We start from the raw sequence: 66747 nt of genomic DNA, 5'->3' as shown, positions 1-66747 counted from the left end.
GTGACGACAAATTTCGTCTCCAAAATGGCGCCAAATTTTCCACCAAAATTTCCAAGGGCGGGAAATTGTTTTGTGATGAAAAATAAAATTTAGAGACGAATAAAATTTTCGTCACCTATTGTTTTATTTGATTTTAAGCATTTGGTGATGAAATTTGGTTTTCGTCTCTGAAAATAATATAATTGGAGGCGAAATCTTATTTTCATCACTAAAACGTGCATATTTGGAGACTAAATATTTTTTCGTCACGCGTTTTCGTCACCATAGACCTTTTTTGTTGTAGTGAGCCTCTTGGTTCTTCTTGATTCATTTTTCTTGTTTTGTGATCGTAATAGTGTGTGTATGTCTTTAAATAACAGTGTGATTAAATGTCACAATCATCCTTATTATTATCTCCCACTGTATCATTTATTATGTTAGAATGGTTGAAAGAGATATGGAAAATGTGTATCTCACTACAACAAAAAAGGTCTACGGTGACAAAAATGCGTGACGAAAAAATAGTTCATCTCCAAATATACATGTTTTAGTGATGAAAATAAGATTTCGCCTCCAATTGTACTATTTTTAGAGACGAAAACCAAATTTCATCACCAAATGCTTAAAATCAAATAAAACAATAGGTGACGAAAATTTTATTCGTCTCTAAATTTTATTTTTCGTCACAAAACAATTTTCCGCCCTTGGAAAATTTGGTGGAAGATTTGGCGCCATTTTGGAGATGAAATTTGTCGTCACCATTGTAAAAAAATTTAGAGAGGAAATAATTTCGTCTCCAAATGTATTATTTTTAGAGAGGAAAACCAAGTTTCGTCACCAAATGCTTAAAATCAATAAAAAATACAAGAAATCTAGGCTATTGTGACAAAATTTGGTGACGAATTTTTTTATGTCTTAAAATTTAAGCCAAAGATGACGAAATATTAATTTTGTCGTTTGTTTTAATTTTTCTCAAAAGTATAGGTGACGAAAATAAAATTTTGTGTGCAAAAATGAGGCGCCAATTTCATTTGTGTTAGGTTTTATTTTTGGCAATCCCGTTTGACAAAACTCCTTTCAGTTGTATTTATTTTCGCACTTTTATTTCAGTGAGGCTATGAGTGTTTAGATGCGAATCCAACCCGAATTGTGCCTTTCAGAGAAGTTTGTGATGCTAATACTTTCAAGATTGCCACTTCGCTGATTATGACGAGGATCGAGCTGCTCGGTCAGCTCGCGGGGGTCGAGGGGCAGCGCCCCTTGGCGGGTCCGGGGCAGCGCCACGGCGGGGTCGAGGGGCAGCGCCCCTGAAGCAAAATGCAAAAATGCATTCAAAGTTGCCTGTCCGATCATGTTATATTTTTCCAGTTTTTCCAGTTTTGGCCTTCCCGCTCGAGCGGGGAAAAGGGCGCTCGAGCGGGGTTTACAAGCTCACAGTATATCTGCTATGCCTGAAAAAGTACTGGATGGTGTGATTTGACGCTCGAGCGTCAAAACCGCCGCTCGAGCGTGGAGCCTGTATGAAATCACAGAATTTGAAGTCTCCGCTCGAGCGGGAAAACCCACGCTCGAGCGGACCGCGCGATCCCAGATTTCCAGATTTGTTAAGGAGTTGGTTTTCTTCTGAAACTAGGATTGCTTTGGTTTTCTATAAATAGTTGGTTTTCTCCCAACACTAGAGGAACTTCTCCAGATCTTATTTTTGGATCAAAAGGTTTACATCTGGAGATATTTTGCTAGTTTCTTTGATTTTTTTATTGAGTATTCAACTCATGGTTTAAAGAGAGTACATCAAAGGTTGTGTTTTATTCTACAAAAGAGAGATTGTTCTTCGGTGGATTTTGAAGAATTCGAGCCTGAAGCTTTGGTGGATTCCAGGGTGGCTCATCGTAAAGACAATTCCAAGGTGAAGACGGGTTGGAAGAGGCACATAGAGGTTGGTTCAATTAGGCGTGGATTCGCTAGGTAATTGAGAGTATACCTGTGTAATTCCTTTAAATCTTCTTAGTAGATTGTTTTGAGGCTGTTGCCCGTGGTTTTTTTATCACAGTTGGAGGTGTCCAATTGTGGTTTTTTCCACGTAAAATCGTTATGTCTCTTTGTCTTGATTGTTTGATTGGGATTGTTATATTCTGTTTAAAATTGATACATAATCACAAATCAACATCTAGGGGATTTCTAGATTTTTCAATTTGCATTGGCGCGAATTATTTTAGCTCATTGGAGATGAACATTTTTTGTCACAAAATATAATTTTTTTTGTGACGAACGTAATTCGTCGCCAATAAATTCCATACCTATTAAACGATGTCGTTGCATATTTCCATTTATTAGGCGACAAATATATTTTTGTCTGAGAAGGATAAGTTATGGAAGACGAAAATATTTCGTCATCAATAAACACTCCATCATGCAGACAATGTCATTTCATCTTTCTATTAAATAGGCGACAAATATATTTTTGTTTCAGAAGAATAAGTTGTGGGAGATGAAAATATTTCGTCACTAATAAATTCTAATTGATTGCATGACGAATACATTTTTCATCTCATAAAGTTAAGTTGTGGAAGACAAAAATATTTCATCACCAATAATAAATTCTTTGTTCTGGTATTGAAGGATACAAAAATATTTTATCACTAATCATTTCTCTTTATTAAAATGCCATGGTTTTGTGTTTCGAAACATTGAAACTGTGACCCCAAGAGATACACTCTAACGCTTATCACTCATTTTCATGTACACGGACCTTGAAGTCGTGACCCAAGAAGACACTTTCTACAAACCCTCATTTCTCTCTCACACTTGAGTCTACTCCTCTCTCACAAGTATTGAAGTCGTGACTCAAGAAGACACTCTATAAACCATTTCTTCTATTTCGCGCAAAAGTCCCTCTCTTTTGTCTCACACTTAAGCCCTTCGTGCATGCCAACATTGAAGCTATTATCCAATAAGGTACCCTATGTACGCAAGCACTTTTTCTCATTGTCTGAACCAACTCTACCCTTTCCGTCTAGAACACCTATTTCAGAAAAATCAAAGGTCAAAACCTCTCTCCACAAAAAAAAAAAAAAAAGATAATTAATGTAGCTATTTTTTTGTGAGAAAAAATACAGAGAAACAAATAATAAAAAATTTGTAATTTTCAAAATTAATAGAAAACATTATCTTGTTTAGTATGGAGTTTTCAATAATTAATTTTTAAAATTTGGTGATAAAATTTATTTTCGTTTTAGAATGTAACCCAAACATGACCAAATATTACTTTTGTCGTTTCTTTTAATTCTTCTCAAAACTATAGGAGACGAAAAAATAAATTCATCAGAAAAAAAAGAGGCTCCAATTTTTTTTCTTGTTGGCGCCAATTATTTTAGCTCATTGGAGACGAACATTTTTGTCACAAATTTTAAAGTTTTTTGCGACAAAAGGAATTCGCCACCAATAAATTCGAAACTTATTAGACGATGTCGTTTCATTTTCTTATTTATTTGGTGACAAATATATTTTTTGGCTGGGAAGGATAAGTTATGGGAGACAAAAATATTTCGTCACCAATAAGCTCTTCATGCTCATTTTATCTTTCTGTTAATTAGGCGACAAATATATTTTTGTCTCGAAAGGATATGTTTTGGGAGACGAAAATATTTCGTCGTTAATAAATTCTCCACGTTTCGTGTTGCATTTTGAGTGATTGTGCGACGAATATATTTTCGTTTCATAAGGTTAAGTTGAAGGAGACGAAAATATTTCATCACCAATAAATTCTCCATCCCCACACAACGTTGTTTTTGTATTTTTGTTGATTAGGCAACGAACATATGAGTTTGAGACGAAAATATTTTATCCCTAATTATTTCTCTTTATTAAAATGTCGTCAGAAACTAAGAGATCACTCTCACCTTAATCACTTACTTTCACACACACACAAATACTAAAGTCGTGACCCGAAAAGACACGTCTATAAACCCTCGTTTCTATCTCGCACTTGAGTCTCCTCTCTCACAAGTATTGAAGCTGTGACTCAAGAAAATAATCTCTATAAACCATCTCTTCTATTTCGCACTAAAGCTCCTCTATTCTCGCCGTTTGTGCATGCAAACATTATTATCCAAGAAGACATTTTGTGCAAAGCTATTATTCTTTCTCATAGTAAACCCCTCACCACAATATGAAAAAAATAATAATAATAATTAAACAAGGAAACAAAATACAAGAAATCTAGGCTATTGTGACAAAATTTGGTGACGAAATTTTTTTTGTCTTAAAATTTAACCCAAAGATGATAAAATATTAATTTTGTCGTTTGTTTTATTTTTTCTCAAACGTATAGGAGACGAAAAAAAATTTCATCTGCAAAATTTAGGCGCCAATTTTATTTGCTTTGGCGCGAATTATTTTAGCTCATTGGAGACGAACATTTTTGTCACAAAATATATATATTTTTTGTGACGAACGTAATTTGTCACCAATAAATTCCCTATCTATTAAACGATGTTGTTGCATATTTCCATTTATTAGGCAACAAATATATTTTTGTCTAGGAATGAGAAGTTATGGAAGACGAATATGTTTCGTCACCAATAAACACTCCATCATGCAAACGATGCCGTTTCATCTTTCTATTAAATGAGCGACAAATATATTTTTGTCTTGGAAGAATAAGTTGTGGGAGATGAAAATATTTAGTCACTAATAAATTCTGATTGATTGCACAATGAATATATTTTTCGTCTTATAAGGTTATGTTGTGGAAGACAAAAATATTTCATCACCAATAATAAATTCTCTGTTCTTGTATTTAAGAAGACAAAAACATTTTTTCACTAATTATTTCTCTTTATTAATATGCTATGGTTTTGTGTTTCGGAGCACTAAAACCGTGACCCCAAGAGACACACTCTGACCCTTATCACTCATTTTCATGTGCACGGACACTCAAGTCGTGACCCAAGAAGACACTTCCTACAAACCCTCATTTCTCTCTCGCACTTGAGCCTACTCCTCTCTCACAAGTATTGAAGTCGTGAAGCAAGAAGACACTTTGTAAACCATTTCTTCTATTTTCGCACTAAAGCCCCTCTTATACGTCTCACACTTAAGCCCTTCATGCATACCAGTATTGAAGCTATTATACAAGAAGGCACCCTATGCAAAACTGACTATTCTTGCTCATAGTGAAGGCGCCTCTTGCATAAGCACTTTTTCTTATTGTTTGAACCAACTCTACCCTTTCCGTCTAGAACACCCATTTTCGAAAAATCGCAAGTCAAAACCCCTCTCCACAAAAAAAAAAAAAAAAAAAGAAAATAATTAATGTAGCTATTTTTTTTTGTGAGAAAAAAAAAAACAGAGGAAAAATTAATAATAATTTTTTAATTTTCAAATTAATAGAAAACATTACCTTGTTTAGTATGGAGTTTACAATAATTAATTTTTAATTTTTAATCTATATGTTTTTAGTGAACATTTTTTAATATTATAATTTTTTGTTCTTTTTTTTTTTTAACTTTTTAAATCCCTTTAATTTAGATGAGAGCAAATTGCAGCAGTTGTCCCGGTACTTTGGTCCTTGTGTCATATAAATGGTATGTGCCATATCTATATCTATCTATCTATTGATCTATATCTATCTATCTATCTATCTATCTATATCTATTTATTTATCTATATATATATATATATATATATCTATACTATATATTAAGCAAAAGGGGGGTTTTTAACCCCAAGGCCTGTGGGAGTTTCAATCTCCTAATCCTAATTTTCTAATTTTTTGATTTAAAAAAAAAAAAACCTCAACATTTATTGACTTCTCCCAACCCAACCTCAGCATTTATTGACTTCTCCCAACCCACAAACCCTTTTGACTTCTCTCATAATTATTGTAACACCCTTTTCAATTTGTCCCATATACTATGGTTACACACAAAAATAAAAAATAAAAAGATAAGAATTTAGCTATAGATCTCAAAAAGATATAACATCTAAATTTGAATTATGATTTAATAATATAATTATGTATTTTTTTTTTTTTATGTATATCTATCAAAATTTTAAATCACTTAATAGGACAAATTAATCAATTTTCCAAAATTATTGATTTTTAATTTACAAAATAGATTAAAAAAAACTATTGACTAATTTATTTATTTAATAACAAAAATATTTCATAATCTCTCCCTCCTAATCTCTCTCACAAATTTTCAAAAAAAAATATTAAAACTTGCATTCATTTTCTCTTCCCCAAAAAATCAGATAATATTTTCTTTTAAAGTTGTAGATATCTACCTATATTTTATATATTACATTATAACATAACCAAAAAAACTAAAAAACTAAAAAAAAAAAATCTTTAAAGTTTATTTAAATAAACTTTAAATCAATAAAACTTACATGTCTATCACATATCTAACTCACATCATAACTTACCTAAATAATAATAATTAAAAACAAATGAAAATCACAGATAAATTAAAATTTAAAAAAAAGATACCCACAACTTCATCTTAAATAAATTGAAAAAAAAATACCCGAATAGAAACCACACAAAAATAAAAATAAAAAAAGAAGAAGATATATCTATCTATCTATCTATCTATACTATATATTAAGCAAAATGGGATTTTTAATCCCAAGCCTTGTGGGAACCACGCTCGAGCGTAAAAACTCCCGCTCGAGCGGAGAAGCAACAACGAAAAGCCCGCTCGAGCGTTAAAACTTCCGCTCGAGCGTGAAGGCAAAAACCTGGGCATCACCTTTTGGTTTCAAAGTGCAACCAACCTGTTTTAAACTTGCCCATCACAACTCAAGACTCAAATACAAAGAGTAAAGGCTAGAAATGATAATGATACCAAACAAATCCACGAAACCAAGTCTAGAATACAGTATACAAAGGAAGGAAAAACCTGGATCGCTATAACCTCCCCCCCTTAAAGAATTTCGTCCCCGAAATTAGGTACAAGAATTTTTTTTTTTTTTTTTTTAAAAGAGTTTTCTCTACTTCTCACGATATGCCAACATTCTATTAACAACCTGACCATTACCAATCAATCCCATCTCTTTTCAAGAGGCATTTCACATTATATATAACAATTTGCATTATCAACATGCATTTTCCTTTCAAATTCCACAGTTTTCAATATCTATAATTTCCATTTCCATATCATATTCAATCTCATGATATAACTCCAATTCTACAACACATTCAACATATGCAGTGTTACACTAACTTCCATTATGAGGCGAGCTTCAAAATACATTCATTAATCAAAACATAAACTATGTTTCACAACTTAAGTTATATTCAATACACTTAAGGTGCAATATTACAATAAAATAAGCAACATATGCTCAAGCATCTACGAATAGATCCGGATATTTCTCTCGGACCTCCAACTCGCGTTCCCAAGTGGCTTCCTCCACCCCGTGATGTTTCCACAAAACCTTCACCAAAGGGATGGTCTTACCTCGCAAAACTTGATCCCGTCTATCCAAGACCCGAGCCGGTCTCTCCTCATACGAGACATCCTCATCTACCTCTAAGTCGGTCCAATCCAATACATGCGATGGATCCGGCTCATACTTCCGGAGCATACTCACGTGAAACACGCTATGTACTCTGGATAACTGCGGTGGCAAAGCTAAACGATAAGCAGCCTCGCCAATCCTCTCAAGGATCTCAAAAGGGCCAATGAACCGAGGGGACAACTTCCCGCTCTTCCCAAACCTCATCAAACCGCGCCTAGGTGATATCTTCAGAAAGACATGTTCACCCACCTCAAACATCAAAGGTCTCCTCCTACGGTCTGCATAAGATTTCTGACGACTCTGTGCTGTAACAAGCCTCTTACGGATAAGCTCAACCTTCTCCGTCGTTCCCCTCACCAACTCCGGACCCAACAGAGGTGCATCACCCACCTCAGCCCAACAAACAGGAGATCTACACGGTCGGCCGTACAAGGCCTCAAACGGTTCCATACCGATACTAGACTGGAAACTGTTGTTGTAGGCAAACTCCACCAACGACAAGTGCCTCTCCCACGACCCACTAAAGTCTAGAACACAACCCCGGAGCATATCCTCAAGGATCTGAATAGTACGCTTGGACTGCCCGTCAGTCTGAGGATGATAAGCCGTGCTAAAGGTCAACTTAGTGCCTAAGGCATTCTGCAAACTCTGCCACAACCTGGCAGTAAAGCGAGGATCTCTATCTGAGACAATCGTCACCGGGACCCCGTGCAACCTCACTATGTCCCGAATATAAAAATCGGCCAGATGATCGACTGAATCTCTAACACGTATAGGAATGAAGTGCGCCGACTTAGTCAACCGGTCTACAACCACCCAAATAGCGTCACTACCCCGCTGAGTTCTCGGAAGACCTACAACGAAGTCCATAGTGACATGCTCCCATTTCCACTCGACAATAGGCAAGGGTTGCAGCAAACCCGCTGGCCTCTGATGCTCGGCCTTCATTTGCTGACAAGTAAGGCACTTAGACACGAAAGCTGCCACATCTCTCTTCATACCCCGCCACCAAAACTGGCGACTCAAATCCCGATACATCTTAGTGCCTCCCGGATGCACTGCAAAGCGCGAATGATGAAACTCTCGGAGTACCTCCTCTCGGCAAGACTCCGGTACAAACAGACGGTCTCGGTATCTCACACTCAGGTCGGAATACACCGTCAAACCCTTCTCAACCTTCCCACCGGAAATTTTCTCACGGAGGGTTTCTACCTCAAGGTCACCCCTCTGAGCCTCTAACACTCGAGTCACGAGTGTAGGCTGTACGACAACAGAAAACAAGGCCGCAGCCTCAACGGATTCGCCCAGAAGTAAATCAAACTTCCCAAGTGCACCCAACATCTCCCATTCTCGGATGGCTATACTAGCTATGTCACCAACAGGTTTCCTGCTAAGAGCATCGGCCACTACATTGGCCTTTCTCGGATGATAATGCAACTCAAAGTCATAATCCTCAATGAATTCCATCCACCTCCTCTGCCTCAAGTTCAAGTCCTTCTGTGTAAACAAATATTTCAGACTCTTATGATCCGAGAATACCTCAAATCTCTCACCATAAAGGTAATGCCTCCAAATCTTCAAGGCAAATATCACAGCTGCTAACTCTAGATCATGCGTAGGGTAATTCTGCTCGTGAATTTTCAACTGTCGTGAGCCATAGGCAACTACTTTCCCTTCTTGCATTAGCACACAACCCAGACCCTCTCGTGAGGCGTCACAATAGACTGCATAACCCAAGCGTCTCTCTGGAATAATCAATACCGGAGCGGTGGTCAGTCTAACTTTCAACTCCTGGAACGACTTTTCATAAGTCTCACTCCATACAAATTTGACTCCCTTCCGAGTCAATCTAGTCAAAGGCGAAGCTAATCTGGAGAAATCTTTCACAAACCGACGATAATACCCAGCTAACCCCAGAAAACTGCGGATCTCAAACACACTCTTAGGCTGTGCCCAATCTTGCACTGCCTCAGTCTTGGATGTATCAACAGACACTCCTTGCCCAGAAACTACATGGCCTAAGAACTTGACCTCTTCTAGCCAGAACTCACACTTTCCAAACTTAGCATAAAGCTTATGGGCTCTAAGTAACTCAAGCACCACTCTCAAGTGTTCCTCGTGCTCCTCCTCTGAAGGCGAATAAATAAGAATGTCGTCTACGAAAACGACCACAAATCGATCTAAGAATTTCCGGAATATCCGGTTCATCAAATCCATAAACACTGCCGGTGCATTGGTGAGCCCAAAAGGCATCACCAGGAACTCATAATGGCCATACCGTGTACGGAATGCCGTCTTGGGAATATCCTCCTCCCTGACTCTCAACTGATGATAACCCGATCTCAAGTCTATCTTCGAGAAACAACGGGAACCCTTTAACTGATCGAACAGATCATCTATACGAGGCATAGGATACTTATTTTTAACCGTAGCCCGATTCAATTTTCGGTAATCTATACAAAGTCTCAAAGCACCACCTTTCTTTTTAACAAAGAGGGCCGGCGCTCCCCAAGGCGAAACACTAGGACGTATAAAGCCCTTATCTAGCAACTCCTGGAGTTGAATCTTCAACTCAACTAACTCGGCTGGGGCAAAACGATAAGGTGCCATAGAAATCGGCGCCGTGCCGGGCACTAGGTCAATAGAGAATTCAATCTCCCGATGCGGTGGCAAACCAACAAGATCCTCGGGAAAGACGTCCGAGCACTCACAAACCACCCTTGGCAACACAATCTGAGTCTCATCATCCTCACTAATCGAAAGGTCAGCAAGTAGACCACTAAGCTCACTCCGTCCTCGCGGAACATACCCCGGTGGCAACACATTACCAACCCGGTCCCCCAGAAAATGAAATACTCTCCGCTCACGGTACAACAAGTGACCCTCTGGCGGTAGCAATCAATAACTGCCCGGTATGACGATAACCAGTCCATACCCAAAATAACATCGAAACCCCTCATAGGCATAACTACAAAGGAAAATGGGATTCTATGATAATCAACCTCTATATCACAACCCCTAACACCTTGTTTCAAAATCAATTCACCCCCAAGAGGTGACACTACACAAATAGGAGATGCTAACTGTGCTAACTCCAACTCCAAAACAGATGCAAATGCAGCAGACACAAAGGAATGAGATGCACCCGTATCTATCAAAACATTAGCAACCGAGTTGCAAAACAAGAAGGTACCTCTCACAACTGATGGCGCCGGCACAAGGTCCTGCGCGGTAACAGCGTACACGCGCCCAGATGACCTCTGATCAACCTGCTCAACCCTAGGAGCATAAGATTGCTGCACCGACTGGGACGATGAAGCCCCCTGATTGGCCCTCGAGGCCTGACCCGACTGAGCTGGCTGCTGACTCTGATTCTGCCTCAAACCAGATGCACTAGGTGTGCCACCCAACTGCGGGCAATACCTCTTCATATGCCCTGGCTGACCACACTGATAACACGATAGTAGCTGGCCTCTACCCTGACTCTGGCTCTGTGATCGAACCGAAGATGATGCTGCTCTCTGCACTCCTCCCCTCTGAGGACAAACTGGAGACTTGTGACCCAGCTGGCCACACTTGAAGCAGGTAATGTCTCCCTGACTGCCTTTCCCCGAACTAGCACTCGGCACAGGAAAAGTCGATCTAGAAAAGCTACCCTGAGACTGCTGAGGATTAAAACCCTTCTGTCTCCTACCATCACTCTGACCATCCTGACTCCTCTTGAAGCCCTTCTGTCCTTCCTCCTCCTCCTGCATCATGATTTCCATGTGGGCTGCAGCATCAACCAAATGCCCATAATCCCGAATCATAGTTCCCCCAACTCTCAGCTTGAGGCCACGCCTCAACTTCTTCTCAAACTCAATACAACGGCGTTCCTCAGACGCCACCAACTCAGGTGCAAACCTGGACAAGCTAGTAAATGCAGCCTCAAACTCGGCCACTGAAGAACTCGACTGCTTAAGCTGACAAAACTGGTCTCGCAGCTTCTCCCTGACTGCTGGAGATAAGAATTTCTCCTGGAAAGCATTCACAAAAGCCTCCCAAGTACCTCCTATCCGACCCTTAGTGAACTTCCACCACTGACCCGCATCCCCCTTCAGCTGGAAAGATGCCAAGGTCACTTTCAACCCCTCGTCTTCGATGCCAAGCATCTCAAACGTCTTCGTTGTCTGTTCGAGCCATTCATCTGCCTTAAGCGGCTCTTTAGGATCACCCACAAATTCATCCGGATTAGACCGGAAGAACTCCCTCTTCAGAAAGGAAGGTCCTGCATCCGCAACAACAACCCGAGCTTGATTCTCAGCTCTGAGAATGCCTACTGACTCCCTGAATGCCCCTGCTATCTCTCGGGCTAGAGCGCCCATAGCCTGCTGGCCTACTGGCTCGGCCACATTGGCCTGGCCAATTCCCTCCTGAACTGCCGGAATCTCCTCTGGCACAGGCACCTCCTGCCTACCCGGCCTACCACGCCTACCGCGTCCTCGCCCTCGTCTTGACATCCTAATAAAGGAAACAAAGACGTTAGCACATTAATAAATGTGCCGAAACTAAACACTCGCGTCCTAATGCATTGGACAACAATAATTCATTCCACATAAGCACATAATCACATAAGCACCTACGAATTTCATTCCCGGATAATGATAGTCCCTATACGTTACTATAGTTCCGGTTGGAAGTAGCAGTGATCAAGTGCCTTTCCAACAAGACTACTAGGAACTCAAGGGTCCAATCAACATCCTAGAAACTACATTCCATACCCACATAATCACATATACATGTTATCACATAAGCATATAACATTACACTAAGTCTCTATCAAACGAGACGAACCCAATGTGATACTAATCACTTCCCACGTACCCAAAGTATTCAAACCCGGTACGCTCTGATACCAAGTTGTAACGCCCCCAAAAATTAACCCATTATATATACCATTGACATGCATTATTTAAAGAAAACACTTTAATACATCATTATAATATTCATCAGAGTCTTACTAAACAAAGCATTACATGCAACATCAAATTAAATGCCCTACAGGCTTACATCTTTCCAAGCCAACACTTGGACACAAAAGTATGAGTTCTAACTCAATTACAAATAAAGCCCTAGGCTTGAGTGTTTACATGTACTAACAAATAAAAGCAAACAACTGAAAATAGTCTTCAGAATCCAAGTCCTTCCAAGCTAAGTCCTTGGAGGTAGCTTATCACCTGAACCTGAAAATGATGTTCCCATAAAGGGTGAGCCACAGCCCAGTAGAAATATACTAAACCACATATAAGCAATGAATAAAGCAATAGCATTCAACAGATGGTTAACCAAGATAATCAATTACTTCATTTTACAGTCTCATGACACTATTGTCTAAGACACGTTTTACTTTTCAACTTTATCAATATGGCTCAGAACCTGGCCAAACTTACAACAGTGAATTATATATATCATATTCACACTCTTCCAATGTCAACAAACAAATGAGACTCAAGCTCAAATCAAAACACTTCATACTTCCAGATTGATACACATTTTAGTGCTGTATCAATAAAAACACTTCTATATAAATAAGCACACATAAAAGTGATGCTAATGGAGTCCATCCCCTATCTCCTCCCAAACAAAATCCGGTTTAGAGGTCCATCCCCTATCTTCCCCTAAACCGTGGAGTACATCCCCTATCTCCTCCCAAACAATATGCATATGCAATGCTCAATCAATACATGTATATTCTGTATTAATTCAATAGTCTAAATTTATGACTTAAACAATTTGATTAGTTTCAATTTTCCCTAATCCACATACAATGTCTACAACAAACACGACTATCCTCCACCGATAGCCTAAACAGTTATTTCTAGACTGGAAATAAATACATCAACAATTCAATAGGTGAGTGATTTAGATTATACAATTACACCATTTAATCAATGAATTTCATGAATTTAACCAATTTCCCCAATTCCCTGAAATTAATTATACAAATTAATTCATTATTACAACTAGGGTTTTTCCCAAAATTACCAAAGTATTCCCAACATATCAAAATACCAAAACTTAGAACAAAACTTATAAGATGGAGTAGGAAATCCCTACTTTGAAGAAAATAACCCGAATGGAGAAGACGGAGATGAAAACTCAAATTCCAAAGTGCTCCAAATCCTCTCTTTTTCAGATTAAAAGAAAGCTCTCGCGAAGCTCTACCTTTTTTTCAAAGGAACTAGGGTAGAAGACCCCAAGGAATAGATCAAATCTTAGAGAGAAGGTGAGAGTAGAGAGAGAAACTCTCAAATGGCGGTTTTTAAAAGTTAAGAAAGAAAAAGTAGGTCAAAAAGTGATCCAAAAAGTGAAATCACGGACTGATGTAGTCGACTCTACGCTCGAGCGTGAAAAACCCCACTCGAGCGTAAGACACAGACTCACGCTCGAGCGTGAAAAGAGCCGCTCGAGCGTCGCACCCTTCCAGAAGTTTTGCAGGCGATGGTATTCGCTCGAGCGTAAAACTCTCCGCTCGAGCGGAGGGACAAAATCAAGAGATCACGCTCGAGCGTAAAAAAATATCGCTCGAGCGGACGAACTGCAGAGTAAAGTACTGGGAGATGGAGAACCACGCTCGAGCGTAAAAACTCCCGCTCGAGCGGAGAAGCAACAACGAAAAGCCCGCTCGAGCGTTAAAACTTCCGCTCGAGCGTGAAGGCAAAAACCTGGGCATCACGTTTTGGTTTCAAAGTGCAACCAACCTGTTTTAAACTTGCCCATCACAACTCAAGACTCAAATACAAAGAGTAAAGGCTAGAAGTGATAATGATACCAAACAAATCCACGAAACCAAGTCTAGAATACAGTATACAAAGGAAGGAAAAACCGGGATCGCTATATAATATAATAAAAAAGAAAAGACATTTAATTCCTTGAAAAGTCCAACACACATGATTATTATCAAAATATTAAACTTTAATATAATATAAAAAAAGGAAAAAAACAAGACATTTAAAATAAAAAAATAAAACATTTAAAAATCACAATTCACATATATAGATAATTGTAAACACAATCCGTTCATAGCACGGGTGATATGCTAGTCTATACTATATATTAAGCAAAAGGAGGTTTTTAAGCCACAAGCCTTGTGGGAGGTCTAATATCTCAATCATAATTTTCTAATTTTTTGATTTAAAAAAAAAACCTCAGCATTTATTAATTTCTCCAAATCCCCATGTCTTTTGGGAGATTTGGTCAAAACCCCCCTCATAATTATTTAATCGTTTTATTTACTATTTTAATGGTTCTTCTTTACAATTATTTTTTTTATTATGAAAAAAATATTATTGTAATTAGATAGCATAAAAATATTTGTGATTTATATGATTGAAGTTATCTCATTTTTTGATGTATTTGGTCTAGCAAAAAAAAAAAAAATTATAATTTGTATTTGGTTTAGCAATTTCTTCTTTTGTGTACTATTTTAATGGTTCTTTTGATTGAAGTTATCTCCTTTTTTTATTTGTATTTGGTCTAGCCAAAAAAAATTATAATTTGATTTTTTAATATGATTGAAGTTAGATAAATATAAACACTCACAAAGAGAAAAATGTGTTTGTAGTTAGTTCAACAGTTCTTTTTTTTAATGTGATTATAGTTAGTTCAATGGTTCTTTTTTTTTTTTTTAATGTGATTGTATTATAATTAGTTTAATGGTTCTTTTTTTTCATTTATTTTTTTTATTATGGGAAAAATGTGATATGATTGTAGTTTGTTCAATGATTCTTTTTTTTAATGTGATTGTATAGTAGTTAGTTCAATGGTTTTTTTTTTCATTTATTTTTTTTATTGTGAGAAAAAAGTGATGTGATTGTAGTTTGTTCAATGTTTATTTTTTAATGTGATTTAATCATTTTAACGATTCTTCTTTATAATAAATTTTTTTTATTATGAAAAAAATATGATTGTAGTTAGACAGCGTAAAAATATTTGTGATTTGTATGATTGAAGTTATCTCCTTTTTTTATTTGTATTTGGTCTAGCCAAAAAAAAAAAAAAAAAAAAAAAATTGTAGTTTGATTTTTTGATTGAAGTTAGATAAATATAAACACTCACAAAGAAAAAAATGTGATTGTAGTTAGTTCAATGGTTATTTTTTTTTTAAATGTAGATTGGTCAGAAGAATGTCTATACCTTTCAAAAGGTTAAAAAAAGGGGGGTAAATTACATTGACACCCCCTGAGGTTTATGTTTATTACACTTCTCCCCCTCACCTTTTGAAAATTACATCTCCCCCTGTAAGAACCCACATTTTTCATCCTAATCATGTTCATGAGCATTTGTATGATTATGGTTTGTTAAGCTTGCATGTGTATGTTGTGGCTTGTTTTGCTTTAGTGAGTGAGATCCATGCCTTGTTTTGAAGCCTTGTGATTTGTCTAAGTGTTGTGTGCTTGCCTAAGTTATGTTAGCCGACGTTACGCCTAGATCATTCCAAGCCGAGGTCACTCTCAGTCTAGAAGTATCTTGGAACCCCTTGTTGACCTCCGTCCTTGCCTTGACCACATTAGCCGAGATGTTACCTTGCACCAAGTGATCTCGTCCTGGAAGTGGTATGACCTAGGCCGAGGTGTGGCGCATCTAGGCCAAGATGTGGCACAGCTTAGTCAAGTGTTGTCCCTCCTAGCCGAGGTCATTGTCACCTTAGTTCCCGAAGTCCTTTGTTAGCCGATGTCACCCCTTGCCGGAGTGTCATTCTGTGTAGCGTGTTAGATACGCCTTGTTGTTAGCCGATGTCATAGCCTGTCAGAGAGCCCATACCGTTTTGCTTGTTGAACACCCTTCCACCATGCTTTGTCTGGTCTGTCAGTCACCTTTTCAGGTAGAACCCAACCAGTCGCCGCCACGTGTCTGAGCAGAGGGTTAACCCCAGAACCGGGTATAGAAAACTATCATTTGGTGTCATAACCTTGTCTTGTAGAGAGAGAAGCTCTAGGAGGAAGAAAGAGTTTTAGAGTGAGGAAGTAGATCTTCAAGCTTGATTTCTAGAAATCCAACCGTTAGATCCGCGTTCTAAGGTTAGATTCTTGATCTACTCGTGATGTTCTTTATGTTCATGTATTTGCATTGCATGATCGGACGTGATTTGTAAGCCATGCATCGTCTTGAAATCCGGTTTTAGAAAGAGAAAATGGCATTCATGAGTTCTTCAAGAAAAGTTATGTTTTGATCCGGAAGCTCTTTGACTAGACTCATGTTTTGTGTTTGTTCTTGCATGATTTCCAACTATGGGTACCCAGGTCCGTGTTTTCAAACTTGTAACATGAAAATCCCAGATTTGTGATGACAGATTGGTATCATCGAACATTCATATTTTCCATGTTTTCACACTCATGTTCTTCATGTTCATCAACAGAGGGAAACCCAGAGTTTCCCGACCTCTTTTCCTTGCATGTGGCCCTCGGGAACACACCTCGGCAAGGAGGTGTGGAACCTCGGCCTAGACCTGATTGGTGCCCAGCATGTTTCCGAAAACATTTGTGTACATGAGAGACTTGTTTGAAAGCGCATTCAATAGGCTTTGCCATGTGTTGTAGGACTTGGGCTTGTCTCGACCCCGACGTTTGAAGAATCATGTGAGTGGTATTTTTAATAAAGCTATGTTATACTTGCTTTCATAAATCTCGTCTTGCCTTGTTTGAAAAGTACTTGATCTAGCATGAATGACTATCCCTATTTTGTGTATCAAATGCTATCTTGTTTTGATGACTTGTCTTGACAGTCCTTAGTGCTAGAGGACTCTAAACTTTCGCAGCACAGCTTGTCTTGACAGTCCTTAGTGCTAGAGGACTCTAAACTTTCGCAGCACAGCTTGTCTTGACAGTCCTTAGTGCTAGAGGACTCTAAACTTTCGCAGCACAGCTTGTCTTGACAGTCCTTAGTGCTAGAGGACTCTAAACTTTCGCAGCACAGCTTGTCTTGACAGTCCTTAGTGCTAGAGGACTCTAAACTTTCGCAGCACAGCTTGTCTTGAAACTCTTGTCTTGATATGTCATCACCCCTGGAAATAAGTAGGTGCTATTAACATCCAAGGAACTTGAAAGCCGGCAAATGAACTTGATTTCCCTCTTGATCGAAAAGTATGCTATGTATTGTTTTGAAAGAAATCTTGGATATCAATCATGCAAAACCTTTATTTCTGATATCATTCACTGAGTATCCAAGCTCACCCTCTCTATATATATGTAGGTGATGAACAAGAAGGCATTGAGGCCTAGACGTGATTGCCGATGTGTTTTGGATGCTTTGCCGACATGTTTTGGATTTGCGTTTTGCATCGTCTTGAAGATTATGCTTCTCGGCTTATGTTTTCTTTGTTTGTTTTGGCATATGTCGGCTTGAGAAGCCTTTTGGTCAGGATGTATTTTGTGTTCCATTTTATTGTATCTAAAATTGTAAGACTTGTAAAGATGTTGATGTATGACATTCCATTGGACTTATGCACGGCTCTCATGGACAACTCGGTTTATATGTATATTTTGCTTCCGCTCTTGTAAGCCCCATATTTCATACTCTGATTGTGTGTGATTTTTGTAAGACGGCCTTCGGTAACCTCGGGTTACTGGCCATCACGGCACCAAACTACTAGGGGCGGTTTGGGGGCGTGACAGATTGGTATCAGAGCACAAGATCCTTGTAGTACGTTAATCACACACCTTGAGTCCTAGAGAGCCTAGGATTTCCCTTAGAAGAATGTTAAGATTGCATCATATTGCTTGCTACTTGACTATGTGCGCATCGTTTTAGCCTAGACGCTCGTTACTTGCATATGTGTTATCTGTTTAGTTGTTTTAAAGTCTCATCTTGCATCCCCCCCCTAGCATCATGAGGAGAGGTAGACCCCCGGTTGGCCGAGATCGATCGGAAGACAGGCTGGAGAGATTGGAAAGGTTAGTCGAAGGCTTGGTTCGTGAGCAGAGACAACCTAGGCCGCAGGATACTGGTACCACTTCTACGCATGCCGAACAGACGAATGGCCGATATGCAGCTCCACCTCCTCCAGTGCCACAAGTGCCTCCGCAGCAAGCTTTGTATGGGAACGACACGATAACTCTAATCAGAGAGTTCAAGAAGATGAAACCGCCGAGATTTCAGGGAGGCATAGAACCAATGAAAGCCGAGGCATGGGTTTTAGAGATGGAGAAGTTGTTTGAAGTTTTCCCCAGTACAGACGCTCAGAAGGTATCTCTGGCAGCATTCACGTTAGACGACGATGCTCGTAGGTGGTGGATGATGGTCCGAGAAAGCAATCCGGGTTTGACTTGGGCAAAATTTTTGGAGTTGTTCTACAACAAGCATTTCCCCCTCAGCGTCCGAGACCGAAAGACCACGGAGTTTCAGAATCTGGTCCAAGGGAACAAGACGGTCGCAGAATACGATCGTGCCTTTACTGAACTAGCGAGATATGCGCCTCATATGGTTGATGACGAGTATCGAAAGGCGAGGAAGTTCGAAAGTGGGTTGCGTGGGCCGATACAAGATCGGGTCAATATGCTCAATATGCCGACGTACGCCGGAGTGCTGGACAAGGCCATCCTGGCTGAAGCTAATTTAAACCGATACCAGAGTTCAAGTGAGGGTCAGAGGAAGAGACAGAATTATGATAGTCGCCGAGTTCCGTTCAATGCCAAGAAGAGAATGAGCACAGACAGTTCCAGCAACTCAAATCAAGAAGGTAACGTCAAGCCGATGTGCGCGAGTTGTGGAAAGCTACATTTCGGGGTTTGTCGTTGGGCAACAGGAGCTTGCTACGAGTGTGGCGAGATAGGCCATCGCGTGAAGGACTGCCCGAAAGCAAGGACCGATGATGGGAAGAGGACTGGAAGCACCTCGGGCTCTGCACAGAAGAATAACATCGGGGGAGTACAAGCGAGGCAGGGCAGAGTTTTCGCATTGTTGCCAGGAGACGCCCAGAATGCTGAAACAGTGGTGTCAGGTACCATTTCAATTTGTTCTCAAGATGCATACGTATTGATTGATTCGGGTTCTACGCATTCATTTGTGTCCACTATATTCGCCGAGAAGTTGGGTAGGGAATTAGAACCCCTTGATTATGTATTATCTGTGTCTACTCCATCTGGGAGAAATATGATTGTTACATCCATTTATAGGGCGTGTATTGTCATAATTGAGAACGTAGAGTTGTTAGTTGATTTGATGCCATTAAACATGACTCACTTCGATGTTATATTGGGAATGGATTGGTTAGTGGCGAATCATGCATCCATTAATTGTGTTACTAAGAACGTCACATTAAAGACCCCAAGCCAAGCTGAGGTCATTTTTCAAGGTAAAGGAATAGTACCCCCACCTTACTTAATCTCATCCATGAAGGCCTACAAGTTGATCCAAAAAGGATGTAAGGGTTACTTATGCAGTATACTAAGTGATCTGAATGGAAATGTTGAGTTAGCCGACATACCCGTTGTGGAGGAATTCTCCGACGTCTTTCCGACTGAGTTGCCTGGCCACCTTGTCGATAGAGAAACAGAGTTCACTGTGGACGTCTTGCCAGGAACACAACCTATCTCCAAAACACCCTACAGAATGGCTCCAGCCGAACTTAGAGAACTGAAATCGCAATTACAGGAATTGTTGGATAAGGGATTCGTCAGGCCGAGCACTTCACCGTGGGGAGCACCCGTTCTATTTGTTAAGAAAAAGGACGGCACCCTTCGTCTTTGCATTGACTACAGAGAACTTAATAAGGTGACCATTAAGAACAAATACCCATTGCCAAGAATCGATGATTTGCTTGATCAACTACGAGGAGCACGAGTCTTTTCCAAGATTGACCTTAGGTCAGGCTACCACCAGTTGAAGGTTAAAGCCGAGGACATTGAGAAAACTGCTTTTCGGACAAGATATGGCCACTACGAATTTTTGGTAATGCCCTTCGGAGTAACCAATGCCCCAGCAGCATTCATGGACTTGATGAACAGAGTCTTTAAGCCGTACCTAGATGAGTTCGTCATTATTTTTATCGACGACATCTTGATCTATTCCGAGAGTGCGAGCGAGCACGAGAATCATCTGAGACTTGCCCTGCAGACCTTGAGAAATAAGAAGTTGTACGCCAAGTTAAGTAAATGCGAGTTTTGGCTTTCCAGCATTTCATTTCTAGGACATGTGATTAATGAAGACGGTATATCAGTTGACCCCAGTAAGATTGAAGCCGTTGTGAATTGGCCGACGCCGACCAACGTGTCCGAGGTTCGTAGTTTCCTGGGTTTGGCAGGTTATTACAGAAAATTTGTGAAGGATTTCTCGAGGATTGCAGTGCCATTGACACAATTAACGAAGAAGGGAGCAGCTTATGAATGGACCGACGAAAGAGAATCAGCTTTCCAGGAGCTGAAGACGAGGTTAGTTACAGCACCAGTTCTGGTACTACCATCAGCTAATGAAGAATTTCTGATTTACAGCGATGCTTCACACAAAGGTTTGGGTTGCGTTTTAATGCAAAAAGGTAAAGTCATAGCGTACGCGTCTCGTCAATTAAAGCCCAATGAAAAGAATTATCCTACCCATGACCTGGAGTTAGCTGCCGTGGTTTTTGCTCTGAAGATCTGGCGTCATTACCTGTACGGAACATCTTGCCAAGTTTTCACCGACCACAAGAGTCTGAAATACTTGTTCACCCAGAAAGAGTTAAATATGAGGCAGAGAAGATGGCTCGAGCTGTTGAAGGACTACGACATGCAAATTCAGTATCACCCAGGTAAGGCAAACTCCGTAGCCGACGCATTAAGCAGGAAACTAGTCGGAAGTTTGGCGTGTCTGGCAACGGTCTCAGCGGAACCGACAATCGTTGAGGAAGTGAAGAACAGACAGATGGAAGATAAGTTCCTAAAAAGGGTAATTGATGAATTCATCTCCAAACCGAGGCCAGGTTACACAGTGGAAAATCAGGCGCTTAGGTTCGAAGGAAGATTGTGTGTAGCCGACGTACCAGAGTTGAAAAAGAAGATTTTGCAAGAGGCCCATAGCTCCAAGTTTGCCATCCATCCAGGGAGCACCAAGATGTATCAGGACATAAAGCGGACCTTTTGGTGGCCAAACATGAAAAGAGAGATAGCTGAGTTTGTATTTCAGTGTCTGAGTTGTCAGCAAGTGAAGGCAGAACACCAGAGACCGGCGGGACTTCTCCAACCCTTGTCAATTCCTGAGTGGAAATGGGAGCACATTTCCATGGATTTCGTAGTGGGCTTGCCGAGGACGCAAAGAGGTATGGATTCCATCTGGGTTATAGTCGACAGGTTTACTAAGTCAGCTCACTTCTTGCCTGTCAAGACTGCATTCAATGCCGACCGACTTGCCGAATTGTACATGAATGAGATCGTTAGGCTTCATGGTGTGCCGATGTCCATTGTGTCAGACCGAGACCCGAAGTTCGTTTCTAGATTTTGGCAGAGTCTACAAGGAGCCTTGGGAACGGAGTTGAGATTTAGCACAGCCTTTCACCCCCAGACCGACGGACAGACAGAAAGGACGATTCAGACACTCGAAGACATGCTCAGACTGTGCGTGTTGGACTTCCAGGGAAGTTGGGAATCGCATTTGCCATTAGTAGAATTCGCATACAACAACAGTTATCAAGTCAGCATAGGCATGGCGCCGTATGAAGCTCTGTATGGAAGAGAGTGCAGATCGCCGATATGTTGGACTGAAGTAGGAGACAAAGCTTTAATTGGCCCCGAGTTGGTTCAGATGACAACCGAAAAGATCAAACTCATTCAGCAGAGGATTAAAACCGCACAGAGTCGACAGAAGAGTTATGCCGACCAAAGAAGGAGGGAGTTAGAATTTGAAATTGGGGATCATGTGTTTTTGAAAGTTTCGCCAATGACAGGAGTTTCGAGATTTGGGAAGAAGGGTAAACTTGCACCCCGATATATTGGGCCATTTGAAATTCTTGAGAGGGTCAACACCGTTGCTTACAGACTTGCTTTGCCACCAGATTTGAGTCGAGTCCACAGTGTGTTTCATGTTTCGATGTTGAGGAAGTATATCCGAGACCCACTACATGTAATAGATTATTCCGGAGTTGTGGTTAATGAAGACTTGGGCTACGAAGAGAAGCCGATGAGAATTATCGACAGACAAGTGAGACAGTTGAGAAACAAGTCGATATCAATGGTGAAAATCGAATGGGAGAAGCATTATGGCGGGGAGGCCACATGGGAAAAGGAAGAGGAGATGAAAATCTGCTACCCGGAGTTATTCGTAGGTCAAGGTAACTTAAGTTTGGGGACCAAACTTCCTTAAGGAGGGTAGACTGTAAGAACCCACATTTTTCATCCTAATCATGTTCATGAGCATTTGTATGATTATGGTTTGTTAAGCTTGCATGTGTATGTTGTGGCTTGTTTTGCTTTAGTGAGTGAGATCCATGCCTTGTTTTGAAGCCTTGTGATTTGTCTAAGTGTTGTGTGCTTGCCTAAGTTATGTTAGCCGACGTTACGCCTAGATCATTCCAAGCCGAGGTCACTCTCAGTCTAGAAGTATCTTGGAACCCCTTGTTGACCTCCGTCCTTGCCTTGACCACATTAGCCGAGATGTTACCTTGCACCAAGTGATCTCGTCCTGGAAGTGGTATGACCTAGGCCGAGGTGTGGCGCATCTAGGCCAAGATGTGGCACAGCTTAGTCAAGTGTTGTCCCTCCTAGCCGAGGTCATTGTCACCTTAGTTCCCGAAGTCCTTTGTTAGCCGATGTCACCCCTTGCCGGAGTGTCATTCTGTGTAGCGTGTTAGATACGCCTTGTTGTTAGCCGATGTCATAGCCTGTCAGAGAGCCCATACCGTTTTGCTTGTTGAACACCCTTCCACCATGCTTTGTCTGGTCTGTCAGTCACCTTTTCAGGTAGAACCCAACCAGTCGCCGCCACGTGTCTGAGCAGAGGGTTAACCCCAGAACCGGGTATAGAAAACTATCATTTGGTGTCATAACCTTGTCTTGTAGAGAGAGAAGCTCTAGGAGGAAGAAAGAGTTTTAGAGTGAGGAAGTAGATCTTCAAGCTTGATTTCTAGAAATCCAACCGTTAGATCCGCGTTCTAAGGTTAGATTCTTGATCTACTCGTGATGTTCTTTATGTTCATGTATTTGCATTGCATGATCGGACGTGATTTGTAAGCCATGCATCGTCTTGAAATCCGGTTTTAGAAAGAGAAAATGGCATTCATGAGTTCTTCAAGAAAAGTTATGTTTTGATCCGGAAGCTCTTTGACTAGACTCATGTTTTGTGTTTGTTCTTGCATGATTTCCAACTATGGGTACCCAGGTCCGTGTTTTCAAACTTGTAACATGAAAATCCCAGATTTGTGATGACAGATTGGTATCATCGAACATTCATATTTTCCATGTTTTCACACTCATGTTCTTCATGTTCATCAACAGAGGGAAACCCAGAGTTTCCCGACCTCTTTTCCTTGCATGTGGCCCTCGGGAACACACCTCGGCAAGGAGGTGTGGAACCTCGGCCTAGACCTGATTGGTGCCCAGCATGTTTCCGAAAACATTTGTGTACATGAGAGACTTGTTTGAAAGCGCATTCAATAGGCTTTGCCATGTGTTGTAGGACTTGGGCTTGTCTCGACCCCGACGTTTGAAGAATCATGTGAGTGGTATTTTTAATAAAGCTATGTTATACTTGCTTTCATAAATCTCGTCTTGCCTTGTTTGAAAAGTACTTGATCTAGCATGAATGACTATCCCTATTTTGTGTATCAAATGCTATCTTGTTTTGATGACTTGTCTTGACAGTCCTTAGTGCTAGAGGACTCTAAACTTTCGCAGCACAGCTTGTCTTGACAGTCCTTAGTGCTAGAGGACTCTAAACTTTCGCAGCACAGCTTGTCTTGACAGTCCTTAGTGCTAGAGGACTCTAAACTTTCGCAGCACAGCTTGTCTTGACAGTCCTTAGTGCTAGAGGACTCTAAACTTTCGCAGCACAGCTTGTCTTGACAGTCCTTAGTGCTAGAGGACTCTAAACTTTCGCAGCACAGCTTGTCTTGAAACTCTTGTCTTGATATGTCATCACCCCTGGAAATAAGTAGGTGCTATTAACATCCAAGGAACTTGAAAGCCGGCAAATGAACTTGATTTCCCTCTTGATCGAAAAGTATGCTATGTATTGTTTTGAAAGAAATCTTGGATATCAATCATGCAAAACCTTTATTTCTGATATCATTCACTGAGTATCCAAGCTCACCCTCTCTATATATATGTAGGTGATGAACAAGAAGGCATTGAGGCCTAGACGTGATTGCCGATGTGTTTTGGATGCTTTGCCGACATGTTTTGGATTTGCGTTTTGCATCGTCTTGAAGATTATGCTTCTCGGCTTATGTTTTCTTTGTTTGTTTTGGCATATGTCGGCTTGAGAAGCCTTTTGGTCAGGATGTATTTTGTGTTCCATTTTATTGTATCTAAAATTGTAAGACTTGTAAAGATGTTGATGTATGACATTCCATTGGACTTATGCACGGCTCTCATGGACAACTCGGTTTATATGTATATTTTGCTTCCGCTCTTGTAAGCCCCATATTTCATACTCTGATTGTGTGTGATTTTTGTAAGACGGCCTTCGGTAACCTCGGGTTACTGGCCATCACGGCACCAAACTACTAGGCTCTCATGGACAACTCGGTTTATATGTATGGTTTGATTTTTCGAAATTTTTTTAAAAAATTAAAAATTAATTTGGTTAGAAATAAAAAAATAAAAAAATTATTTTCATTTTGTTTAAAAAATAATTTTTTTATTTCTTATTTCTTAACCAAATTAATTTTTAATTTAAAAAAAATCTAAAAATCAAACCATACATAGCCTAAGAATCTTTTGATAAGTCATTTTTTACGTTGGTAACTTATTTAATTATTTGTTAATTTTACGATATTTTTACCATTTGAGACCTGTTTGGTAATCATTTTGTTTTCAGTTTTCAATTTATATTTACAAAAATTTAAAAAACTGTCATAAAAGTTTGTTTGATAATTTTTTTAGTTTATAAATGATTGTCTTAGTTTGTAACCTTGAGAAAAAAAATGTAAATTCAAAAAATGAGTTTTCGTTGGTTTTTAAACAAAAATTTACAAATTTTTCTAACAAAATTATTTTTTCAATTAATTTTTTTCCAATTAATATTTTTTTTATGATTTTTTTTCCAATTAATAATAAAAGTTTGTACGACGTGTATATGGCGTGCCGTTAATACATCAATTACACACGACGCACATATGATAACCGTAAAAAATATTACACTTTTCACAGCGCACAAAAAGTCAGTCGTTAAAAATATTAAAGTTTTCACGACGCACAAAAAGTCAACCGTTAAAAATATTAAACTTTTTATTACGCATAATCTAAGTCGTTAATAATAAGATAAAAAAAAATAAGTGCGAAAATATAAATTTTCTTCAAAAAAAAAAAAAAAAAAAGCGGCAAAATAAATTCTCTTATACGCTTTTTCCCCCAAGAATCTCTTTGGCTTCTAATTGGTTCTAATTTGGAAAGGGAACGTAGAGAGGGAAGGGTTTCAATCTCTGTAAGACCGAATCGATCTCTCTTGTGTATCTGAAATCAGAGTTATCCATCTCTTCTTCATGGTGTTCTTCCTGTAAGGAGTCCTTGAAAGCAACGATCACTACAAGAAATTACATTTTTGGCGACTACTTTTGGCGACGACGTCAAATTTTCATCGCCAAAAGTATATTTTTGGCGACACAGTGATCAATTTCGTTGGTAAAAGTATACCTTTACCGACGCAATTTGTTGCCGTCGCTAAAAAGGCATAATAGTATTTTAGCGCCAAATTTTTTCGTTGGGGCCAAAATTTCAAAACTTTTACCTACGAGGCTTATGTTTTAGCAACACAATGAGCGTTGCTATTAGTGTGTTTACTTTTGGCGATGACAAATTGGCGTGGGCAAAGAGTTAAACATTTAGCGACGATAACACTATTCGTCGGTAAAAGTTTGCTAGTGAAACAAGGTGATCTAGTGATTTGTGTTTTTATTATAACTTTTGAAAGAATTTTAAATATTCTAGTTATTGAATTGTAAAATTAATGTGATCGTTGAATTAGATCACAAAAATGAACCCTTCAAGCCCAAACACACTCTTTAAGTTGAGATGGTTAATTTGAGATAATTTAGAAAAGTGGTTAGATTATCAATTTCAATATGTTTAGTTTTATTTTCATAAACTAGTTTCAAATTTTTTTTCTAAAAAATTAAAAAAAAAATTGGGTGAAAAATTAAAAAATACTTATTATTTTTGTATAATTTTATCTTTTAGGTCATAAATAATTTTTAAAATTTTAAAAATATATTTTTGATTTTTATTACTCTCAAATTAATTTTAATTTTTTCAAAAAAAACAAATCTAAAAATTGTTTCGGATATATATATTTTTTTAAGTGTGATCTGCCTTTGGTGAGGCAATGGCAATTTCCCTCGCAAAATTCCACCCCTCCCCTCCTTTTTTTTTTTTTTTTCCCTCCGTCATCAAATCTCCCCTCATCACTCTCTAGGATTTCACTCTTGCACACCCTTCTCTCACAATTCGTAGTTCTCTCTTCCTCATGATTTCACTCTTGATCACCGGGTTTGTGCCGTTTGCTGCTGCCGTGCGAGACGGTCGGTGCTTCACTCTGCCCCTATAGATTTGTTCCCTTTTTGCTTTGTATCTCTCTCTCTCTCTCTCTCTCTCTCTCTCTCTCAATTTCTTAAATTATAAATAGCTTTGATTTTTATTTTGTCCCTTTCCCAGACTATACAGTCAATTGGAGTGAAGCGTTGAGTAGTAAATTGAATTAATTCCCAGTGATCGAAACTTGACAACGACAACGAAGGTGTGCACGTTAAACCAGTAGAGAGAGAGAGAGAGAGAGAGGAGCCGTGTTGTGCCCTGTATCTGGATGCGACTCGATCGGCGATGCCTAAGATGAAGCATCTGTTGCGAAAGCTTCACATCGGCGGTGGCTGCAACAACGACAACCACCACCCGTCGCCGCCGCAGACGGCGGAAGTGATGCCGCCGTCGTCTTCTTCTTTGGCTTCGTTGGAATCGGCATTGATGAGAATCAGAGCGGTTGAGTCGGCGGAGAATTCGGTTGATTTCAATTTCTTTGAAGAGGAGTTTCAGGTACAACTTGCCCTAGCGATCAGTGTTTCCGACCTCGATTCACGCTAAGATCCTTAAACGGTGCAGATCAAGGACGCCAAGCAGATTAGCTCAGGGTGTGTGCCCTCTGAAACCCTGACTGAGTCTCTCTCTTCGGTATTGGGTAATGCTTTAATTTTGTTTTTTACATTGTATATGGCAATCTTTTGTATGTGCTTTGGTTGCATTTATTGGCAAATTGGATCGAATTGCTTCAATATTCTTACTCCAGATCTGTGTTTTTTTGTTTATAGATATTAATGAGTCACATTTCAATTTTATATTTGATTCATAGCTTCAAATTGATTAGATTCTACTATAGTTATTTTTGTGTACATATGTACCAAGGTTTCAAATAATGGTGGCATTGATGCGGTTTTGAGGTGTAACGGGCTTAGCATAACTGGTGCGGCAACCAAAGCTGTGAAATTGCATTTGTTGAGGTTTAAAATGTCTTTTTAAGTGGATTTAGTAGTAAATTTTATATGATTTTTAATGGTGTCGTAATGACCAGTTAGGGGTTTTACATGAATTTATCTGTTTTAGAGAAATGAATCCAGATGCTGTCATTCAAATAATAATAAATCACTACTAAGGACAATTATGTGCAAAATATGATGATTATTTATTTATCATTTGATAAAGCGCATGTTGGGTAGTTGTTTATTAAGTTTGGTTAGTCACATAGTCATTCTATGCCAATTAATGGTGTAAATCTGAGTTTGGGGGTGATGGAACTTATATTATGGAATTACTACTGATGCTTTCATTTTGGAATAATTTGTGATATCTACAACTATACAAAAATGCATATTTACTCAAACTATTAAATCTTAATGATAAAAACTGGATGGCACATGCTTGATTGAAACACATGGTTACACCTCTCTCCATGCGTGTGCATGCAACATATTACTCTCTTTTCTCCATGTTCAATTTCTATACCAATATTGATACTACATAAAGAACTCTGAATCTGGTATGCACTTACTAGTTCTTGTATTAAAGCTACTACAGGTTATTGTTGTTGTCTTCTTTAGCTTAATACACATGAATAACTGAAAGTCTGGAATTTTTATTTTTTAATCTTTCATAAAATTGCAGTGATTCTTTTTGATGGTGTGAAGTATAGTATATATATATATATATATATTTGGGCTCTAATTGAAGCTGATAACTCTGCGTCATAGGTTTTGAGGCAATTTGATAAATGACATGACCCTTCATGTAGGTGTGATGTTTTGCAAAAGGATCAAGTCTTGGAGAATCATGTCCATTGTTAACATCATATAAATGCTCCTAATTAACATAGTGTAGTGTATATTTGATAATTTGACTTGCAGTCAATCCAAAGAGAAGGCAACAATAGATATGCACCAAATTCCATTCAAAAAAACAATAGAAGATTATATTCATATTACTCTAGGACATATCCGTACTAGTCAAATTATTGCTGCTAAAATTATTTGTTGGTCAATATAACCTCTAGCAAAATGAGTAATACAAGTGGGGTAGCAGTGAAGACAATGGTGAACAAATATTAAGTTTTGTTGTCTAGGCTTGATTATTCATATAAATGGAGAGATTGAAGAGATGTGTACCATAGAATTAAGGTTAAGAGAAGGTCTAATTGGAGAAGGGATTCAGTTGTATTGTGTATTCAAGGTATACAACTGCAATTAAAATTTAATTTTTAGGAAAGAACCATTTTCTATTGGAGAGAATGTTGTGTAATCAATGATCACATAGGGCGAGCATGGTAGAAACTGAGATCTTTAGATTGATGTATGGGAAGGCAATAAAGGATAAAATTAGGAATTAGTGTTTTCTTAAGATTGTGCAAGTACAATTCATTGGAGAGTGAGAGAAAACAAATTAAGATGGTTGGATAACATGCAAAAGAGATGATTGATTGCATGGTTTAGGAAAATGATGAGATCTAGGAAATGTAAGGATAAAAGAGAACCAAAAAGCGGAGACATTTCTACGTAATGTGTCCTATTATCTTTCAAATTTTCTTTTGCATGCAACACACTGCGGGCACTTGGAGGAGATGTGTGTCCATCACTTACACATACATGGAACACATTTGCAATTTTGAAGAAAACAACTTGAAAGCCAATGATTAAATTCAGAATATACCTTTTTTAATATATTTTATTTAATCCCTTCTCCTTTAGGTGTGTAATTCGGGATTTCTAAAGCCTAAAATTTTCATTTTATTTATGAGTATAGCCTTGTAATGTAGATGTTAGTACTTCTTGTGCACACTTCTTTTTCAATATATAGAATGTGAAAAATATTTTCTTAATATTTTGATATAATAGAATATAAATGTATTTGCGATGTAAAAATTGAAGAAATTGTTATTATTCTTTTATATATGTAAAAATCTATATTTATGTGTTGTGTCCCTCTCGTGTGGTCTTAATTTTTTGAAATTGCTACATCGAAGTGTACATATCATGTCATATATGTAACGCCCTCAAAATAATAACATTAAACCCATTAATATAGACATGAATTGGTAATAAAGATAAACATTCTTCTATTCATCAGAGTAGTTTCTTAAAAAAGTATTACATGTTAACAACAAAAGCAAATGCCTTACGGGCTTACAGCTTTCCAAGTTAACACTTGGTTACAACAAAAGAGTGCTGACTCATTTACACATTAAGCCCTTGGCTTGAATATACATGTAATACATCAAAGAAATAAAATGACGAAAGTCCGCCTGCCTCTAGCCTCCCAAGCTACGTCCTTGGAGGTGGCATGCTACCTGAACCTGAAAATGATATTCCCATATAGGGTGAGCCACAGCCCAGTAGAAATATACTAAACCAAATATGAACAATGACTAAAAGATTAGCAATTGATAGATGGTCAACACCGATACTTTCTCTTGTTACATTTTATCGTTTCATGACATACAAGTCCAAGTTATAATCCATTTTTCCAATTCCTTTCAATTCTCAATTTATAACCATGGCTCAGAACCTGGCCAAACAACTCATATGAGACAGTAACTCATATCAAGCACTTTCCCTTTTCATAATAGATAAGCATACTAGCTATATCACACACCAACAGATAAGCATACAAGCTATATCATCACTTCCACAGATATGCATATGAGCACTATCACACTTCCAATGACAAGCATATGAGCTCTGTCAACACATTAATAGCTAAGCATATGAGCTCTATCTATGGAGTCCATCCCCTATCTCCTCCCAACAACATCCGGTTTAGAGGTCCATCTCCTATCTTCCCCTAAACCGTGGAGTACATCCCCTATCTCCTCCAACACAACACAATGCATATAAACACAAAGGTTCTATACACAATCAATCAATACATAAAATTAATGTATTAAATCCACCGTCATACTCTATGACACATTCAATCGATTAGGTTTAGTTTGCCTAATCATCATGCATTGTTTACAACAATCAAGACTATCCTCCACCGATAGCCCAAAGCAGTTATTTCTATACAGAAAATAAATGCAACAATGGATATACAATCAACATTCCAACTCGGTGAGTGATAAATAATCCAACTACACCCTTTTATCCCATGACTTCCCAAATCAATTCCTCATTTCTCATAATTAATTATGCAAATTAATTAACCAATGTAATTAGGGCATTTTCCATAATTTACATTATAACCCTTAGGTTCCATTTTCATTAATGTCTTAACATTAATTTCACATTTTCCATGCCAAACATGCATCTAGGTTTGATATAGTTAAAACCCCAACTCTTGTAAATTTACACAAAAGCCCCCAAACTTTCACAAATTACTAAACCAACCCCAACATCTCAAAATACTAAAATTTAAAGACAAAGCTCATAAAGAGGAGTAGGATATCCCTACCTCCAAATATAACTCCCAACTGAGAAGACGAAGAAAATTGAAGTGCTCCAAACCACAAACTTTTCGGATCAAAAGGTAGCCCTCGACGATCAACAACTCTTTCGTAAAGGCCAAAGGTGAGTAAATCACTCCTACTAGATCAATACCTAGAGAGAAGGTAGAGTCCTAGAGTAAGAAGCTCAACAATGGGGTTTTTGGAAAAGTAAGAGAGAGAAGAGAAATGGAAAAAGTGATTTGAAAAGTCAAAACACGGAGCTTTAACCCAGTCGCCCCGCTCGAGCGTCTGTAGACACCCCATTTTTGACCGTCCTCAAGACTTGGACGTCACCGTTTGAACACTCGGTGATTATCCATGTTTGTGTTCGTTTGGAGTTCCCGGAGGTCTCGGCTCGCGCGCTTTGCCTCAGGATCTCCGAACTTGACCGTTTAGTGTCTGGTTTTGCACCAAACACTTGTGTTTTGCCTTTGACAGGTAGGGTAGGGCTTGTAGACCATCCCCACCCACCACCGGCAGTGGCTAGAGGCCACCGGCTGGTTTTTGCTACCACCGGCAATATAGTTTGCCGGCCGGCACCGTTTGTTGCCGGTCGGCACTGTTTTTGGCCAAGATGGCATTTTTTGCCGGCCGGTTACTGTGCAGTTGCTTTTTGAGATATTTTTAGGCAGCTGTATTGCAGTGACTTTCCCTCCATACACGTGTATGGAGGGATCTCCCTCTATTGTAGCTTGTCTTGTAAGCTTTACAAGACATAAGGCTTATATAGAGAGAGTCTCTCTCTTGGCTCAAGAGGTTGGACATTTTTAGGATATTTAGAAAGCTTAGACAGCCATTGTTAGGGTTGGAGCTTTAGGGTTTGAGTTAGATACATCTTCTATATCTCTTTCCCTGTCATTTGTTCACTAGGTGCTTTGTGTCTTACTATTGCACACAAACACCTAGTGTCTCACCTTCCTCTTGAAACTAGGGTTCTAAGGGCTTGTTCTTGAGTTTCTTGACTGGTTTAAAGCCAAAGGAGGCCATTGGAGCATCATTTGCAAAGGGGTCGTCAAGGGTGAGTTTCTAGTCCCTTTTTTTCCCATTTTTGCATTGATTTTATACCTATCTTAGAGCTGTTTTTGTGCTTATTGTATAACATAAAAAAGTTCTGTTTTTAGACCCTCTTTATTGTTTATTAAGAGTGTTTTGTTGTTTGAGGGTTGTTGACCACCCTTAGGCCTTGAAAGGCCTCATTTTGTGCTCTTTTGTGCTAGCTCCGGGATTTTGGTGTTGAGGTCTCTTCACCACTGAAATCTTGAGGGATTTCAGTGGTGAAGATGATGCTTTTAAGTCCCAAGAAGGAGAGGGCCACCCCCTCTCCTTGTTGTCCTTGAAAAGGGCATGTTTTGGCCTCTTAAGGAAGCCTATGTTTGAGTGTGTGTTGAGCATGTTTGGGCTCTTTTTCATGCTTATATATCCATAATATAACATGATTTTAAGTTGGTTTTGGTACTCCATGCATGCTTAGCATAGTTGCCTTGTAATGCCTTTTTATGCCTTAACATGTCTTAGGTTGTGTGCCTTTGTTGGAGCATGTTTTTGGCTTGATCTTGTGAAGATTATGTGCTTATCTTGACATGTTTTAGGTCTGTCCATAAGTGTTTGGGTCGATTTTAGCATGCTTGGTATAGCTCCTTTGTATTTGGGCTTGTTGGCCTTGAGTATGTGCATGTGTAGCATGACATCTTTGCATTGTTTTGGTGATTTGGGGTCACTTTATATGTTATTTCAGTCCCATTTCCATGCTTGTTTGATTGCCTTGCATGTCTCTTTGATGCTTTGAAGGCATGTGTTGCAATGCTCCATGTTTTGGCCATGGTGTATGCCTTTGTATTTGGGCCATTTAGATGCCATCTAAGGAGTCCTTTAGCCTTGTTTTAACATGCTATGAACCTGTTTTTGGTTGCTTAATGCATGCCATGTTTGGTCTTGCTTAGTGTAGTCCAATGCTCCTTTGGTTTACTTTGAACACTTAGGCCATTTGGTGCATGCTTGGCTTGATTTGTCGCTTGGTTTGGCACCATGTATTAGCATGATTTCAAAGCTTATGTTGCATGCTAATTGTCCATGTTTGTCCCTTTCAAGTGTGCTTGAATGTTGCTTGATTTATGCTTAAGTGTTGGTCCTTATGTGCATATGTGTGTATATGCCATTTAGCCCTCACTTTTTAGCACTTTGGCCACTGTTTTAGGCCTTATTAGAGCTGCCTAATTCATGTATAAGACCATCTTTCCATCCATTTGCATGCCTCTATGTTTGCTTGTATGCTTGCATAAATTAGTTGCCATGCCATGTTGCATCCTTAGCTTGCATGCTTAGGTTGCATTGCATCTCGCATGCATGCCTCATTCCTTGATTCGGTGATAGGAATTGGGCTTTGTTTGTTTGATTGGTTTGCATTGCATTTGAAATCAAAGTTGCATACTTGGTTCCTTGGGCTATCATGCATGGAAATGCGTGATTGGTGGTCCGAGAATCGAGGCACATGCCCCTTTGAGTCATTACAATGATAAGGGACATGGTTGTTGCATACATGCCTTGAATTGTGCTGCCATGCTTTGCCTTGCCCTCTGTTGCTGTGAGTTGCAGGTTCTGCAGGAATACTTTGCCGACCGGCAATGTAAGGTGCCGGCCGGCAACAATTTCTTTGCCGACAGCTTCAATTTTGTGCCGATGGCCATACCACATTGCCGGTGGTAATTTCACTTGGCCGGTGGTGATCCCCTCTGTCCAAGGAAGCATCCCTGAGGTTTTGGCAACCTCCAGAGGAGTGAAGGAGAGAAAACAGAGGCAGCCCATGCATGGCGGCGCGTTTCCCGAGGCGTTTACTGCTTTTCTTAGTCTATTTTAATTTGTTAATTAAATTAGGCAATTTGTAATATTAATTAGCTTGCGTAGTTAATTAATTTGTAATATTTATTTGGTCCCTCCGAGTGAGGGAAAATCTGTAATAAGTGTGTGTGGGTGCGTGAATGTCTTCCAATCCCCACTTCTTTCTTCCCTTTTACTTACCTGCTTTGATGGTAGATTAGGGCACGTTTAATTTAGCATACCTTATGCTATGCATGCGTGCATTCATGCATTTGTATCACATACATTAGGCTCGGTACATCATGCTAACTGCATCTGTATTTCAAATTCCAAACTGAATATGTGATAGTTGTGCATTTTCACATACCATGTTTAAGATAGCCGAGCCTATTCTAGATTGCATTTTTGCATGCGGTACATTAGGCACTTAACATGGACTTGGATCATGCATGTTTGCTAACAAGTTCTTTGTTTTGGCGTGGAGTACTATGTAAGTATTTTAATGCTTTAGCATGTCGCATGAGTGTGAATGTTGCCATGACAGCATGCTTAACATGTGGCTAGATGCTTATGTGTTAAAATGTTTTGAATGCCTGTGGATGAAGGTTGGATTGTTTGAGTTGGAAAAACTCGTTGAAATCCGTATTTTAGCCTACTTGCGAGTAGCAATTTCCAAAGCATTTTCAAACCGAACGGATATGCAATGTTTATTTCCAAACTAGGCAATCTAGTCTATACTTGTTTGCATAACATAGTAATTCTAGGCTAATAAACGGAATAAGAACACATAGCGTTTTTCAAAATCGGATATCATGGTTAGTAGAGGCCGGTCTTCGGACCGGGCGAAAGGGGGTGCTCATAGCTGACCTTCCCCGATCGTACCCAAGCTCCCGAGCCGAGACAAACTCCGGTGATGACGGACATGTGGCCTTCGGCACCGAGTCAGGGTTTCCTAAATTTCCCCATTTTAAAAATATTTAGGTGGCGACTCTGCATCTGGCAAAGCAGTCCATGTTTGGCACTACTTTTCAAAAAATGTGTTTTCTCAAACGATTTGCCAGATTTGGACTCTTTGGTTCAGATTAAGAACCGTGACAAAATTGAGAGTCCGAGCTGTAGTAACCCTAAATGAACAGAACGGGACTCACCCTCCCGGGAGCGTTCGGGGGACGTCTACAGTTTCTGGCGACTCTGCTGGGGACTTAGAGAACTTGACTCGAACTCATGATATCCTGTTTTGATCTCATTTATGTGTTTCTTTGCATTGCATTTGCATTGGTGCGCCTAGGAACACAGTGTTTGCTATCTGCCATTCCTGAACGGTTTGCCGGAGGCTTGTCTTGTCAAGGCATGTCCATAAGGCTGACCGGCTATGGGCTCTGACAGCATGGGAACACAAACCCCGGTCTACCGGGGCACCCTTTTGGCCATTCGACCTAGTGCATATTCGGATCCATAGTGACCATTCCAAACTAGGACAGGTTGCTTACCCGATACTAAGTTGTTTGAAACCGCTGTGTGCATAGTGGAACCCTAGCTCCTGACAAAATAGGACAGGGAAACCCTACCCCAACATAGGGGTGTTTTTGGTTCTCCTTACTTGCTATGTGCTCCTAGAATTTATTTCTACAGGGAAAGTACAGATCAGTTTGCAAGTTTGAGTATTGTACCTGAGAACACCGGTATTAGTGACAGTTATGAGAATCAGTTATCTGCGGGTATCAGGGTTCAGTTTTCGGGAACAGTGATTTCTGGGAACAGTGATCAGTAGTAGGGTACAGTTGTTTGGCTACACCCGTGTTTGATCAGTTTTGGGCTGAAATGCTGTTTGTTTCTCCTTTCAGTTCAGAGTATCCAGAGCCGATACAGAGTAGTCAGTGTCTCCCCTTGCCGAGGCAGGATTTATGGCGGCACAGAATTCAGAAGAAATTGTAGTTATGACAACTGCGTTGGAGCAAGGAACCGCTCCGCAGGGTGAAGCCGGCATCGATGTGTCACATCCACCTAGATTGCCTGTTGTGCACCCGGGTTGGGCTCCCCAGTTATATCAGGCTCGCGAGCCTACTACTTTTGAGTTGATGGGAATGATAGGTGACCTCCAAAGGTCCATGGCGGATCTCGCCTATGGGATGTCAGCTTCGCCCCCAGCGGTACCGTATGCCGGAAATTTCATACCGCAGGAGCCCCCGCTGCTGGGGCGGATTGTGATAGAGCTCAGTCAGCCAGAGGTGGCTTCCAGCTACAGCCACGACATGTCAACAACAACCGGGTTTCGCTCTGAAGTAGCAACCCAAACCCTTGACCCGGCTGAGACCGGAGGAAAAGACAAGATGAAGGCAGACGCCGACCCCATCGAACAGCTGCTGTGGGCAGTCCAGGCTCTGAAAGCCAGAGGGATGAACAAGCAACAAACATCTGCAATAGTGATCAAAGCTGTAGAAGATGCTTTCCCCGCTCCAATCAAAGGCAGTTCAAGCCAGGCAGAAAACCGGGATGGGCCCCGTCATGCCCAGACAATTCCTGTCATTCCCAACCCTGCACCGGGAAAGGTCCAAAAAGCCAAGGCAGCGCCAGCCGATCCTTTCGCTAGCGCATCTGGCAAGAATCCTCAAACTGCAAAGTACCTGCCCCGAGGGCGCAGGGTCTTTCACGACCTCCACATGCCTTTGTCTAGGGCATTGCTAATATTGGCGAAGAATGGGCATCTTAAGCCTTTGGAGCCCCGGCCACTCCCGAAGAATCTTCCCGCCACTCATGATGCTACCTTGTACTGCGCGTACCATCAACAGTCCGGTCACAGTACCGATGGATGTTCCCGTCTTCGTCATGAAGTGCAGGATTTGATCGATAACAAGGTTATCCTACCACCCACCTCAGGCAAGCCCGTTACCACCCAGTTGCTGGATTTCGAGGGCTCAGATACTGCGAGTATGTAAAGCGAACCGCCTGCGGGCAACATTTGGTATGTTTTTGAAGCGTCTGGCACGCATTTTTGAGCTTCGGTGAGACCGAGTTTTGTAAATCCTGGCTTGGATGTCGAGTCAGTCTTTCGTTTTTGAGTCTGTCTCTTTGTCTTGAGTCAGTCTTTTTTGCTTAAGGGTCTGCCTGGTTGTATCGAGTCAGTTCCCGTTGTATATAATACCAGGTGATTCTGGGGTTGTCGTCCTGAACACCATTTTGTTTTGTAATTATAGTCTGTTTTTGTTTTGAGTCTGTTTCTGCCAAGGGGCCAGTTGCACCAACAGAGCCGATTGAAACAGCTGTTGCTATCTCAAACTTCATGATTGCTTTCGGCATAAGTGCCAGAGAATCCGATCGGGCTGACAGTACATCTCGCATGCTCTCCTGCGTGCCAAACTCATTGTATTAACCTAAGTTTTTCAAAAAACCTCTTTTGAACACTGCGGTGATAAAAACGAAGAGGAAGGAATTCCTCGGGTTTTGCAAAGTTTTGATCATTTGAGAGAAAGAGAAGTATGCTAAGCCTTTTAATGAATGAAACCATGCTTGTCGGCGTGAGTACTGGGAAGGACCCTGGCTTGATCCAGATTGGTTCCACACTATCTTCGGCGCGAGCAATTCGTCGCTTTCTTAAAAACTTTCAAAAACAAATATTTTACGCGGCCTTGTGAAGACCTGTGTGGAACCGCTCTTGAGATTGCGCAGCCTAGGATCGCTCTCGGCCTCAAGATTCAACTCACCCGCTCCGAACCTTGGACCCGTTCAGAACATCTAAACGGCCGATCGTCATAGAAGGCCCGTGTGGCCAGTTTTGAAGCAGCCCTCAAGCAAGAGGCACCAAAGCCGAATCGGAAAGAGTAGATCTCGCCGGAAGAAGCTCGTGGAGTAACCAGGATCGATTCTCCACAAATCATTGCAACAGCCATTCTCCTAGACACAGAGAGGCTTCAATTTCAAGAACCATTTGGCTTGGATTTGCTACACTTTTACCCTTGAGAGGCTCGCTGGGCCGAAAACCCGGAAGGGCGGCCCAGGCAAAAGTTAGAGCAAGAGAAAAAGACAAAAAAAAGAAGCAAAAAATACAACAATGAAAAAAAAGCAAAAAAAGAAGAAAAAGAAATGAACAAAAGAAAATAGAAAGAAGCTCGCAAGGTCGAAAACCCGCATTGGGCGCCTTGGCAAAAGTGAGAGCCTAAGAAAAGTGAAGGTTAAAATACCCGAGTGGACCTCAACCGGAACTACGTAAGGCTTGATTCCCATGTTTGGGATACGTAGGCAACTTCATCATGAAGTCCAGCCCCCAACGCCTTCATAGCGTCTCAGTCCATGCAATGGTTTCGATTTCATCCGAAGGTCCAGTTGCCAACACCTTCTAAGGTGACTGTGTCCATATATTTGTTGTGATCGTCTTCGTCGTCTCTGTGTCCAAGAGCTCGACCACCGCCAATAAAGACTGTTTGCGGACTGCTGCGGCATCATCCAAACAAGGGGCAACTTTCCGTTGCCATGAGCCGTGAGCCGCCATTCAAACTAGGGGCAACTTTCCGTTGCCTCCCGCCCCCTTCAAACCAGGGGCAATTTTCAATTGCCTCCGATCTGAGGTTGCGCATCTCAAAGAGTAAGTTCCATGCCCGTTGAGCATTGACTGTTTGAAAAATAGTTTTTGAAAATTTTTACTGAGGTTGACTATTTTCTCGAAAACTATTCCATTTTCCAAAACTGGACCATTGTCTTGGACCCAAAAAGGAAAATTTTCAGTGCTTACAGCCTGACTTGCATGGTTTTCAAATCAAAAATCGAACAAGTACGTTAATCCGACTCTCATTTGGATCAAACTTGTTTTAGTAGAAAACCAAAACGAAAAGAATGGTTAAAATGATGAACTAGGGGCACAGTTGAGTCAGGCGTTCTGTCTTTCCCCCGTCATCAACGTACTTGCCAGAAGAGCGCTCTACCCGCCAGAAGAAATAGCCGTGAGCTAACGGTGTTGAGCATGAACCCGCACCTTTCCATTTATCCATCAAATCACCCCGGGGAGGGATGAAAAATGAGAGAATGAAGAATAGAGAGGTGTGAGTTGAGAGAAAAGCGAGGAAAAGGGTTTTGAGAGAAAAATCCGAGCTTGAGAGTCGAGTGATGTGAGAATCACAAATTAGAAAGGGTGGGAAACAATACCCAGATTGAACTGGCTCCTCGTGGTCCGAGGTCCCCCATCTTCGTTAACGCGTCCGTGTGTCGTGTCTTTTTGATTTGTCAGTCTTAACCTTTGCTTTAGGTTTCTCCCGAACGTATCTTGTTGTGTTTAGGTCGTGTACCTTTGTTGAGTCCTCCTCGCTGTGTTCAGCTGTAGACTCGATACCCCGGTTTGAAAAACCCTCATTTGATTTCAAAAATCGTTTACACTCAGAGTGCTGTGCCATTCTCCACATTGGAGCATGATTCAGTTCCAATCGGTTTCGTCTTTGAGCTCCGTCTTGTCAGATTGGGCCGTTTGTTCAGAGTTTGCTGTGTGCAGAATGAACCGAATGCTGTGCTATGGGCTGTATGCAGATTAATCCCCAACAGAGTAAGGGCTGTGTGTCCGGAATCAGGCAGTGGGTTTATTTTGCTGTTAGCTGTTTCGTTATCTAATTATTACAGTGCAAGTGTTCAATTTTCAGACAACCGATCAATTCCATTTACATTGAGATGTAACATGATGGGATGCGATGCAATATACAAGATATGTAAATGTAACACTTTTTAAGCAACAAAAATCTGTTCATTTCATAATCTTTTAAGTACAAAGTTTTGTGGAAACAAAATCTGTCTGCGGCAGTACAAGGTAATCTAACTACCAAAGAAAAGAGGAAAAGTACAAGAAAGAAGAAAAATAGCAAAATCTGTATCCATGACAAGCGCTCCAGGGGCCATCAGTCTGTCCTGGTCCTCTTCCTGGACGAGGGTCCAGGAGCATCATCAGCATCATCGTCAGAGCCAGAGCTAGAACCGCCTCCGGTCTCCTCCTCCGATGACTCGGACTCCGCCTCTGCCTCCGCCTCTGACTCCTCGTCATTGTCATCGTCCGGGACTGGAGCTCGCGAGCTACTCCCGACGTGAGTACGCCCTCCCCTGGTGCAGGGAAATATCCTGCCCCCCTCATCTCTCCCCCGAGCAGGAACGGAAGGTCCAGCTGGGGCACCTCCTGCCATGGGAATCTGGAAAGGAGGCTGAAAAGTACGTAAAAAGGGAAATGCATCAGTATAGTGTGAACAGTTTAAAGGTGCAGAATACAGTGTATGAGTACAGTGTGTAGATGTCGTGAGCAGTTTAACAGTGCAGAATGCAGTGTATGTAGTGTATCAGATGCTGTGAGATCAGTGTATCAGGTGTGGTGCCATGAATCAGATTATGCAAAGCAGTGTATGAATGGTTTGAGGCCAGTGTCAGAAGAACATACCGGTATGCTGTAGAGGGCTAGGAGATCGAATGTCCGCTGAAGCATCCCCATCATCGAGGCATTCATCGCCAACGACTGACGGGTGTACTCAGAAGAAGCCTGCAAAAGTATCAAATACATCAATATTCTGTGGAATATCAAGCTGAAATGGAATGACTGTACAGAAATGCAGTAATACATACCGGAGGTAGGTCGGGGACGTTGATGAACTCGTGACTAGCCGGTGGAGGGGCGAAGGGAAGCTGATAAGTCGTCCCACCCTGCCCCTGGAAAGTCAGCACGGCAGGCAGGGCAGGCCATCCAACTCCCCGTCCCCCCTGCACTCCACCCCTGCCACGGACGCGGGCCCTCCTCGAAGATCCAACTCCCGCTCTGGCTCCAGCCGCTGATGCCACAGGCCTGGCCCCCTCTGCTCGACGGCCACTCAGCGGTCGCATCAAGTATGTCCGCACATACTCCCCATAGTCGCCGGTGCCTCGGAAGCCGGTCTCCTCCCAGTCGATGGAGTAGTCATCCAGCTGCTCACGGGTGAGTCCCTCGGTCTCCCTCATCTCCGCAGGAGGGTGAGCCGGGACTATCTGCTCAGGTAACCCGCGGGTCTGGCGTAGAAAACGCTCCCCTAGGTACCAAGCCCGACAGACCGGGCCCTCTAGCAAGATCCGGAAACGCGAGGTCTCCTCAGCACCAGGGAACCGACCCCGCATCGCCGCCGGCAAGGAAGCCCACGGCCGCCAAGTGATCTGAAAGTGACAGACAGTTTGTTATCTACTGTTATTGAAGTATGCAGTGGAAAACCGAAGCTTAAATAAACTGAAAGTAAAACATACCTCGGCCGGGGTGATGGTGTCAAAGTATCGGCGGAAGAAGCCGAATGTCTCCCGTGGTCGCCGGGTGCATCTCCCGTCGAAGCGACTCGAGAACGGGACAGCCGGAGGAGGCTCCGCGACTGGTACGGGCGCAAGCCTAGGGAAGTAGGCGTAGACCCACAACTGCAAAACAGATGTCAGTATGACTATCAGATAAAGCAGAATATGCAGAATAAAGCAGAAATGGCAGAGCCGTGTGTTGTGCAGTGTAGTGTGCAGTGTACAGTGTGAGCAGTGTACAGTCAGTGTAAAGCAGAATGAATGTGTGTGCCATGTGTACAGTATACAGCAAGTATAAAGCAGACTACAGTGTGTGCAGTGTACAGAGTACAGAGAAGATAGAACAGAAATGAAAAGCGGAGAAGAAATGTACCTCCCAAGCTCGCCAGTAGCCTCCGAGTAGCTGGCCGCTGCCGCGAGAAGCCGAGCTCATGTACCCATAGAGGGTGGCCAGAGCAGCGCCACCCCAGTCATAATGCAGGATGTCCCGAACGTCCACCAGTGCACTGAGAAGACAGAGAGGCACGGTGTTCGCCCGGTCGGCGAAGATAGTAGTCCCGAACAGGAACATGAGGAAGCCGCGAGCATACCTCTCCACGTCCTCCTGGGTCATCTGCGCCTCCTCCTCCAACGCGGGCTGGACCCGAAACTGGACCTCGAACCAGGAGTACCGCACAAAACCTGGACGAGCTAGTGGTGGCGCCTCCCCCAACAGATGGACCTGGGCGGCGGTCCACTCATCCATGTCGGTGTCGAAGGGGATCGGATCACCCCCTACCCCGATGCCTGTGAGCATCGAGAAGTCATAAGGGGTCATTGTCATGTCCCCTGCAGCAGAAAAGTGAAACGAATCGGTGGTGTCCCACCACCTCTCCGCCAAAGCGGCGAGGAGAGGTCTGCAGGTGGACAACCTGGAGAGCCCTCGGCAGAAGGTGCCGAAGCCCGCCCGATCCACGATGCGCTGGACCGCATCAGGGAGCTCATCATACCACTCCCGTGCACCAGTATTCCCATACCCGCGAATGGTATGGGAACCCTCCTGTAAACAGAAAATAACATTTGCAAAGACAACATTCAAAATGCAGTTTTGAAAAGCATACAGGTGAAGCATGTGTGCAAGTTGTTCAGATTTTGATAAATACCGAGTGCCAGTGTGTTTACGGTGGAATAATACGTGTGATGTGTCAGCATGTTTGGGTGTTCCAGAACGGATATAGCGTGTGCGCAAATTCAACAGGTTTAGACAAATACTGGGTGCCGGTGTGCTTACAGTGAAAGACAGTGTGTGCCGTGTGTTTGAGTGATTCGGGATTAGTGCAGTGTGTGTGCATGTGCCAATCTCAAGCAGATATCAGTTGTATGTATGTTTACAGTCAACTACGGTCTATGGTGTATCAGATCCAAGCAGTTAAAGAGTACAACTAACTACGACAGTTTTTGTATCCTACATTGCGAAAAGTAAAGCAGGAGATGAAGAGTTACCTCAGACGTGCTGAATGACAGATGGGAGGTAGGCTCGCGTAGTAGTAGCTCAGGCGCCGTGTACCTCTCGAAGCTCCGGAACTGACGCAGACCGTCGGGGGGCAGAACATGGACCGCCGGTCGGTAGGTCGCCGGGTCGAACGGGCGCTGGCTCAACGGTAGAAGCTCGACCTCGGGATCCATCTCGTGGTCCGGGGGAGTCCCGCCACGCGGAATGTCGTCCGCCATATAGAGGATGGTGTGAAAATGGCCGAAAAAAAGGAAAACCGAGCCGGAATACGAAGAGTCAACTGAAGAGTCAACTCCCGAGAGGGTCGGAAATGACCGGGAAGGCCGGAATGTGAAAAGGCACAGGAATGAAGAGGAAAGTGAGGGGAACAAACCCCGAAAAGGCGAGAACGCCAAACGAGGCACCGAAACGAGAATGTGATCGGCTGAAAATGTCCGAAACGCGAAGAGAATCGCGAATCCGACGACGAAACGGGCGTAGAACGCGAAGAAACGGACGAAAAATGAGAGGGAAAAGCTCTAGAGAGAGAGAGCAAGGGATTTCGGCGTGAGAGAAGTGAAGAAATAGGGTTTCAAGCCCTATTTTAAAACACCCGAGGTGAAAAGTCAAAACTGCCCCGAATCAACAACTGTTTGCCGGTCGGCATTGTTTTGTGCCGGCCGGCACTTTTTTGTGCCGATGGAATTATTTTGATGCCGGTGGCCAGCCGGTGGCCTCCCCTCTCGGCCGGTGGGGTTCCCACAGCCTTGTTTAGGCCATATGAATAGTTTGTGGTCTTCATAGCTCAAGAAAGTACAAGAAAGTGCATCTCCGACACTCAACCGGCCTCCGTTTTGACCGCTGGCCGTGTCTCCAGTGCGTGGCACTCAAATTCATACAAGGTGTATCCTTTTTGTATCCTTTTAAATTCAAAAGTTGCCCCATGTGTGTTGCACGCGTTCATCATGCTACTTCGGTACATTACATCGCGCCGTCATGCGCCTCGCATTCGCATTGTCATGCACGTGCTACATGCGTTGCAACAAGCACCCTTTGCATTGTCATGCACATCTCTCTTGCATTGTCATTGCATTATCATCTTGCATTGTCATGCATTCCGGAATACGTGCGTTGTTGCGCATTTTAGTCCATTTACATTTCGTGTGGCATGCGTGTCACACTTAGCATCGTCTTACATTTCGTGTGGCATGCGTGCTACACTTGCATCATTTTGCATCTCATGAGGCACGCGTGTCTCATTTATTTCATTTGTATTATTTTGCATCGGTACGCGTGCCTTATTTTCATCGGCATGCGCGCCTCATTTACATTGGCATGCGTGTCGTTATTTGCATAGAGCATGCAATCGATCGCACTGTTTTGTGCATTTCAAAGTTGTTCGCGCTGTTCTGCGCATCGCACTGTTTTGTGCATTTCAAAATCGTTCGCGCTGTTTTGCGCATCGCACTGTTTTGTGCATTGCATTTCAATCGCACTGTTTTGTGCATTTCAAACCGGCACACTGTTTTGTGCATTTCAAATCGTCGCACTGTTTTGTGCATTTCAAAGTTGTTCGCGCTGTTCTGCGCATCGCACTGTTTTGTGCATTTCAAAATCGTTCGCGCTGTTTTGCGCATCGCACTGTTTTGTGCATTTCAAAGTCGTTCGCGCTGTTCTGCGCATCGCACTGTTTTGTGCATTTCAAAATTGTTCGCGCTGTACTGCGCATCGTACTGTTTTGTGCATTTCAAAATTGTTCGCGCTGTTTTGCGCGTCGCACTGTTTTGTGCACCTCACTTGCATCTTGCATGTATCCTCTCGTGTTATTTTACGCGCCTTACTTGTACTTGTTAGTACATTGCATTGTTTTGAATATAAACCGGCTTCGCGTAGCGTATAAGTCCAATTTTCAAAATTTTGCATTTCCGTGTGGCATGCGTGTCACACTTGCATCATTTTTGCATCTTATGGGGCACACGTGTCTCATTTGTATCATCTTGCATCATACTTCATTTGCATCGGCATGCGTGCCTCATTCTTGCATTGTTCCGCACATCGCCTCGGTCTGGCGAGACCTTAAACACGCGCGCTGGTCTGGCGAGACCTTAAACACGCGCGGTCTAGGAGACCTTAAATCCTTGGGAGGTGCAAAACCTTCGGCACATTGATGTGTGCAGTTCATTTGCATTGTCATGCGTATTGCTAACAACATTGTACCTGTTAAATTTGTTTTCTTTTCAGGCACGATATTGTATGTACGGTTCATTTGAGGCTGGAGCGACCAGACGAACCGCGCAGGTATCCCTGGTCTAGGAGACCTTAAATCCTCTGAAGGTGTAACTCCTTCGGTGTTTGTCATGCCCGAACGACTTTTCGGTGGTCTGGTAAAGCCACCTGCCTATGTTTGCGATGAGTTCCTAGAAGACCAACTGGGACGGTGGAAACTAGAGTTCGAACGGCTTATGCCTAGAACGCAAAGGTTCGGGAGTTCCGAGACTAAAGTTTGGTTTAAATACCCAGGGGTTTACCCCCAGCTTGAAATCTGTATGGAAGCCCCATAGGTTGAGGCGGCATGTCTACGCCTCAGTTCTGGATGCTGAACCAACCTAGTATATCACCCTGTTGGTAAGATAGGGAAAGTTGCAATCATAGTCATTGCATCATAGTGCATTGTCATGCATTCCCATTGTAGCTTGCATTCATTGCGTTTTCCCCGTAGATCGCATCATACTGCATTGTCATGCATTTTGTAAATATTCATCCATTCCATTGCATATTTGTATATATTGCATTGCAGATTGCATGCATTCATTGCATCACCTTCCATCTATGGCTTGCGCCTTTCCATGTTGAGCTTGGTCTGGTATGTGCCCTTACTTTTCACGTAAAACACAGTTCTGCATGTGTATCGCGCCAATTCCACGCTGGTATGTTGGTTGAGGGTTGCGGCACCTTTTCTGTGTTAGACATGGCTTGTATGTGTACATGCCTTTCCTAGGCAAGATTTGGTTTGGCCTGCGTGCCATATCCATTGCATTGTAGATTGCATGCATTCATTGCATCGCCTTCCGCCTATGGCTTGCGCCTTTCCATGTTGAGTTTGGTCTGGTATGTGCCCTTACTTTTCACGTAAAACACAGTTCTGCATGTGTATCGCGCCAATTCGACGCTGGTATGTTGGTTGAGGGTTGCGGCACCTTTTCTGTGTTAGACATGGCTTGTATGTGTACATGCCTTTCCTAGGCAAGATTTGGTTTGGCCTGTGTGCCATATTCTTTTTTATTATTATTACATTGTAGTGTAATTTTTGCATCCGGCATTAGGATCATTGTCATTTCCCCAGCGGGTCGTTTCCCCACTTATGTCATTCCACCCAATACTTGTTCTTGTGTCTGTCTACAATGCTCACAGTTCCGTTGACCGTTCTGTGGTAGACAGACTTGTTACCTCCATCAATCTATTTGACATAGGTGTGGTTCCGAACCACTCGTGATTGGATCATGATTCGATTGCTTTGCATTTAGTTTGCATTGTTTCAATTACATTGCATCTTCATTGCATTGTTTATACATTGTTTTGTATATATTGCATATCGTTTTGCATCCATTCTTGCATTGTCATGCATGTTGCTAACAATATTGTACCTGTTAAGTTTGTTTTCTTTTCAGGCACGATATTGTATGTACGGTTCATTTGAGGCTGGTGCAACCAGACGAGCCGCACAGGTATTGTATCTCCCGAGTGAGACGTATTGAGAATTGCATAATTCTCTTACATCCTTTCTGCATTGTAGTGTAGTTTGGTGTATGCTAGCTTAAAACTGTCGCATGTTTGCTTCATTACAGCTGTCTTTGCATGATCATAAGTTATGCTCGGCTCCGTGCATTGTCTTGCATTTTGCCCCTGCCTTCGGGCGCATATCTTATTTGTTTTGCATGTTTGTCTGAGTCTTCGGCCTTGTCAAAAATGGGTCGTCTCTGGGCTTTGACATTCACTCCCGTCATTGTTATGACTTTCGAGCTCTGTCAAAGAGGGGCAACTGTAGACACCCCATTTTTGACCGTCCTCAAGACTTGGACGTCACCGTTTGAACACTCGGTGATTATCCATGTTTGTGTTCGTTTGGAGTTCTCGGAGGTCTCGGCTCGCGCGCTTTGCCTCAGGATCTCCGAACTTGACCGTTTAGTGTCTGGTTTTGCACCAAACACTTGTGTTTCTCCCCAAACACTTGTGTTTTGCCTTTGACAGGCAGGGTAGGGCTTGTAGACCATCCCCACCCACCACCGGCAGTGGCTAGAGGCCACCGGCTGGTTTTTGCTGCCACCGGCAATATAGTTTGCCGGCCGGCACTGTTTGTTGCCGGTCAGCACTATTTTGTGCCGGTCGGCACTGTTTTTGGCCAAGATGGCATTTTTTGCCGGCCGGTTACTGTGCAGTTGCTTTTTGAGATATTTTTAGGCAGCTGTATTGCAGTGACTTTCCCTCCATACACGTGTATGGAGGGATCTCCCTCTATTGTAGCTTGTCTTGTAAGCTTTACAAGACATAAGGCTTATATAGAGAGAGTCTCTCTCTTGGCTCAAGAGGTTGGACATTTTTAGGATATTTAGAAAGCTTAGACAGCCATTGTTAGGGTTGGAGCTTTAGGGTTTGAGTTAGATACATCTTCTATATCTCTTTCCCTCTCATTTGTTCACTAGGTGCTTTGTGTCTTACTATTGCACACAAACACCTAGTGTCTCACCTTCCTCTTGAAACTAGGGTTCTAAGGGCTTGTTCTTGAGTTTCTTGACTGGTTTAAAGCCAAAGGAGGCCATTGGAGCATCATTTGCAAAGGGGTCGTCAAGGGTGAGTTTCTAGTCCCTTTTTTCCCCATTTTTGCATTGATTTTATACCTATCTTAGAGCTGTTTTTGTGCTTATTGTATAGCATAAAAAAGTTCTGTTTTTAGACCCTCTTTATTGTTTATTAAGAGTGTTTTGTTGTTTGATGGTTTTTGACCACCCTTAGGCCTTGAAAGGCCTCATTTTGTGCTCTTTTGTGCTAGCTCCGGGATTTTGGTGTTGAGGTCTCTTCACCACTGAAATCTTGAGGGATTTCAGTGGTGAAGATGATGCTTTGAAGTCCCAAGAAGGAGAGGGCCACCCCCTCTCCTTGTTGTCCTTGAAAAGGGCATGTTTTGGCCTCTTAAGGAAGCCTATGTTTGAGTGTGTGTTGAGCATGTTTGGGCTTTTTTTCATGCTTATATATCCATAATATAACATGATTTTAAGTTGGTTTTGGTACTCCATGCATGCTTAGCATAGTTGCCTTGTAATGCCTTTTTATGCCTTAACATGTCTTAGGTTGTGTGCCTTTGTTGGAGCATGTTTTTGGCTTGATCTTGTGAAGATTATGTGCTTATCTTGACATGTTTTAGGTCTGTCCATAAGTGTTTGGGTCGATTTTAGCATGCTTGGTATAGCTCCTTTGTATTTGGGCTTGTTGGCCTTGAGTATGTGCATGTGTAGCATGACATCTTTGCATTGTTTTGGTGATTTGGGGTCACTTTATATGTTATTTCAGTCCCATTTCCATGCTTGTTTGATTGCCTTGCATGTCTCTTTGATGCTTTGAAGGCATGTGTTGCAATGCTCCATGTTTTGGCCATGGTGTATGCCTTTGTATTTGGGCCATTTAGATGCCATCTAAGGAGTCCTTTAGCCTTGTTTTAACATGCTATGAACCTGTTTTTGGTTGCTTAATGCATGCCATGTTTGGTCTTTCTTAGTGTAGTCCAATGCTCCTTTGGTTTACTTTGAACACTTAGGCCATTTGGTGCATGCTTGGCTTGATTTGTCGCTTGGTTTGGCACCATGTATTAGCATGATTTCAAAGCTTATGTTGCATGCTAATTGTCCATGTTTGTCCCTTTCAAGTGTGCTTGAATGTTGCTTGATTTATGCTTAAGTGTTGGTCCTTATGTGCATATGTGTGTATATGCCATTTAGCCCTCACTTTTTAGCACTTTGGCCACTGTTTTAGGCCTTATTAGAGCTGCCTAATTCATGTATAAGACCATCTTTCCATCCATTTGCATGCCTCTATGTTTGCTTGTATGCTTGCATAAATTAGTTGCCATGCCATGTTGCATCCTTAGCTTGCATGCTTAGGTTGCATTGCATCTCGCATGCATGCCTCATTCCTTGATTCGGTGATAGGAATTGGGCTTTGTTTGTTTGATTGGTTTGCATTGCATTTGAAATCAAAGTTGCATACTTGGTTCCTTGGGCCATCATGCATGGAAATGCGTGATTGGTGGTCCGAGAATCGAGGCACATGCCCCTTTGAGTCATTACAATGATAAGGGACATGGTTGTTGCATACATGCCTTGAATTGTGCTGCCATGCTTTGCCTTGCCCTCTGTTGCTGTGAGTTGCAGGTTCTGCAGGAATACTCTGCCGGCCGGCAATGTAAGGTGCCGGCCGGCAACAATTTCTTTGCCGACAGCTTCAATTTTGTGCCGATGGCCATACCACATTGCCGGTGGTAATTTCACTTGGCCGGTGGTGATCCCCTCTGTCCAAGGAAGCATCCCTGAGGTTTTGGCAACCTCCAGAGGAGTGAAGGAGAGAAAACAGAGGCAGCCCATGCATGGCGGCGCGTTTCCCGAGGCGTTTACTGCTTTTCTTAGTCTATTTTAATTTGTTAATTAAATTAGGCAATTTGTAATATTAATTAGCTTGCGTAGTTAATTAATTTGTAATATTTATTTGGTCCCTCCGAGTGAGGGCAAATCTGTAATAAGTGTGTGTGGGTGCGTGAATGTCTTCCAATCCCCACTTCTTTCTTCCCTTTTACTTACCTGCTTTGATGGTAGATTAGGGCACGTTTAATTTAGCATACCTTATGCTATGCATGCGTGCATTCATGCATTTGTATCACATACATTAGGCTCGGTACATCATGCTAACTGCATCTGTATTTCAAATTCCAAACTGAATATGTGATAGTTGTGCATTTTCACATACCATGTTTAAGATAGCCGAGCCTATTCTAGATTGCATTTTTGCATGCGGTACATTAGGCACTTAACATGGACTTGGATCATGCATGTTTGCTAACAAGTTCTTTGTTTTGGCGTGGAGTACTATGTAAGTATTTTAATGCTTTAGCATGTCGCATGAGTGTGAATGTTGCCATGACAGCATGCTTAACATTTGGCTAGATGCTTATGTGTTAAAATGTTTTGAATGCCTGTGGATGAAGGTTGGATTGTTTGAGTTGGAAAAACTCGTTGAAATCCGTATTTTAGCCTACTTGCGAGTAGCAATTTCCAAAGCATTTTCAAACCGAACGGATATTCAATGTTTATTTCCAAACTAGGCAATCTAGTCTATACTTGTTTGCTGCGCGCATAACATAGTAATTCTAGGCTAATAAACGGAATAAGAACACATAGCATTTTTCAAAATCGGATATCATGGTTAGTAGAGGCCGGTCTTCGGACCGGGCGAAAGGGGGTGCTCATAGCTGACCTTCCCCGATCGTACCCAAGCTCCCGAGCCGAGACAAACTCCGGTGATGACGGACATGTGGCCTTCGGCACCGAGTCAGGGTTTCCTAAATTTCCCCATTTTAAAAATATTTAGGTGGCGACTTTGCATCTGGCAAAGCAGTCCATGTTTGGCACTACTTTTCAAAAAATCTGTTTTCTTAAACGATTTGCCAGATTTGGACTCTTTGGTTCAGATTAAGAACCGTGACAACATTGAGAGTCCGAGCTGTAGTAACCCCAAATGAACAGAACGGGACTCACCCTCCCGGGAGCGTTCGGGGGACGTCTACAGCGTCCAACGCCCCGCTCGAGCATCACTCACAGATTCCCGCTCGAGCGTCAACAATCCTGCTCGAGCGGCGAATACACATTTCCAGAACTTTTACAGAACCAGGTCTCCGCTCGAGCGTCAACCCTCCCGCTCGAGCGTCACACACAACAACCTGCTCGAGCGTCAAAACTCCCGCTCGAGCGTACAACTCTGCAGAGGAGAAACTGGAAGATGGAAAAGTACGCTCAAGCGTCGAAAACCCAGCTCGAGCGGACAGACAACAACGAAGGGCCCGCTCGAGCGTCAGAATCCCCGCTCGAGTGTGAAGGCAAAAATCTGGGCAACTACTCTTGGTTTCTAAGTTCAACCAACTTGTTTCAAACTCGCCCAACACAACCCAAGACTCGAATGCAAGGAGTAAAGGATGTAAACAAGACATAAACAACAACCAACTCCACGGAACCTAAGTCCGGGTACAACAGTTAAAGAAAGGGAAACCAGAATCGCTATAACCTCCCCCCCTTAAAGAATTTCGTCCCCGAAACTAAACACAAGTTTTTTTTTTTTTTTCAAAAACCGGTTTTCTCCATTTCTAACAACATTTCAACCCAATATTAAACATTCCGACCCATTATCGGTCAATTCCATCTCTTTTCAAGAGGCATTTCACAACATATATTACAAGTGCATTATCAACATGCAATTTTCTTCCATTTCCAACCATTTTCAACATACATGGTTCACAGTTCATATCATAATCAGTATACATGATACAACTCCAATTTTATAATATAGCCAACATATGCAATATCATAATCAACTCCCATATCAAGGTAAGTTCTACAACATACTTCCATTAAACCAAAACATTACCAATGTTTTACAACTTAAGACATATATAAAGCTCTTAAGTCCAGCAATATTACAAAATCTAAATACAAGATTACACATCAATAAACAAGTCCGGATATTTCTCGCGGACTTCCAACTCACGTTCCCAAGGGGCCTCCTCCACTCCGTGATGTTTCCACAAAACCTTCACTAAAGGAATGGTCTTACCACGCAGGACTTGATCCCGCCTATCCAAGACCCGAACCGGTCTCTCCTCATACGAGGCATCCTCGTCTACCTCTAAGTCGGTCCAATCCAACACATGGGACGGATCCGGCTCATACTTCCGAAGCATAATAACATGAAAGACGTTATGTACTCCGGACAACTACGGCGGCAAGGCTAAACGATAAGCAACCTCGCCAATCCTCTCAAGGATCTCAAAAGGCCCAATAAACCGAGGGGATAACTTCCCACTCTTCCCAAACCTCATCAAACCTCGCCTAGGTGATATTTTCAAGAAAACATGATCACCTACCTCAAAAGCCAAAGGCCTCCTCCTACGGTCGGCATAAGATTTCTGACGACTCTGGGCTGTAACCAGCCTCCTACGGATAAGTTCAACTTTCTCCGTCGTCTCTCTAACCAACTCCGGACCCAACAAAGGTGCGTCACCCACCTCGGCCCAACAAACTGGAGACCTACACGGTCGGCCATACAAGGCCTCAAACGGTGCCATACCGATACTAGACTGAAAGCTGTTGTTGTAGGCAAACTCCACCAATGGTAAGTGCCTCTCCCACGTCCCACTAAAGTCAAGGACACAACCTCGAAGCATATCCTCAAGGATCTGAATAGTACGCTCGGACTGCCCGTCAGTCTGCGGATGATAAGCCGTACTAAAGGTCAACTTAGTGCCCAAGTCACTCTGCAAACTCTGCCACAACCTAGCAGTAAAACGAGGATCTCTATTTGAGACGATCGTCACTGGGACCCTGTGCAATCTCACTATGTCCCGAATATACAAGTCGGCAAGATGGTCTACCGAATCTCTCACGCGCATAGGAATGAAGTGCGCCGACTTAGTCAACCGGCCTACAACCACCCAAATAGCATCACTACCCCGCTGAGTCCTCAGAAGACCAACAACGAAGTCCATAGTGACATGCTCCCACTTCCACTCGGCAATAGGCAAGGGTTGCAACAAACCCGCTGGCCTCTGATGCCCGGCCTTCACTTGCTGGCAAGTAAGGCACTTCGATACGAAAACAGCCACATCTCTCTTCATACCCCGCCACCAAAACTGGCGACCCAAATCCCGATACATCTTAGTACCTCCCGGATGCACCGCAAGACGTGAATGGTGAAACTCTCGGAGTACTTCCTCTCGGCAAGACTCCGGCACAAACAAACGGTCTCGGTATCTCACACTCAGGTCAAGATACACCGTCAAACCCTTCTCAACCTTCCCACCTGAGATCTTCTCTCGGAGGGATTCTACCTCAAGGTCACCTCTCTGTGCCTCTAACACTCTAGTCATAAGTGTAGGCTGCGCGACAACGGAAAACAAGGCCGCAACCTCAACAGATTCACCCAGTAGCAAATCAAACTGGCCAAGTGCTCCCAACATCTCCCATTCTCGGATGGCAATACAAGCTACATCACTAATGGATCTCCTACTAAGGGCATCGGTCACAACATTGGCCTTTCCCGGGTGATAATGCAACTCAAAGTCGTAGTCCTCAATGAACTCCATCCATCTCTTCTGCCTCAAATTCAAGTCTCTCTGTGTAAACAGATACTTCAAACTCTTGTGGTCCGAGAACACCTCGAACTTCTCACCATAAAGGTAGTGTCTCCAAATCTTCAAGGCAAAAATCACTGCTGCTAACTCTAGGTTGTGTGTGGGGTAATTCTTCTCGTGAATTTTCAACTGACGTGAGCCATAAGCTACTACTTTCCCTTCTTGCATCAACACACAACCCAAACCCTCTCGCGAGGCATCACAATAAACCGCATAACCCAACCCTCTCTCCGGAATAATCAAAACCGGAGCGGTGGTCAATCTAACCTTCAACTCTTGGAACGACTTTTCACAAGTCTCACTCCACACAAATTTGACTCCCTTCCGAGTCAATCTAGTCAACGGCGAAGCTAGCTTGGAGAAATCCTTCACAAACCGACGGTAATACCCAGCTAATCCCAGAAAACTGCGGATCTCAAACACACTCTTAGGCTGTGCCCAATTTTGCACTGCCTCTACCTTGGATGCGTCAACGGACACCCCTTCCCCGGATACCACGTGGCCTAAGAATTTCACCTCTCCTAGCCACAACTCACACTTCCCAAACTTGGCATACAGCCTATGGGCTCTAAGCAACTCAAGCACCACTCTCAAGTGTTCCTCGTGCTCCTCCTCTGAAGGCGAATAGATAAGGATGTCGTCCACGAAAACAACTACAAATCGATCCAAGAATTCCCGAAAAATCCGGTTCATCAAGTCCATAAAGACTGCCGGTGCATTGGTAAGCCCAAATGGCATCACCAGAAACTCATAATGGCCATACCGCGTACGGAATGCCGTCTTAGGAATATCCTCCTCCCTGACCCTCAACTGGTGGTAACCCGATCTCAAGTCTATCTTAGAGAAACAACGTGAACCCTTCAACTGGTCAAACAAATCATCTATACGGGGCATAGGGTACTTATTCTTGACCGTAGCCCGATTCAACTTCCGGTAGTCTATACACAATCTCAAGGCACCATCTTTTTTTTTTTAGCAAAGACGGCCGGTGCTCCCCACAGTGAAACACTAGGGCGAACAAAACCCTTATCTAGCAATTCCTGGAGCTGAACTTTCAACTCAATCAACTCTGCTGGAGCAAAACGGTAAGGTGCCATAGAAATCGGCGCCGTGCCGGGCACTAGATCAATAGAGAACTCTATCTCTCGGTGAGGTGGCAAACTAACAAGGTCTTCGGGAAAGACATCCGAATACTCACAAACCACCCTCGGCAATACAAGCTGGGTCTCACCACTCTCACCACTCTCAAAGCTAGCAAGTAGACCACTAAGCTCACTTCGCCCTCGCGAATCATACCCCGGTGGCAAAACACTACCAACCCGATCTCCCAAGAAATGGAACCACTCCCCGCTCAAGGTACATAACGTGACCCTCTGGCGGTAGCAATCGATAACAGCCCGGTATGACGATAGCCAGTCCATACCTAAAATCACATCAAAGCCTTTCATGGGCATGACAACAAATGGAAAAGGAAGCCTATGGTCGGCGACCTCTATATCACAACCTCTAACACCTTGTTTCAAGATCAGTTCACCCCCAAGAGGTGACACTACACAAATAGGAGATGCTAACTGTGCTAACTCCAATTCCACAACAGATGCAAATGCAGCAGATACAAAAGAATGAGATGCACCCGTGTCAATCAACACGCTAGCAACCGAGTTGCAAAACAGAAAAGTACCTCTCACTACCGATAGAGCCGGTACTAAATCCTGCGCGGTAACAGCATACACGCGCCTTGTAGGCCCCTGATCCACCTGCTCACCCCTTGGAGCAAAAGACTGCTGCACAGACTGGGATGACGAAGCTCCCGGATTGGCCCTCGAGGCTTGCACAGACTGAGCTGGCTGAAAACCCTGCGTCTGCCTAGAACCGAACGCCCCCGAAGTGGCACTCAACTATGGGCAATACCTCTTCAGGTGCCCAGGATGACCACACTGATAGCAAGACAAGGGCTGGCCCCTGCCCTGACTCTGACCCTGAGGTCTAGCTGAAGAAGAAGCAGCTCGCTGACCCCCTCCCTTCTGCGGGCAAACCAAAGACTTGTGACCCAGCTGGCCACACGTAAAACAAGTCAAGCCTCCCTGACTGCCTCTTCCCGAGCCTGCACTTGGCACCGGAAAGGTCGATCTAGCAACTCCACCCTGAGACTGCTGAGGGTTATAACCCCTCTGTCTCCTGCCATCACCCTGACCCTCCTGGCCCCGCTTGGAGCCTCTATGTTTCTCCTCATCTTCCTCCTGCATCATGAGCTCCATATGAGCTGCAGCATCCACTAAGTGTCTATACCCTCGGATATAGGACCCACCAACCCTCAACTTGAGGCCCCGCCTCAACTTCCGCTCAAACTCATAGCAACGGCGGTCTTCAGACGCCACCAACTCAGGTGCAAACCTGGACAAACTAGCGAAAGTGGCCTCAAACTCCGCCACAGACATACCCTGCTGATTAAGCCGGCTAAACTGATCCCTCAGCTTCTCCCTAGCCACTGCAGATAAAAACCTCTCCTGGATAGCATTTACAAACGCCTCCCATGTACCACCAACACGAGCCTTCTCGTACTTCCACCATTGACCCGCATCTCCCTTCAGCTGGAAAGATGCCAAGGTCACTTTCAGTGCCCCGTCCTCGATGCCAAGCATCTTGAACGTCTTACTCATTTGTTCCAACCACTCGTCAGCCTTCAGTGGCTTCTTTGGATCCCCAACAAACTCATTCGGGTTAGACCGGAAGAACTCCCTCTTCAAGAAAGAAGGCCCTGCCTCAGCTGCCTGATTTCCTACTCTGAGAATACCCAAAGCTCCTGCTATCTCTCGTGCCAAGGCACTCATAGCCTGTTGACCCGCTGGCTCGGCCACATTGGCCTGGCCAACTCCCTCCTGCACTGCCGGAATATCATCCGGTAAGGGTACTTCCTGCCTCGCAGGCCTACCACGCCTAGCACCTCTTCCTCGTCCTGACATCCTAATAAAGGTAATACAGAACATTAGCACATTCACAATGTGCCAAAACTAAACACTCACATCCTAATGCATGGACAACTGTAATTCACTCCACGTAAGCACATAAACACATAAGCACTTACGAATTTCATCTCCGGATAATGATAGTCCCGAGGCATTACTAGAGTTCCTGTTAGAAACAGCATTGATCAAGTGCCTTTCCAACAAGACTCCCAGAAACCCAAGGATCCAATCAACATCCTAGAAACTACATTCCATACCCACATAGTCACATAAACATGTTATCAATTAAGCACATGGCATATGACAATACATCTAAGTCTCTATCAAGCGAGACAAACCCATTGTGATCCTAATCACTTCCCACGTACCCAAAGTTTTCGAACCCGGTACGCTCTGATACCAAGTTGTAACGCCCTCAAAATAATAACATTAAACCCATTAATATAGACATGAATTGGTAATAAAGATAAACATTCTTCTATTCATCAGAGTAGTTTCTTACAAAAGTATTACATGTTAACAACAAAAGCAAATGCCCTACGGGCTTACAGCTTTCCAAGGTAACACTTGGTTACAACAAAAGAGTGCTGACTCATTCACACATTAAGCCCTTGGCTTGAATATACATGTAATACATCAAAGAAATAAAATGACGAAAGTCCGCCTGCCTCTAGCCTCCCAAGCTACGTCCTTGGAGGTGGCACGCTACCTGAACCTGAAAATGATATTCCCATATAGGGTGAGCCACAGCCCAGTAGAAATATACTAAACCAAATATGAACAATGACTAAAAGATTAGCAATTGATAGATGGTCAACACCGATACTTTCTCTTGTTACATTTTACCGTTTCATGACATACAAGTCCAAGTTACAATCCATTTTTCCAATTCCTTTCAATTCTCAATTTATAACCATGGCTCAGAACCTGGCCAAACAACTCATATGAGACAGTAACTCATATCAAGCACTTTCTCTTTTCATAATAGATAAGCATACTAGCTATATCACACACCAACAGATAAGCATACAAGCTATATCATCACTTCCACAGATATGCATATGAGCACTATCACACTTCCAATGACAAGCATATGAGCTCTGTCAACACATTAATAGATAAGCATATGAGCTCTATCTATGGAGTCCATCCCCTATCTCCTCCCAACAACATCCGATTTAGAGGTCCATCCCCTATCTTCCCCTAAACCGTGGAGTACATCCCCTATCTCCTCCAACACAACACAATGCATATAAACACAAAGGTTCTATACACAATCAATCAATACATAAAATGAATGTATTCAATCCACCGTCATACTCTATGACACATTCAATCGATTAGGTTTAGTTTGCCTAATCATCATGCATTGTCTACAACAATCAAGACTATCCTCCACCGATAGCCCAAAGCAGTTATTTCTATACAGAAAATAAATGCAACAATGGATATACAATCAACATTCCAACTCGGTGAGTGATAAATAATCTAACTACACCCTTTTATCCCATGACTTCCCAAATCAATTCCTCATTTCTCATAATTAATTATGCAAATTAATTAACCAATGTAATTAGGGCATTTTTCATAATTTACATTACAACCCTTAGGTTCCATTTTCATTAATGTCTTAACATTAATTTCACATTTTCCATGCCAAACATGCATCTAGGTTTGATATAGTTAAAACCCCAACTCTTGTAAATTTACACAAAAGCCCCCAAACTTTCACAAATTACTAAACCAACCCCAACATCTCAAAATACTAAAATTTAAAGACAAAGCTCATAAAGAGGAGTAGGATATCCCTACCTCCAAAGATAACTCCCAACCGAGAAGACGAAGAAAACGGAAGTGCTCCAAACCACAAACTTTTCGGATCAAAAGGTAGCCCTCGACGATCAACAACTCTTTTGTAAAGGCCAAATGTGAGCAAATCACTCATACTAGATCAATACCTAGAGAGAAGGTAGAGTCCTAGAGTGAGAATCTCAACAATGGGGTTTTTGGAAAAGTAAGAGAGAGAAGAGAAATGGAAAAAGTGATTTGAAAAGTCAAAACACGGAGCTTTAACCCAGTCGCCCCGCTCGAGCGTCCAACGCCCCGCTCGAGCGTCACTCACAGATTCCCGCTCGAGCGTCAACAATCCCGCTCGAGCGGCGAATACACATTTCCAGAACTTTTACAGAACCAGGTCTCCGCTCGAGCGTCAACCCTCCCGCTCGAGTGTCACACACAACAACCCGCTCGAGCGTCAAAACTCCCGCTCGAGCGTACAACTCTGCAGAGGAGAAACTGGAAGATGGAAAAGTACGCTCGAGCGTCGAAAACCCAGCTCGAGCGGACAGACAACAACGAAGGGCCTGCTCGAGCGTCAGAATCCCCGCTCGAGCGTGAAGGCAAAAATCTGGGCAACTACTCTTGGTTTCTAAGTTCAACCAACCTGTTTCAAACTCGCCCAACACAACCCAAGACTCGAATGCAAGGAGTAAAGGATGTAAACAAGACATAAACAACAACCAACTCCCAACTCTACGGAACCTAAGTCCGGGTACAACAGTTAAAGAAAGGGAAACCGGAATCGCTATAATATATGTGCTTCTTAGACACAAAAAGTTAATGCAGGCTATGGTTTATGAAAGTAAAGATGGAAAAATAGAATTCATCTAGTCGGCCCAAAACAATTCGTTTAAAGCTTTGAGTTGAGTTGGACAGAGACCTATGAAGAAATCATTTACACTGTTGGTGAAAACAAACTACCCCTCCCGCACTTTCCCCCGGTTTTTCATTTGATATTATGATAATTTTAATGTTTCTTACAATGATTTTATTTATTCATAATTAGCAACTTGATCTCTCCTTCCCCTTATTGAATTAATAATGTGCTAGCTTCTGTTTCCCTTGGTTGCTCCCCGTTTGTTTCATTTTTGTGCCTTTAACTTTGTTCATGGGTGCATCATTTCTTGCTTGAATGGACCAATCACTTTATGCGGTCCCAAAATTTGGTCTTTAATGGTGTAATGAGCTGAGTTCTCCCCTTATCCTTCCTTCGACAGATTAGTAAGGCTTTGTTTGGCAACTTAGCCACTAAAAAAAAAAATCGAACATCTTAGTAACTTTTTTCAAAAAGTTAAAAAGCTACTTAAAAAAACAATTCCCAAATGAGGCCTAAGTTAAGTTCTAAATAATATCCTATCCTCACATTCGTTATATCTTGTGCCTACATTCTTCTAGAATGATCTGAATTTTTTTTGGGATCCTTCCTTGAAGAGTACAGTGAGTTGCATCCATACAATATTCTTTGCATATTCTTTACCCAATAACTTGGGTTTCTTGCATTGGTTTTTTCTGGACTTGTGGTTGCATCATCTCTACCCTCTTTCTGATGTAGTTGATGCTACATCTACACATGTATTCCAAACCATTAATTTTGTTTATTTATCTGGCAGCCCTGATGATTAGGAGTGTTTCCTGGATTACTTAGGCTGTTTGCTCGAGGATGACAGTAGCTGGTGTAATGGTGCTGATAGTGATCCAATTCATCCATCAAAATCTGTGGACTGCAAGCTTGCGCACTTGTTAGATGAAGTGGTGCACATTTTAATCCTTGCATTACATAAATTATTGTTTGGTACAGTTCTTTCCACAAAAGTTTATGCTGAATTTGATTTGTGTGACTTGGATGTGTGCAGTTTGATTCTCATATATTAATTGCGCCAGCTTTTGTACAAAAGTTATTCGCAGAAGCCAGTACTGACTCTGCAAGATGTCCATACTTGGCAAATCTTGAGATTGAAAGGAGGAAATTCTTGTTTGGAAAGGGAGATGATGACAAACTAATCGAGGCTCTAATGCCATATTTTTTCAGGTATAGTACAACCTTTATGAATTTCTTACTTTTTTGGGCAAATTACATATACCCCCCTCGAGGTTTAGCAAAATTATAGATACCCCTGGAGGCTTGAGAAATTACAGATACCCCCTGAAGGTTATATTTGCATAACAAATTAGGGGGCAAATTGTTATGAAAATATAAACCTCAGGGGGCAATTTGTTATGAAAATATAAACCTCAGGGGGGTATCTGTAATTTCTGAAACCTCAAGGGGTATCTGTAATTTAGATAAATCTCGAGGGAGGTATGTGTAATTTTCCCTAATTTTTTTGATGAACTATGGGAAAATGCTATATCACATGGACTCAGGTACAAGTGTCGGGCTTGCGCCTAAGCATTAGACCACCCTAACTCTAAATATTAGTATATAGGGATATGTATCCAAACTCTATGTTACATGAACATGTCTTGAACATTTAAATATATTACATATTGTATAATATTTTGACTTAATATGATATTAATTATTTAGAAATGTATTTGAAATCAAATAGGAATTGGGATTCAGGGGAAAAAGGGGATTTCTATCTCCTATCCACATGAGTGGCTATAAATTTATCTTTACTATCAAATGTAAGTCTTTTCTTCTTCTAACATCATAAAAAATTAGACGATCCAAGCTTCTAATTTTTCGGAAGTTGGACATGTTACACTTGTGAAATTCAGCCGTAACAGGCAGTGACTGCCCATGCCACGTGTGTGTGTGAAGCCATTAGATCAATCATGGCAGTTACCAAGCTTATGGCAGTTACCAAGCTTGAAGCAGTGAGATTTGACAGGGTATTTTAGGCATAGAAAAACTCGTGATAAAGTTTCAAAGAGTTGTGCGCTTTTTATAATAGTATAGATATGTATTTTTTTTTTTTTTTTTTGCAATTATAGTTTCAATAGTTTCACGATTCATACTATTGAATTTTATATATTAGCTATTCTTGTAAATTGTGGACGTTAAAAGTGACATAGATTACTTGTTTTTATATATTTATTATATGTCGTATATTTGAATATTATACATCAATTAGGCACCTCAATTAGGATTGTATATACTGGATTGATGAGACCTAAGAAAGTTTCATGTTTCGACAAATCTTGAACTTGCCTTGCCCCTTTTAAAACCTTGAGCTACATTACATTACTCTTGAAATCACTGGACTGATGAAAGCACACAAAGACAAAAATTGGTAGTTAGATTGTTCCAACAGAGTTTATTTATTTATTTATTTTGCTTGGAGACGGAGAGTTTATTAAATAGTGTAATTCTGCACAGGTTGATCAGCATACTAGTTTCCTTTTTATCACCTTTTAGCCGAGTATTTATGCATGTGTACATTCTCTTTGCTTCTCTTCCTAGAATACTCGTTGTTGTGTGTTTTTCAGAATGCTTTCTAATAGAGAATTAGCTAGACACTTTAGAAGAAGAAAACAAGCCCATTTGACTGAGCTAGAAACACAGGTTTTGTCCTTTATCTTGTCCCTTGGGACCCAGCCTATAACACTCTGCACTTTCTCATCAAACAATACAACACATGTATTTGCTGCATTAGATAAGCCAACTGTCATGTACAGTAGTAACAAGAAATTACTCTCCAACAATGTAAATTTGAAAGAGGTTAGTCATATGTGCCTTTTCAACTCTGCTGCCTTTCCGGATAAGTAAATTTGGTTCTCTCTCTTAATTTAAAGTTTTTTCCCCCTCATCATCGTCAATTGAAATGTTGGAACTTGATTCTTTTGTATTTTTGCTTAAACACACTTCTTGAATTGGAAAAGAAGAAATCTTTAATTGTTATTCTAGTGCATGCTTCTAAAGGTAATTATATGCCACTTCTTGGTAATTTTAGCTCAACAGTTTGTTGCTGTTCTCTGTTCTGGTGTATCTGCTATATATGTTGTTCTGCTCTGCTAATCTGGTGTATGTGTAATTATCTACTCTGTTTTAGGTTAGATTTGTTCAACAAAGATTGGATTCTACTCTCATCTACTCATTTTAGGCCCTGATTCTTGAAATCAAGTGATTATTAAGGTAAATGTTTTTCTTTTATTTCATTAGCATAAGAAATATGAATGAAATTATGGAATTCAGAATGTTTGAATTGTTTAGTATATTTAAGTGATTTACGGATTATAATTTTTATATTTTATAGTTTTGATTTTATTTTTTATTTGTATCTCATAATGCATGCTATCAACTTATTATGATATCTAACTTTTCGAGGGACTGCTCATATAACACCTAGCTTATTGATGAATTCAACCTTATATGTTACTTCTGTTAGATCGCCACTAATCCCAAAAGGTCAAGTTGTGTGGAAAGAGGCCCAACAATGCATATTGAGCTCTCCGACACCCTCGTCATGTGCAATCCCGTCTTGCATGTGGAGATGAAAACATCCTAACATGTGGAGAAGCAAAATGCCAACAAGGAAACAAATGCATATATAGAACTTGAACCTAAGACCTTTATTAACCTGTGGTTTGACACCTTATTAGACAAACACCAGTAGTCCAGAAAATTTAAGAACTTAGGAAAGGGGCCCAACAATCATTACTTTGCTCTCCAATACTGTCACTTGGATTTATCTTTGAAAATGAATTTTCAGTTAGCCTTGATGCATCACTGCAGTATGTACTAAGCATTGTAGTCTATCATGGTTACTTGCACTTTTTTACCCCTTTATGTCATTTTCAAGTATGGCTAGTCAGAGTGTTAATGTAAATCATGTATGATGTATCCACTTCCTACCGTGTCAATGCTGTCATGTATGATGTATCCACTTCCTAAGTTTCGTGCTTCTTGGGCTACTCACTGTGGGGCTATAACGTAATATGTGATGGTATATTACGTTTGATGGTGAACTAATTATTTGTGTTGAGTATTTCTAATACCGTTGAATTACAGTTCCAGGTCTGAGATGTACGCCTTATAATGGACCGCAATTCAAGTCATTCCAAGAGAGTTGGGTAAGTTCAATTTTTCCTTCCATAGCCAAAAAATTATCTCAATTTAATTTTTTATTATGCTATAACTATTTTAATTCTATCATTAGTGGAGGTTTGTCATCTCATAATGAGGTCAAAGATAGAAGTCTACACTTCTTTTAACAACTAAGGCTGTTATCAACAAGTGAAGATGACAGAGCAAAAGGCACACTAATCATATTGAAAAAGTCTACATGCTAAATTGACAAGTAATTATGGGCTAACAAAATTGCAGTAAGGCCAAGTCCAATGCTTTGTAAGATAGATGATGACCCCCTGCCCTTCTCTTTCACCCTCCTCCCCCACACAATGTAAACTCGCCAAGTTGTTTTTTTTGGTTTTGGGGATGGGCTTCATGAAATTGCATTGGTTAAAATTTGGTTTCGGTAATGGAGAAATGTTTTAAACATTGCGTAGCTATTAATGGATTTGTATTATTCTAGTGATTTTAAAATATTAAGGGTGAATATTGTGGAAAAAAACTGAAGGACATTTTTTTTTTTGGTGAAGGATGGTATTTGCTTTGATGTCTCATATTTCATTTATTAGTGTGGAAGTTGTTTACTTTCCCTAGTGCTTCCACGCATTAATAGATATTTGATCAATAACAATTAGAGAGTGTTTCATTGTACGATTCGAGTTCATTAAATTGTATACTGCTGGTATATTCTATAAGTCATAATGGTCCATTCCATTTATTGCTTGTTGTATCCCCTGCAAGTTAGTGGGTTTGATGGTGTGGTTAATAATATATTCCCCACCCACCTCCAAAAAAGGAAAAAAATATGTTTAGACTGGGCAGTATCATTTGTTAATCTTATTATTGTATTCACTTTCACATCTAATCAATGTCCATTTCCCTTCTTAGTACCATCTAGATGCTAATGCAGCTTCTTTGCAGTTATATTGAATTTTTTGATGCAATGCCAGTCCCTATGGCAATAGCACTCTCTAGCCAGCCTCTTCTTGGTTAGCCAGTAATGGTTAAACCATCAGAAGCTGAAAAAAATCTGGTTCAGTCTACTACAGCCACAGCTGGGGTTGTAGGTAGGCTCATAGGCCCCTATTTGGGGGGAGCTAGAAAAGTATGTTCCTTTCTATTGAGGTAAGAAACATCTTCTATTCCTTTCTTATGCTTTTTCTTATACATGGCTGTGTTGTTGCAACATTGTGTCCTTGCTGCCCAGGTGAAGAAACCACACTGGTTGTCTTACCCATGTGCTGCCACTGTCCATGTGACATGACCATAAAGAAAGGATTGGTTTTCCCTCAGTTGATGATTTTTCTTTAGTTTTTCATGTATGAATGTCTAAGTTGATTGGTTTACTTTTTGGGTTGAAAATTTTGCCCTAAATCTGGATGCTTTTAACATAATGCATCTGACCTTTCTCAATGATAAAAGTGTTTTTTTTTTTTTTTTTCTTTTCTTCTTCTTCTTCTTCTTCTTCTTTTTTTTTTTTTTTTTTAATCTTTTCTGAATCCCAGATTAGGAACAAAAAGCGGACCTTGGAAATTGGTTTGGTCGGAGATAGAGTAGGAAAATGCCTGAACTCATGCATAAGTTCCGAGTTCCATATTTTCCCCCTCTGTGCATAATGATGAATTCAAACATAATTTCATGATGGGGTAATTGTTTATGCTATGGAGATTCACAAGTACATAAAAGAAAATTATCTTATTTTGAAGTAAAATATGGCTTGATTCCATTAGTTCTAAAATTTCATGTTTATGTGCATTGGCAGAACATATTTTGCAAGGCTCTTGGAAATTTGATGTTGTTAGTTAGAATATATATTCCAATAATGTTGTCATACATTACAACACAAGTTCATCATAGAACTTTGGCAACATCACTCTCCTCAAAACAATTTTTGCATCCCAGGGATTGAGTGTTAAAGACCTTGTTGTTCTTTTAGTTGTAGTAATTTGTCTACTTGAATGATTGTTAACTTGTTGTGCTTGCTGGTATGGCTCATTTGAGAGTTGTGTTGTTGTGTGTTTGGGAGACTTACCACTCACTTACGATGGTTGTTTTATGCTTCAAATGGTTTCATATATTTTTTTTACTAACTTGGTAATACAAAAGCAAAGCAGTGAAACATTTCAGATATTGAAATTGAACTTTTATTAGACTTTATGCAACTAGGATTAGATTGAGAAGATTTGTTAGTGAGAGTCCTAACTGTTGATTGGCTTTGATTTTGCTGTTTCTGCAATATTAACCTGGTGCTTCTCTTTTCTCTTTTTTCTTTTTTGCCCCTTGCAAATAGCGTGAAGATGTAGCTTATAATTCTGACTACGGAACCCCCATCCACACTCATTGATCTTCTTCCTTTCTCCAGTGGTGATGATAACTCAGCTTTAGCACCTGAGCGGTAAGCTATTACACATTAATGGGATGCACCTTGGGAGGGACCAATATAAGTTGTATGAACTTACGACACATTAATGGGATGCACCATTTGTGAATTAGCCTTAAAATTAATTTTTTGTTCTCATAATCTCAAAAAAAGTCTGTTACAGGGATAAATTGTATAATTGATCTAATTGTAAATTGATGAGTTACTAATGTTTTTAATCTTTTGTATAATTGATTAATTACTAAAACTTTTTATTTATTTTTTTGCAGATTGGATTAGAGTGGCATTTTTGACGTGCAACAATGATGTAATTTGCTTGAATGTTCATTTTTGTTTGATAAGGATACACATACTTTTTGGAGTTGCACTAGTTATTGTTGGATTTTTGGTGGAATTGAACAAGTTATAACTTTTGGATATTTTGTGGATATTTCACTATTTTATTGTATTAGGATGAAATTATTTGTAATGATGAATGGATATCTTCATTTTGTTAATTCGTAAATGTGTTGATAACAGGTTAGGTTAAGTTGTGATGGAATTGTTATATTCAACAGGTTTCAACATGAACAGGGTCATATTTGTTGAACTAAAATTTAGATTTTGATAAAATAGGTATATAATGTGGAAAAAAATATTATGGAATTATTGACAAAATTTTTCATCCCTAAAGAAGGTTTTTTTTTTTGTCTCTTATTTAGCTTAGGTGGATGATTAATTTTGTCATGAATTCTTTATTTCGTCGCTAAATGAATTTGTCGTGACAAAAAATATTGTCACATTTTGTCACTATTACCCTCAATGTGTGACGAATTTTTTTTGACATTATTTCATTATTTTTAATGACGAATTTATTTTTGTCTCTATTGGTAGCTTCTTTGACAAAAAATTTTCGTCTTTGTTTATATTAAACGTGACAAAATT

General features: G+C 41.4%; 1 long non-coding RNA gene across 1 annotated transcript; it reads left to right on the top strand.

Annotated features, from left to right (window-relative positions):
* The first annotated feature begins 27035 nt into the window (after window positions 1–27035).
* Window positions 27036–66352, top strand: LOC114262124 (uncharacterized). Its single transcript, XR_014346098.1, has 8 exons — window positions 27036–27187; window positions 27321–27837; window positions 60040–60181; window positions 60283–60458; window positions 62425–62507; window positions 63384–63445; window positions 65734–65838; window positions 66093–66352. It is a non-coding gene; the product is annotated as an uncharacterized LOC114262124 (long non-coding RNA).
* Window positions 66353–66747: the final 395 nt, after the last annotated feature.

The sequence above is a fragment of the Camellia sinensis genome, chromosome 1 (assembly GCF_055761805.1).
Source record: "Camellia sinensis isolate YWXY chromosome 1, ASM5576180v1, whole genome shotgun sequence".
Classification (NCBI taxonomy): Eukaryota; Viridiplantae; Streptophyta; class Magnoliopsida; order Ericales; family Theaceae; genus Camellia; species Camellia sinensis.
Note: the sequence above shows the minus strand (reverse complement) of the source record. Positions and strands in the feature narration are given on the sequence as shown.